The 60,319-nt window shown below is 53.1% G+C and overlaps 3 protein-coding genes across 4 annotated transcripts; all 3 read right to left on the reverse strand.

Annotated features, from left to right (window-relative positions):
• Positions 1-474: 474 nt before the first annotated feature.
• Positions 475-8,245, reverse strand: TAGLN2 (transgelin 2). 2 transcript variants are annotated; one of them, XM_032630399.1, is made up of 5 exons: positions 8,124-8,245; positions 2,794-3,001; positions 2,145-2,319; positions 1,738-1,840; positions 475-1,431 (listed from the first exon to the last, which is right to left on the reverse strand). In XM_032630399.1, the coding sequence occupies exons 2-5, from the start codon at positions 2,971-2,973 to the stop codon at positions 1,290-1,292; spliced, it is 600 nt and encodes a 199-aa protein (XP_032486290.1). In that variant the 5' UTR covers positions 2,974-3,001; positions 8,124-8,245; the 3' UTR covers positions 475-1,289. The 2 variants fall into 2 exon arrangements, with proteins under 2 accessions (XP_032486290.1, XP_032486300.1); XM_032630409.1 differs by lacking the exon at positions 8,124-8,245 and adding an exon at positions 6,965-7,173.
• A 2,519-nt stretch (positions 8,246-10,764) lies between these two features.
• Positions 10,765-26,831, reverse strand: IGSF9 (immunoglobulin superfamily member 9). Its single transcript, XM_032630386.1, has 20 exons — positions 26,579-26,831; positions 26,152-26,340; positions 21,140-21,292; positions 20,143-20,297; positions 19,791-19,908; positions 18,048-18,189; positions 17,811-17,956; positions 17,576-17,718; positions 16,232-16,372; positions 15,582-15,698; positions 15,220-15,370; positions 14,900-15,023; positions 14,470-14,645; positions 13,982-14,232; positions 13,688-13,772; positions 13,415-13,591; positions 13,175-13,217; positions 11,995-12,846; positions 11,623-11,750; positions 10,765-11,392 (listed from the first exon to the last, which is right to left on the reverse strand). The coding sequence occupies exons 1-20, from the start codon at positions 26,634-26,636 to the stop codon at positions 11,211-11,213; spliced, it is 3,531 nt and encodes a 1,176-aa protein (XP_032486277.1). The 5' UTR covers positions 26,637-26,831; the 3' UTR covers positions 10,765-11,210.
• An 8,349-nt stretch (positions 26,832-35,180) lies between these two features.
• On the reverse strand, positions 35,181-37,944 carry SLAMF9 (SLAM family member 9). Its single transcript, XM_032609105.1, is given in 7 exon segments — positions 35,181-35,386; positions 35,792-36,002; positions 36,004-36,065; positions 37,115-37,381; positions 37,384-37,423; positions 37,425-37,459; positions 37,899-37,944. Coding segments are annotated over 7 exon segments (867 nt in total).
• Between the last annotated feature and the right edge of the window lie 22,375 nt (positions 37,945-60,319).

Consider the following 60,319-nt stretch of genomic DNA (forward strand, 5'->3'; position numbering starts at 1 on the left):
CCAGAAGGAATGCTGCTAGGTTCTCACCAGCAAGCAGCTCACAAGTGCCTGGGATGATCACCAAGGCTTCCTGCCTCCAGCCACCACCACCAACTCCTTCTTGCTCACTCATCCCCCAGCTCGCCAGATCCTCACCACCGCAAGCCTACCCCTGGCCCCCAGACTGGTCTGGCCACCAGAGGTCACCTTGCATCAAGCCTGCCTGAGGGCCTCCCACCCAGACACCTGCCAGGACTCAGGGCTGTGTGGACGGCCGGCCCCACCTTCCTGCAGTGGCTGAGAACTGTTCTGGCTGTGGGAAGGGCCCAGCCAGGAGCACCTGGGTAGGTGACGGCCCCGCCTCCCTGTGGAGCCTGCCCACGTATGCTGTCATCATGGCTTCTAGCCCAAGGGCAGCTGGGAGGGCCTGTCCCATCTCAACCCCACCCCTAAACCAAGTGAGAAAAAGAATGGGAAGGAAATCGATGATGGGGAGATGTTTGTAACCTTTTATTTCAAAGCCCTCTTCCCTGGAGCCAGTCACCGCCCTTCCCCCACATTCCTCCCTTCCCAACAGTGGACTCAGTGGCCCCAGACACAGCCAGAGTCCATCCAAAAAAAGACAGAGATTCTTTATTTAAACCAGCAAACTCAGATTCTTCAAGCCCCAGCCCATGGTGGGCAGCCTTCCCTCCCCGGTCCCCTCACCCCCACCCGTTAGCCACAGAGAGGGGAATGGAAAATGAGAAGCCTGAAGGCCTCTGCCAGGGCAGGCTGCCTCAGAAGTGTGGTGAGTGCAGTCCAGCTGGGGCTGGGGGGGCAGCCGCCACAGACCCCTCCCTATAAATTAAGTCCCTGCAGCCACAGCTGTGGGCGAGGCGTACTTGTTGGGAGAAGGCCATTAGGCAGCATCCCTGACTCCCAGCCAAGGAATGGATTAGGGCACAGGGCTCAGGGGAAGAGAGGCCAGAGAGAAAGAGAAGAGGTATGGTGGGGAGAGGGGGTGATGCCCCCCTAATTTTGGTCCCAGGGAAAAGAGGCCAGTTGGTCCAGTTTTGGTGGATTTAGAGAAGGGAATGTATTAGTAAGCACAGTGGGGAGGCCACCGTCAGGCACCCCCAGAGGAGACAGGCCAGGCCCCCACCCTGGCAGAGGGGAGCGTGAGAGCTCCAGGGGCTCTCAGGGAATGTCACTGCTAAAATATATATATACATATATACACATATATATATATATATATATATATATATATATATATATGTGTATATATTAACCATTCACGGCAGGCAGGGGCAGGGCTGTGGGTGGGATCAGAGGATCTGGCGCGGCATTCCGTAGCCAGTCATGCCTGCCTGGGACGCCCCGCGATTGGTCCCCATCTGTAACCCAATCACATTCTTGCCCTCCTGCAGCTGGTCGTCTGAGAAGTTCCGAGGGTTCTCCTTGGATTTCCTGGGTGGAAAGGGAGCGTTGGTTAGGAGGAGGGTGGAGGCTGCCCCAGTAAATGTCCTCCATGGACATAGCACAGGCTTTCTTTGGCTTAAGTACTGGTGCCAGCTCTGCCCTGGAGAGCCTTGAGCTCTCTGAAGCCACCCGGTCATCTCTCAAAAGGGACTGTCCCTTGCCACCCCGGGAGACTCATGAGGATTAAGTGAGACGAGGAATGTGAAAGTGCTTTGTAAAGGGCATTTCCTAGGGACAGGAGTGGGCAGGATCACCGCGCCGGCCCGGGGCCTGGGCTGCCCCAGCAGTACTCACTTGGGAAACCAGTTGGGATCTCCAGAGAAGAGCCCATTGTTCTGGGCTACCGCCAGCCCACCCAGGTTCATCAGTGTCCTCTGCACACAGGCCATGTTCTTTCCTGGGAAGGGGGAGGGGGTATGTTGGCCTCAGTGGGTCTGGGGTCCTGCATGCCAGGCTTCCACCTCTATCACTAAGTCAGCAGGCCCAGCTTCCTAATTCTTTTACTCTTGGTCTCCCGACCCTTCTCCAACCCAACCCCCAATATGGCCAACTCCTCCATAAACACACACACACACACACACACACACACACACACACCACTCTTTGTCCTCAGGTATCAGAAACCTGTCCCTTCTCCCTGGTGGACATGGCCCAACCCAGCCTCTGGTCTTCTGGATGACAGTGCCCTGGCCCTGACCCACCTTCCCAGAGGTCCACAGTCTGGAAGATGTCAGTGGTGTTGATGCCGTAGCGCTCGGCTGCTTGCAGGAACTGGGAGATCTGCTCCATCTGCTTGAAGGCCATGGTGGAGGCCTGGATCTTCCTCACTGGGGCCTGCCCCTCGGGGTACAGCCCATTAATGAGCTCACACAGCACCTGGGTGAGGACAGTAGGTGTGCAGAAGTGAGGCCCTGCCTACCACAGATCAGAATGTACCATGCTCGGCGCTAGAGACAGTGAACCGCAGAGGTACCTCTCCTACCTGAAGACAGCTCTGACTCTACCTGGAGTGAGCATCAGGCTCCTTCCTGACCAGCCCCCTGCCTCTGAGCCCAGAGCATAAACGGTGCTATTCCAGGATTACCAACTACAGCACACCTCCCCCAGCTCTTCCCTTAGAGTTCCTCTTCCTTCTGTCACACATGGCTTCCACTGCAGGGAGGCACGTTCACCCTCCCACTTCCCTCGGCAGGAGGGAGGAAAGCAGGGGGCCTCTGCACGATGAAGATATCCCGGCTCAAGAAGAGCTGGGAGGGGGCTGCCCTCCATTCTTCAGCTGAGACAATCCCCGGTCCCTCAGATCCAGCCCTGCTCTCCTGGCACTTCTGGTCAGAGGCGCCCAGCTCTCACCGTGCCATCCTTGAGCCAGTTCTGGAAGTTCTCGCGCCCAGGCTGGGGCTGGCCCACATCCTTGCGGCACTGGGTGGTGATCCACTGGATCAGGATCTGCTCCAGGTCTGCATCGTATTGTTTCTCAATCTTCTGCTGCACCTCCCGGCTCAGGCCGTAGGAAGGTCCCCTGTTGGCCATCCCAAAGGGCGGTGGTGTCTGGGGGAAGCTGGGGAGAGGACACATCCAGGCCTGTGGTCAGCACTCTGCAGCCTGTGGGGTGGGGGATTCTGACACACACCATATCCCCAGGGTGGGCCCCGGAGGTGAGGAGGTGAGAACAGCCACCAAATGAGGGAAGTCTCACCTTAACCCCTGGACATGGGCTAACTCTCAGTGCTCAGAACTCTAGGAGGTGTTAAGGCACCTCTGGGTTCTTCCACCCCTGTGACAGGTAGCCTGTCTACTCTACTGAGGCTTCCCATTAGATTTCATTTGAATGGCTCCACTGCTACAATGAAGTATAAAACCCGCTGGAATAGAAAATAGGGTAAATGAGGCCAGGATTGGGGGTTCAGCCCCTCGTTTGGGGTGGTCAGCTTTAGCAAAGGCAAACTGGTCATTCTAACCCCAACCCTGCCTTTTCCAGTTCTGGGCAAGAGAATGATTTGGAAAGAATATGGAGTGGCTGGAGAAACCTATGTCAGGAGCTAGGGGACTGGACAGATCTACCCTTAATTAGCCACTGGGTTTTAATTGAACACCCACTATTTGTGCTGGGGATTGTGGAAGACACAGAGGTCCTTGGCCCTAAAGTTGCCCACAGTGCCATCAGAGAGACAAAGTGAGCACCTATGAAAGGGCAAGAGTTGTACATGATGAATATTAAACTACACAGTCAGACCACATGTTAGAGGAATTGAGAGAGGAATATTGGCAGAAGAAGCCTGGAGGGCTTCCTGGAAGAGGCAGGTCTGAGTAGGTCCTTAACAGATTTCACCAGGCAAAGGGGCTTCCCGTGAGAAAAGAGGTAATACCTAATTCTACTTTCCTTTCTAGAAGCAGTGGTAGGCAGAATAATGGCCCCCCAAAGGTGTCTATGTTCTAATTCCCAGAACCTGGGAATGTTACCTGATATGGCAAAAGGGATCTTGCAGATGTGATTGAATTACAGATCTTGAGATAGGGAGAGTACCCTGGGTCTCCAGGGGGGCCCAGTGCACTCACGACAAGGGTCCTTATGAGTGAAAGAGGAAGGCAGATGAGTCAGAATGGGAGAAGTGAGAAGGAAGCCAAGGTTGGAGTGACGCAGGGTCATGAACCAAGCAATGCAGATGGCCTCCAGAAGCTGGGAAAGGTAAGGAATGGAATCTCCCCTAAGTCCCCTGGAAGGAATGCAAGCCCTGCCAACACCTTGATTTTAGCCAGTGAAACCTAGCTCTGCAAGATATTACATGTGTGTTGCTTTAAGTCACTCAGTTTGTGATAATTTGTTACAGCAGGAATAGGGCACTAATCCAGGAGCCTTGGGTGGCATTTTTAGGGAAACCCGGGAAGAGAGGGAGGGATGGGGAAATACACAGCGGGGTTTCTTTAACTTAGTTGGAGGACCTCTGTTAGGAAGAACTGGGTGGTTTCCTGACCACTGGCCTGGGTTGACAGCACCTCGCAGTGGGCAGTCTGTCCCCACCTGCCACCTCCCCGCCTAGGTCCCACACCCAGAGCCCTGTCCTAGGAATGCTACCCATGCCGAGTGGGAGCCAGGACCCCATTTCCTGCCCCCATCCCCTCCCCATGGGCTCTTCTTTCTACTCTGAGATAGAGCTGGCTGACTGTACATAAAAGGGGATGCCCCAGGCCAGGCACCTCTGTTCAAAGAGAGGGAAGAGAAACACTGCCTCTCCCTACCTCTGGCCCCAGGCCAGGTCAGACTTAAGGGATGGAGTCACTCTGGCTCCCTGGGTCCCCCCCGCACAGCAGGCTGAGCCACCCCAGCCCCCCCTCCCTGGGCCTGGGGCAGGCCACAGGGACAGCAGCTGCCTCAAACGTCCGCCCACCTCTCAGCCCCAGCAGAGGTGGGGCTCGGGCCTGTCCCCTCCCCCCCACTGCAACATGGCTGCTCCTTCCGACTGCAGCCTATTGGGCTGCACATTTCCGGCAGCGATCCTCCCCATAACCAGTTATTGTTAAACCTCATTAAGACAACCCAGCCCCACTTCACCCAGCCCGGAAGCCCGGCCAGATAAATGTCAGTCTGGGCCTTGACCCACACCATGAGCCAGCACACACTCAGCAGGGGGAGGGCAGGCCGGCCGAGTGGAGAGAGGGAGACAAGATTCTCTCCCCTCAGCCCAGCCCCAGCTGCCCAGCTGAGAGCCACTCGGTCTCCGTAAGCCTGTGACCCCTGACGCACAGGGCCACGGCTGGGAGGCTCAGAAGCAAGGAGAGGGGGGCCAGAGGCTGCTGCCACCAGTAAGCCCCCTTTTCCCAGCCCAGTGTTCAGACCTCACTTCTGGGAGCAGCTTCACTGTGGTCACCTGGGCCTCAGGGCTGTGTCTCCATGGAGCCAAGTGGCCTGAGGCCCAGGGATCACTATGGCCCAGGGAAAGAAAGGACAGGAGAATGATTAACCCAGACACCAGGGTTAGGAGGGGAGCACAGGACCGAAGAGTGACCCCTCCAGTGTCACTTACGGTATGGACGGGCAGGACAGACTCGGCCTCCCAGACCCACCTCTGGGTCTCCCTCCTAAACCCTGGTGCCTGGGCACATCTGGCAAGGTCACAGACTCCAGCTGCAGTGTCTCGGCTCCACTCTGGAGCCATTGCCCTAGATCCCGAGGTGCCAGAGCCGTAAAGCAGAGCTCTGGGAGGAGGCAGGCCAGACGGGCCCAGCCTGCCCACGGCTGCTCTCCCCACCCCCACGAGCAGGCACACGCTGAGGGGCTGCGGCCGCTGGAGCTGGAGCGGCCCACGCTAGTGACACTCAGGGGACATACCCTGGCTCTCCCTTAAAGGAGGGAGGGTAGCCAGTTGCCTACTGCAGTGGGGAAAGGCTGTGTGGGAGATGCCCAGAGCTGGGGGTCCGAAGGGAAAACAACAGCTGCACAGCTTGGGGGGTGGATTGGCAGTGAGTAACCTAAACCCCAGAGCTGCCTACAGCGGTGGGAACAGCCCTCACTCCCACCCACAAGGTTACAACAGTTGAGAAAGGGGGAGGGGCCACAAAAGGCACTCCAGCCCTCAGCCCCACCCAGACCCTGGGCTGGAAGCTGACCTCACCGCACCGCCGACGCCAAAGAAAAAGCGGACATGGGGTGGGAGTAGGATTCCAGGGCTCCTGGCTGGGGTGTTGAACTGGAAAGACAAAGGGACTCTCCATTCACTGTGCAGAGAGGACACAGGGGAACCTCCCAATCCAGAATTGGCATTAAGACTATTTTGAAAAGGCAAAACAGGGATACTTGCCCCCAAAGTGAAGTGCCACAGGGAGCGGGGGTGATGGGAGACCTATGATTGAAGGGCCACCTTGGGGCAGCCCCCTTGGTATCAAGAGTCAGCAAGCAGAAGAGAAAGCTGAAGCTATACAAACAGGAAGCCACAAGGCTTGCGCAGGAGGAGGGGTATGGTGGGGGCCGTTGCCATGGCTTCTGTGTACCAAACACAGGAATGGGGCAGGGTGGGGGCACCAGGCAGAAACATCCACTCGGCGCAGGAGTGGCGGGGAGGCTCCGAGTGGGGGCGGAGCGGGGGCGGGGCGAGGGCGGGGAGCAGAAGTGGGATCCTTGGGAAAGGGGCCGCTTCACAGGTACAGACAGGTGCAAGGGATTCCTCAAGGAAGCAGCTGTGGAGGGTACGGAGGGCGTGTGGAGAAGGGAAATTACAAGTTTTGGGGTAGAGAAGTAGATTTAAGGAAATAGTTCAGGAGTAGAAGAAATGTCCTGGGAACAGAAGGTACATTCTGAGCTAGAGAGCCCCATAACTGAAAATCCTGGGTGGGAGAAGGGATGGGGGTGGGGGAGAAGGGATGGGGGTGGGGAGAAGGGATTAGAGACCAATCCCCGGAGAGCAAAAGAGGGACCCGGGCTGTGGAGTGGGGGGGGGGGGGGGGTGGGGGTGGGGGGAGAACTGCACTTGGACAAAGACTTATTTGTTGATTCTGGAAGGGGAGGGCCCTGCCGGCCCCACCCTACCTTGGCCTCCTCGGCAGTCTTCCCTGTAGACTAGGAAGAAGAAACTGGGAGTGGGGTTAAAGACGGGGAGCTGTCCCTCTGTCGGGTGCTCTGGAGTCAGAAAACTAGGAGAGCCACAGGCCTCCTCCTACACCGGATCCCCACACCAGTCCATCCTCACTTCTACCCCACTTCTTTCTGCTCACAGATACCAAGGTGCCCCAGAACTTCACAGATACCGGCTCCAGGAGACTCCAGGAGGCCTGCAGAGGGAGGGGGGTGGGGGAGGGAGGTGGCAGTCCATTTCCGGTCCTGCCGCCCCCCCCTCGCCACACCCTGGTCCGTTACTGGGATGAATCACCCACCGCCCGCCGCTGGGGTGACGCAGTGGTCTGGGCAGCCCGCCCGACCGCCCGCCCGCGGCCACCACCGACTTTCCCAGCAGCAGGGGGCAAGGGGTGGGGGCATCGGCTCCCGTAGGGGCTGGAGGCCTGGAAAGCATCCATCCTCCCTCAACACCACCTCCTACAGACAGGGCATGATGGGGCGCAGTCAGGGCTGCAGCCTCCCAGATGTTTCAGGTCGGGGGGACTCTCCTGGAGGCGACTGGAGCTTCAACTCCCCGCCCGAACCCGGGAAGGCGAGGCCATGCGGGACCCGCGCGCGGAGCCCCCTCGCCCCAACCGGCGACGCCGAATCCCCAGAAAAACGAGCTGCAGGAGAATGAACAGAAAGGTCGGCTTCGGGGACGCAGAGGGCAGGCAGCACCCACACGTGCTCCTGGAACTAGGAAGTGAAGCGTCGCTTCGGAAGCCCCGGCGGCGCCGAGCTGGCCAGGGTGGGCGCCGGGACCCTGTACGCTCCATCACTGGGGGCCAGCCAGCTAATCCCTGACGCCCCCCTTTCCCCACCCCAGCGAAGACCCGGGGCTGGAGCCGGCGGGCGGGACGCAGTCCCCGAGTCCCTAATCCGGACGGACGGCCCCGTCTATGCACTCGCAACAGCGGTTTACCTCATTGCTCAACAATGCGGGGTCAGAGCCTGGGGACAGACCTGACAGCCCGGGGAGGGGCAAAGCAGTCAACGGACCCTTGCCTGCCAGCCCTTGATCACCAAGCTCACTGGAGCAAGTCGCAAGCTCTGGCTTCTAGCTTTCTAGAGACCCCTCCCTCCAGCTCACCGTTCACGCGGGCCGGAGAGTTGCGCACTCCAGGAGGCGTCTGCAGCGCGAGTGAAGCTCCGGGGCCGGGCCCGGCGGGAGGTTTTCAGCCTGCTCCCGCCTCGGACGGGGCGGACCAGGGGCGGGGCAAGGGCCGAGAGGGTTTAAAGGCGCCGCAGTCCAGAAGCTGAGGGCAGTGCTTAAAAGAGAGGGGCAGTGGAGAAGAACCTGAGTTAAAGGACCTGGAGGCAGTAGCCTCCACTCTTGAGAACCTCTACCCCTACTCCAGAGCCCTGAAACTTGTGCCCCAGTGGGAAACTTTCTGCCTAGGTTAGCTCAAGACTGTGGGCGTTTTTATACGGGAAGAAACCTCTTGGTTTAAAAAGGGTGGTTAAGTAAATGGAGGCACAGGGAGACGCTCACGGCCCCCACTCCACACACACACACACAACTGGCTAGGGTGAGGCAGGACTGGGGCTAGCAGGCCAGGACAGCTCCTGGTCTTGGTGGTCTTGCTTCCCACCTTCTTCAAGCCCCAGACTAGCAATGAGGTGATTCCGTGCCCAGGGCCCAAGAGGCATGATCAGCGTTGGGACCCAGGGTTCAGGCTTGACTTCTTTTTTTTTTTAACAATTTTATTTTTTTATTTTATAATTTATTTTTTTACTTGGGGGCTGTGTTAAGTCTTTGTTGTGGTGTGTGGGCTTCTCATTGCAGTGGCTTCTCTTGTTGTGGAGCACAGGCTCTAGGCGCATGGGCTTCAGTAGTTGTGGCACATGAGCTCAGTAGTTGTGGCACGTGGGCTCTAGAGCGCAGGCTCAGTAGTTGTGGTGCACGGGCTTAGTTGCTCCGCGGCATGTGGGATCTTCCCGGACCAGGGCTTGAACCCGTATCCCCTGTATTGGCAGGCGGATTCTCAACCACTGTGCCACCAAGGAAGTCCCCAGACTTGACTTCTTTCCCCTTCATTTCCTCCTCTATGACCTGGCACCTCTTCTTAATCCTGGAGGGATCAAAAGAACCCTCAGTGGAGGAGGAGGCTGGCAGTTCTTCTGTCTCTGAGGGTGGAGGAGAGCCTCGTTTGGGGGTTGAAGGAGGGCTCCCTCCTCCCTGTTTTCAGGCTTCAGTTGAGCAGTCCCTCTGGGGTGGAGTCCCTGCTTACATCCATCAGTGGAGTTCTTCACAGATGATAGAAGACCCAGTTGAGCCTGGTTTTCAAGCGCATCACCAACCAGTGCCGGACTTCCCTGGTGGTGTAGTGGTTAAGAATCCGCCTGCCAATGCAGGGGACACGGGTTTGGTCACTGGTCCGGGAAGATCCCACATGCTGCAGAGCAACTAAGCCCATGCGCCACAACCACAGAGCCTGCACTCTAGAGCCCGCGAGCCACAACTACTGAGCCCGCGTGCCACAACTACTGAAGCCCATGCGCCTAGAGCCCGTGCTCCACAACAAGAGAAGCCACTGCAATGAGAAGCCTGCACACCACAACAAAGAGTAGCTCCCGCTCCACGCAACTAGAGGAAGCCCGCACACAGCAACGAAGACCCAATGCAGCCAAAAATAAAATAAATTTTAAAAATAATAATTAAAAAAAAAAAAACCAGTGCCTCCCCACCTTTCCATTCTCTCTTGCCCAATCCTCCCTACCCCTATATTCCAGTGATTCCCTGGTAGGCCAAGGAATCCTCCGTGCCTTTACACAGGCTGTTCCTCTGCCTGGGATGCGTTTCCTCCCATGACTGACTTCTCACCTGCTCTATCCATCACCAACTTTGTGACTTTTGGGCAACTTACTAAAGCACTGTGCACCTCAGTTCGCTAGTCTATAAAATAGAGCTAATAGTACTACGTACCTCAGAGTGGTAGAGAATTAAATGATACATGTAAAGAGCTTACAGCAGTGCCTGGCACATAGTGAGTGCTCAGCTGTGGCTATCATCATTGTTCTCACTTCCTGTGATGATGCCTGCAATCGTCCCAATTTATCCCAGCGCAAGCTGTAAGCATTCACTGTTTGCTGACTCCTTCCTTCATGCTGCCTTAATAACCAACACATAATTTATCACAGAACTTATCACATAGTACTGTAACTATTTCTTTTTCTTTCTTTTTTTTTTTTTTTTTGCGGTACGCGGGCCTCTCACTGTTGTGGCCTCTCCCGTTGAGGAGCACAGGCTCCGGACGCGCAGGCTCAGTGGCCATGGCTCACGGGCTCAGCCGCTCCGCGGCATGTGGGATCTTCCCAGACTGGGGTACAAACCCGCGTCCCCTGCATCGACAGGCGGACTCTCAAACACTGTGCCACCAGGGAAGCCCTGTAACTATTTCTTTACTTGCCTGCTTCACCGACCAGAAAGAACTCCCCAAGAGCAGACATGTCTTGTGAACTTTGTAGTTCCTCTGCATCTAGCTCAATGGCTGGTCTCAGTTGGCATTCAATAGCTGACCTCAGTAGGCACTCAATAAATGCTTTTTGAATGGATATTGAACGTACATCCATTCATTCAGGAAGAGTACCCTCAGGAAGAATACCCTCCTTTTTTTTTTTGCGATAAGCGGGCCTCTCACTGTTGTGGCCTCTCCCATTGCGGAGCACAGGCTCCGGACGCGCAGGCTCAGCGGCCATGGCTCACGGGCCCAGCCGCTCCACAGCATGTGGGATCCTCCCGGACTGGGACATGAACCCGTGTCCCCTGCATCGGCAGGCGGACTCTCAACCACTGCACCACCAGGGAAGCCCTACCCTCCTTTTTTAGGGTTCCGGGATTTTCCAACCTCCCTCTCAGATTCAAAGCAGATGACACACAGAAAGATTTTTCAGACTTTCTTTATTCACCTGTAAAAAAAACCTCACCCACACCACACACACACGCATGCACGCGTGCGCGCACACACACACACACTCACACACACACGGGCAGACCTAAGATCCCTGTTCCAGTCCCCAGACTCTAGAGGCTCAGCATATCCCATACCAAGCCCACTGTCAGGGTCCGTGCCTGAGCACCAAGGAGGCGGGGCAGTGTCCCAGGCTGGAGCTAGTTCTTGCTGGGGGCCTTCTTCGCAGGGTCTGCGTGCCTTTCCCCTGCCTCATATTAGGGCATTCACAGCAGAGTGGCCTGTTCAGGGTGGGAGACTGGCTGTCGATAGGCCGGTAGCCGGAACCTAGCAGCATCTCGACGGCGGCGGAAGGCCAGGAATTCCTCCCGAAGGGCAGCACAGCGGGCCTCAGGGCCAGGAGCATGGGCGGTATTCAGGAGGCAGCCCTCCTCTGGAGTCTTCGCACCTGCAAGAGGGCAGAATAACGAGAGGAAGAAGTCTTAAGGTTCCCCGGGTGAAGTCTTGTGGTTCACCGGCACCGTGAAGCTCCCTAGGGCCTGCCAATGCAGAGAAGCCAAGACAGCAAGAGGAGAGGGCCTGGGGCCCAGGGCCCAGCTGGGAACTGACTAGGTCCTAAGGGTGTGGGTGCAGGACAGCAAGGCCAGGGGTGCCTGCCTTTCTGGAGGGCTCCCACACCTAGCTCTGGCTCAGCTTCAAGTCGGGATCGAGGGCCAGTCAAGCCCAGGTGCAGAGTCTCCAGCAATTCCATGTCCCCTGGGAATTCTGAGTCCCATTCATAGTTCTCATCCACAGATGTGTTCCTCCTGTTAAAAGGGACAGACGTTTGGTATGGGTGGAGCAATGGAGGGTAGCCAGAAAAGCCTGAATGAACCCGGGGACCCCAAGCTGAGGGTGGGCCATGGGTTTCCTCTGAAGATCCCTGGACCTCAGCAAAAGGACCTCAGCTCTCCTGGTCCCAGGGTGGGAATGGAGCAGAGAAGGCAGACGGTATAGGAGAGGGGTGGGGAGAACCTGGATAGGGCAGGGCTGGGCAGGGACTGCCCTCACCTCGTGCTGACTGTCACAACATGCTCCCTTCGGGGCCACCTCTCAGGGCCACTGGCCCAGCTGCTGGTGTCTCCTGGAGCGGGGCTGAGGTAGCTGCCTCCTGCAGAGGGGGCCGTGGAGGGGGGCCGAAGGAAGGAGGCGCTGCCCCGCCCACTGCTCTGGCTTGTGAGGCTGCCCCGAGGCACAGCAGGCAGAAGGCTTGGCAGCAGCCGCTCCCTCAGTGTCCAGTCAGTCAGTGCTGTGTACGGGGGCTCTGGGGAGGCCCCAACCCCGAGCACGGCCCCAGGAAGCGCTGCCCTGGGGAACTCAGAGCGGGAGTCCAGGGGGTGGAGGAGAGATGAGGTGGGGCGGGGCCGGGTATCCATGTAATCTGGGGGAGGGGCAGGCTCCTCCAAGGGGGGCCAGTCCCCATCTACATTCATCTCCCTGAAGAAGGGCAGGCTCAGGTACTGGAGCAGGGGTCCTGGACCTGGCAGGGAACTGGGTGGCGCTGCTGGAGGGGGCCTCACAGGGCTGATGTCTGCAATGCAGAGGGGCTGGGGCATCCCACTGGGGCTGCTGCTGCCATCATAGGACCTGGCCTGACGCTGTGCTGGGGTCCGAGGCTCAGCCTGCTCAGGGCCTGACTTTTCTTGGGAGGTCCCCACCTTGGGTCCCATCACAAATCGCCCATCTGGTCCCCGGCAAATGGGCTCCAGGGGTAAGGGCCCCCGGCTAGGTGGAGGATCCGGAGGGGGGCTGGGGGGTCCAGCGGGTTCCCCCCAGAGCAGACTCTGGCGCAGGCTGGGGACTGGGGAACCCTGGAGCTTCAGCTTCGCCACGCTGTCAGGACTGCCCGAGCCCGAAGCAGAGCTGGGGAAGGACAGGAGATCAGGGTCTGTGGTAGGGGGCCAGTCCCTCTCCCAGGGACCAGCGTCAGGCCTTGAGAGGTTTGATGCAGAACAGAGCAGAGCTAGGGAGAGCAAGGGAGAAAAGGACCCACATGGTGGAGGGGTGGAGCGGTGGAGGGAAGGCACAGGCAACGCTGGACCAGCCCCCAGGCTGGGGTCTCTGCACTTCCATCCTTACCTCCCTCTCACTTCTGTTCCACCTCTCCTACCCCTCCTACCCCAAGGTGCAGAAAAGGAAGCAGAGAACCCTGGTGCTCACAGAAGGAAGCCGAGGAAGTGGAGGGACTTACTGGGGAGCTGACTTCCCGGCCGGAGAGAAGATAAGAGGTGCATCTGTAAGGACAGGAGAACCAGAGGTGACACAGGCGCCCAATCTCATCTGCCTGGGAAAAGTGGAGGCCAGTGGGGAAGCAGGACCACGGGTTGTTGGAACACACCTGGCCCACGCAGGAGGGAGGGATTTCTCCTCCAGGTAGGAGGTGCTTATGGAGGGGCGGGGCCCTTCTTTGGCCGGGCCCCAGGTGGCCTACCTTGGCGGAGGCGTTTGCGGTGGCGACGTGCGTCTCTGCGCTGGTTCATAAGGCAAGCGGCCAGGATACTCACGAGGACAGCCACGCCCAGGAAGCAGACCCCGCCCACCACGCCGGCCAGCACGGGCTGGGGCAGGAGGCCCGGCAGCTGTGTGCGCGAGGGGTAGACCTCCAGGCCTGGGCAAAGGGCCACGGGGGAGGGTCGGTGTCCACGACTTAGTGGGCTTCGAGCCCCCCAATCCCCAGGGCTCTGCCCTCCTGCCAGATTCTCACCAGAAGTGGAGACGTTGGCCGTGTTGCTGGGATCACTGACATAGCTACCGGCGAAGGCCACAAGGCGGAACTCGTAGAGAACGTCCTGGGGGTTGGGGTCCAGGAAGGGGGTCAGGGCTCAGCACTGCCCACCCCCAACCCCGTTCGGAGAGACTTTGCAGTTGGAAGGTACGGGTGAAGTGGACAGCCGGAGGTGAGGATAGTCAAATCAGGGTGAGATCAGGTTTGGAGAGTGGAGCAGAGGGCAGGAGGGCTGCTGGGAGGACCCTCCCTGTGCCCACTTCCCACACCTACCTTGATAAGTCCTGGCACCAACAACTGCATTTCACTGCCTGCCACGGCCGGATCCAGCACCTCCCACCCCTGGGAGCTTTGCCGTGCCTCCAGGACGTAGCCATCCAGTCTCTTAGGGACTAGTTCTGGGGGGTCCCAATGCAGGAGTACCCCCCGGGGTGTCCTCACTGCCACCAGACCTCTCGGAGGGGACAGGGGAGGCAGCATCTCTGTTGCGGGAGGACTGGGGGCAGCTGGTGTGGTAGGAAGCCCTGAATGGGACAGACAGACTCGTAGAGATCGGATTTCCAGTGCTCTTCCCCTGCTCCTCTGGCCTTCGACATCCCCTGGTGCCCAGCTGCTCTCCCAGAGCCCCTAAAGACAAGCCTGGATCATCTTCCACAAAGCCCTCTGGCCCCCAAGCTGCCCAGCACCTCCGCCCCCTCCCACCCGGGTCCCTACAGCCCTTGCCTATCCCTGTCTGCTGCTCTGGGTAAGAGGTCTCTCACCTTCAGGAGCAGACAAGACGATCTCGCTGAAGGGCCCACTCCCCAGCTTGTTCTGAGCAAGGACGCTGAACTGGTATTGGGTGTGGGGCTGCAAGCCTGGCACTAGGAGGTGAGCAGCCCCCATGGGCACAGCCAAGGACACCCAGTCGTAGTGGGCTCGGTCAGGACGCTTTGCCCTGGAGGACAGGAGGAAATGGGGGGCACCTCACATGCTAGGAAGAGCAGGAAGGTTGGAGTCCAGAGAGCTGACCTCTCCCCTCCCTTTCACCATCCGGGGTCTCAGGACCTGGGCCATGAATCCCTGAGATTCTCTGGAACTAGGGCAGCAGAGTTAGGGCAGGGCTGCGATAGAGGGCTGGGAGAAAAGACAGAGGGCCAGAGAGAGAATCAGGGTGTTGAGGGAGAGGGATGGCAGGCGCAGGTCGCTCACAATGGGGTGTACCAGACGCTGAATCTCTGCAGGTAGCCACCATCAAAGCCAGGCTCCCAGGAGACATTGGCACCCTTGGGCAAAGGCACGACGGACACATTGGTGACAACGTGGGGGCTGGTGCCTGGGTCGGGGGAACAGAGGGATGATGGTCAGGGTGCTGAGGGACAGCAAAGAGCTAGGGGGAGACTAGGGCTTCGGCCCTCCACCCATCATCCCAGGGGCACCCCACCCAAGATCCCCCATCTGGGCCCCCCAAAATGATTTATTCCCATCTCCTTCCCACATGGCTGCCTCCAGCTGGCTCTGCCCCCACTAACCCAGCACGTAGACATTCGTGGAGGTGGCCACTCGGGCCACAGCATTGCTGGCTGTGCACTCCCAGCGCCCGTGGGCCTCCTTGGTCAACGGTCGCAGGATGAGGCTACTGTTGCTATCCACCTGGGCCTGGCCCTGCGGCCCCCGGCCCACCTACAGAACCACTGGTCAGCCCTGAGGACACACGCAGCCACCCCTCACCAAGGGCGCCACTCATCTCTCCGGGCAGCTCCAGTTTCCTCCCCGCCCTGCCTCTGACAGCCCTCTCCTCCCCACCTGCTCCCTCCCACAAAACGGCCAGGAGCACGGAGAGGCAGGGGCGTAGCAGGCGTGAATACGGGAGGAGCGGGGTCAGGAGCCTTACCTTAGCCCAAGAGATAGTAGGCGAAGGGTCTCCTCGGGCAGAGCAGGGGATGAGTAGCTCCCGCCCTACTTCTTGGAAATATTCTTCCTTGGGCCGTTCTAGAAAAGCTGGGGGAGCCTGTAAGCCAGATCTGGCATTGGGAGGGGGCTCTCTCACACTGCTGTCTAAGGGTCATTACTTCCCCTCTGCGGGGCCCCCGTCATGCTGCGTCTGTCTCCATCTCTCAGTGTCTCTCTAGCTTTCTCTCTGTTCCCCAGCAGGGAAGCTGGAGGGACATTGCTGGAGAGACGAGGGGCTCTCTGGAGATGTACAAACCTCTGCAGAACACCCTTCACCCTGCCCTCTGCTTCCCACTCTCTTCCCTCTAGAGCGGAAGGCAGCCTGGTCCAAGTTAAAGGGTCAGGGCAGGCAGGATATCTTACTGTGTGGAGGTGACCGATGCCCCACCTCCCCAGCACCATCTCTGCAAAAACCTCTGTGATGGCATCTGATAGCTGCTGCCGTGGCCACCGTGGGAAACACAGACTGGGAAGCCCACCCCCCCCTCCCCACATGTGTCTGTCCCACCCGCCTCTGTCAGCCCGGTTGTCAGCACTAGGCTCGCATCTTCGGCCACCTGACCCGCTGCCGCTGGCCCCCCCGAGCCTCACCTTGAGCAGCACGCGAGTCACCGGGGAGGGCCCTGCAGTGCCAAGACGGTTGTAGGGGGTGCAGGAGTATTCTCCCAGCACATCCTCATTCCCCAGGGCAATGATCAGAGAACCTTCTGGGCCCTGGGACCAGCCAGGGAACTGGAGGCATGAGGAGATGACAACCAGAGAGAGAAACTCAGCGGAGGCCAGACCAGAGATGGAGAGAGGCAATGCGCGGGAGGGACCCACATGTATGCAGAGGATGCCACAACCCTACCCCTAGGCCAGACCTCTCTGTGAATTCCATCCTTCCTTTCTCTTTCCTACAGAGGGGCCACTACCAATGGGGGTGAAGACTGGGACTGCAGACTCCAGGAGAGCCACTCACGGGGAATCCAGTGTGCACGGCACACCCTGGGGTTGAGCTTGAGAGGTGTGGGTCTCCTGGCCCGCTGTCTTCCCAGCACTCCGAGATTACATTCTGCATCTTCCACCCCGAATCGGTTCTTCTTCCTGGCTTCCCTAGTTCTGTGTTAAAGGCTAACATCCGACTCCTCACTCTGTCTCACGCCCCACGTCTGTCCTCCTGGGAAGGCCTTTTGTCCCATCTATCTTCATGTCCTCCTTTCTAGCTCAGACCTCGTAACCCCTCACCCACACTCTCATTTCAATAGCCTCTCTACCCCCTCTGTCCGTCCAGTCTCTTCCTCTCCATTCCTGTCACACCGTTGCCCAAGCAACTTCCCTGCCTCCGAATGCCTCCGGACTTTTTTTTTAAACCTCAGACAAAAATTTACAGAGCACCACTACAGTTGCAGTAGCCCTGGGGAGACTAGGATTAAAAGATGAAATACTAGCCCACAAGGAATTTGTGGTCTTTGCCGACAAACAAAAGATCTCAATCCCCATGGAATGACGTAATATTAACTTGGCATCCATAGTTCCTCCTTTTGGTCCCAACCAGTCTTTCCAGATTTCTCTGCACCAGTCACGTCCCCATAGGCACTGTAGCTCCCCCCAGCTGGGAGACTCATTATGCCATAAATGCACTATACTGTTCCTGCCTCTGGGCCCTGGTTTCTGCATGGAATGTCTCTCTACCCTTCAAGGCCCATCACCAGAGTCCCAGAAGCTGTTGCTGATCTATCCTCAACCAGTCCTAAGAGGAAGGTGCTCGCCGCATCCTGGCCTTCTAGCAGTGTCTGCACGGCTGTGCTGCCCCCTCTAGGCATGGGTGTCTCTGCCCATGCAACAACCTACACAGCATGTTCCCCAGTCACTGAATTGATCTAATGCCGCCCCAGCTGTCCTGACTAGAATACCACCAAGCTAAGCCCTCTATCCCCTGCCCCAAGCCTGTACCTTGTCCAGCTGCAGGGCCTGCCCATCCTTGGTCCAGCTGACAAAGAGCAGTGGGGGATTGGCACGAACTGGGCACCGGATCACCCCCCGCATGCCCATGGGCAGGGGTGTCTCAGGAGGCATGGCAGTCACCTGGGCGGGGTCTGGGGGGAAGCAGTGACAAGTTGTCGGGGAGGAGCTTGGCCTGGCCCAGGGGAGGAGAGCAGTCTGGGGAGGGAGCTGGGGTCAGGCTTACAGAGAACAGTGAGGTAGGCAGAGGCCGAGGGTGGGCGCGGAAGGCCATTGCTGGGTACACAGGTGTAGCGGCCCGCATCATCAGGCTGGGCGGCCTGCAGCCGCAAGCTGCCATCCACCAGGATCCGCACTCGGGGCTGCAGGCGGCTGCAGTATGGCACGTGGGCAGGGGGGTCCAGGTCTTGCTGGACTCAGACTGCCCATCAGTACCCCACACCCACCCCACCCCACGCCTCACCTAATGTGGAAGACATTGGTGCTGTCCTGGAACCAGCTGTAGGTGAGGTTAGCGGGGTACGCCTCAGCCTGGCAGGCCAGGGAAACATCCTGGGAGGCATTGACCGTGCTGTTCTTGGGGGGCACCACGATCACTGGGGGTCCTGTCGGGGGGAGCACACGGGAAAGGGGAGGCCTCAGCCCAGTCTTCCAGGAACCCTAAGGGTCACTTCTACAGTTCTTCCCAGGTCCGCTCTCTGGAATACAGGGCTGGTTGCTACAAAGCCTTGGGAATGGAAACAGGTCCTAACCCTTTTATTTAACACAAGTTCTTCCTCTGCCCTGGCTAGCTCCCCTTCCCATCACCTCCATTCACCTAGTTTCCGGTGTGTGTGTGTGTGTGTGTGTGTGTGTGTGTGTGTGTGTGTGTGTGTTGGGGAGGGGGAATCAGTTTTACCCCTCTGATCACCCTTTACACCTTTACACCCACTACCCTTTCCATCCTTCATCTGTCACATCTGGAATCACCTCTACGTCTCCTACCCTAATCCGGGTACCCAGTACCTTACCCCAAGATGCTGCAGCAATCCCTGACTCCAGGCTCCGCCATCACTGCCACTCTGATGGCCATTCATGCAGAAATGTCCCCCCCACCTTTGGCCACAGAACACTTCTACTCAAGAACCCACAACAGCTCCTGGCTCCTAGCACATTAAGCTCAAACTTCTTGGCCCAGCCCTGTGGGCCCTTGTAACCCCTGCCTGGCCAACTGTCTCTTCATATGTCAAGTCTTTGTGAACTCTTTCAGGTCAGTATGGACAGCTCACTGTGCCTATGCCAGACTCACTCCCATCTCCATGCCTTTGCTCTCTGGACCCACAGTCTAGAATGCTCTTCCCTGAGAGCCTGGCCAGGCCACAGAGCCCCTGCCAAACCGTCTCTAGCGTCTGCAGCTGCACTGCTGTTTCCCTTCTCTGGGCTCCTATAATAAGTGGTCAGTAATAAGTGGTAATGATACGAGTTGGTGTATAGAGCACTTACAGGCATGCCGGGCATAGCTGAGCACCTTACCTGCCCTATTCTCATTTAATCCTCCCAAGAGCCTTTTGTGGTAGAAATTATTGTCTCCACTTCATAGGTGAAGACATGAAGGCTCAGAGGCAGAGAGACTGGGAGGTGACTTGCCCGAGATCAGCAGGGAAGGCAAATTCATACTCAGGCCTTCTCAACACCAGACTCAACACCACTGCCCAGCACTGCCTCTCCCCCAGTACCCAGGAGAGAGGCACTTCACCACTGCGTCTTATTTCCCCCTGTGGATAAGAGGCTCCACGAAGGCGGAGTCTACTTCTCAGCTTGCTTTCTAAGGGGAAGGGCTTGGCCAGGAATTACTATGATCATTGCGCTCGTCTGAACCTAATTCTTGTAACAATCCTGCAAGGAACATAGGAACCTCTTTGTATAGATGAGGAAACTGGAGGTCAAGGGGATTCCATGGCTCATGGTCTAACACCAGCACCCACGCCCTTTTCACTATACCACATTGCTGGCTCTAAATATCTATCTCCGTTCACTGATCCTTTTACAGGCAAGATGCTGGTTTTAGAGGAAAAGCCTGTATTGGGAGCTCCCTCCCTCTCCATGGGCCCCTGCCCTCAGGCACAAGCCTCCCCCCCGCCTCGGCTGCTGGCTGTGTGCACCTCCAGCCACAGGTCAGTCCTCTCACGTGTGTGTCCTGTTTCCCGGCCCTCCCCCGAGACAGCACCTAGCACCAGCAGCTGGGTGGCGTGGATGGCGCTGCCCTCAGTGCTGGAGGCTTGGCAGGTGTAGACCCCGGAGCTGCCTCGCTCCACCCTCCGGATCCTCAGCGTCCCGTTCTGCACCTAGAGTCAGAGTGGGTGAGGAAGGACCCTTGTGTCTCCCCCGCCCACGGCGGGCCTCAGACCCCGCACTTCCGAGGCTGGCCAGCAGAGGGAGGCAGCGTGCTGGGCTCAGGGAAGCCAATGCCAAGCCCCTCCTCCGGCCCGTCTCCCAACCTCCTGGCCTCCAGCCCCGCTCCCAGGCCACTACCTGCCTCACACTCTATCTGGCCCACCCTGTCCAGCCCTGGGACTCACCTGCACCTGACTCTGGCCCTGGCCGAGGTCCTGTCCTAGGAGCTTCCAAGTCACACGAGGTTGGGGGCTGCCGCGGGCCGCGCAACGCAGGATCACAGGCTCCAGTTCCCGCACTTCCAGCACCTGGGGAGGCGTCTCCAGGAATTGAGGGGGCGCTGCAAGGAGAGAGGCGTCAGGGATTGCCAGAGGGGCCATCAGCCCAAAGAGCAGCGTCCGAGGACCAGAGAGGCAGATCAGGGCCTCAGCCTTCAGCCCATCAGCCCACCAGCTTCATAGGAATTCCCAACCCAGGGCCACCCTGTCTGCTGCACCCAGGACCCAGTAAGGACGCACAAGCCCACTCCCCCACTGGCCTGCAGAGTTGGTTAGGGAGCTGACCACCAGGCTGGGTGTTCAGAGCTGGGAGAGAGCTAGGTGCCCTCTAGAAAAGCACTGTCCTGGGAGTCAGGAGACCTGAGTTCTAGACTACTCTGCCACTAATCAGTGGTATGACCCAGTCTCCCCATGCCCCATCCGGGAAATGGGAAGAACTATGACCTCCTTGCTTCTTCGGGTTGAGACAGAACTCATGAGGTACTGGGTTAAAAGGTGTTTTGAAAAAACAAAATGTTGTATATATGTGAGTGATGTTTCACTCAGGGTTCAATAACCCCTTATCCCCTCCTACCCATTACCCTCTCTTGGCCAGGGAGGCGGGAGCAGGGAAGAGAGAGGAAGAGGAAGTTCCTAACAAAGAGTCCAGAAGGCTGATTGGATTTAGGTTTGAGGAACTGAAAGGGCAGGAGTGGGGGTGGCAGGGGTAAGATGCAAACAGGGAGCCAGCAAACAAGAGGTGTCAGCAAGGGTGGGGCATCGGGACTGCCCTCCTCCCCTCCCCTCCCTTCCCTCCCCTCCCCCTCCTTCCCCCTTCCTCTCCCCTCCCTCCCCCTTCCTCTCCCCTCCCTCCCCCTTCCTCTCCCCTCCCTCCTCCACAGCCTGCCTGCTCCCAGCCTCATACAATTGACAGTGAGGTGCACCCAGGAGCCGTTAGCAGAGTCGTCCTCGGGTCTGTGCTGGTCCAGGAAGAGCACACGGCACTCGTACCAGCCCTGGTCCTCAGCCCGCAGCCCCTCGATCTGGAGAGATGCCCCCTTCTGAAGCCGGACACGCCCTGGGGGAGGAGCCCTGGATCAAGGGTGCAGAAGGGACCCCATGGGAGCCCCAGGCCCCTGGTCACACTGGTCATTCTCAGACGTCAAGAACAGGCTCAGTGTCTCCCAGTTACCCTGACAGAGTGGGGTCCAGAGAGGCACAGATGGGGTTGGGGTCACGGAGGGCAGATCTCTCCCTTCAGCCCCTCTGATGGCTCCTGCCTTTCAGCAGCTGGGACCCAGCTTAGACAGAGAGAAACCAGAGCAGCAGCAGATGGACACGGAACTACGCCCAGCTTCCAGGACTGTCGGGGGAAGGGACTTGAAGAGCCGACACTCAGTCTCCTCTGGATTCGTACAGAATCTGCCCATCCCTGAGCTCCTTTTGTAAGGGGGGGTCCCGGGAGTACTCCTGCCGGAGGACTCGGGGCCCAGAAACCACAGCTGGGTTTGGGATCCACACCTCGCCTACCAAAGCCCCTAATCCGCCAGGGATATTATCAGCGGCCTAAGCGCCTTAGGGTGGCCAGAGTCCAAACCAGCCAGGCAGCAAGGTCAGCAGCCTCCTCACCCCGTCCCCTCACGCTCCAGGGCATCCAAGCCCCGGCTGGCAGACTACATAGAGCTCCACAAATCACCCAGCCCCAGCGCAAGCAGACGGCGCCCTCCCACCCTGGCGGAGCCCTGCGCCCCAGACAGCTTCGTGGGTCCCTGGCAGTGCAGCCTAGAAAGCAAGGCACACGCTTGGGAGCCAGAGACCTAGCCTCCAGCTCTGCCATTTACTTCTTTGGCCAGATCACTTAACTTCTCTCTCAACATCAGCTTCTTCATCTATAAAATGAGAGAGAAAAAAATCCAGGTAGGTGGATGGAAGGCAGGCAGCATGGTGCCTGACATCGGCGGGTGCTTAAATAAAAGTGGTTGAACAAAGGAAGGAGCTCATGATCTGAAATCAGCAGCCTGCATTCAACCTTGGCACCATCCCTCACCTGACGACACACCCTCTCCGTCTTCTCCCCTGTATTAGTGAACAATGCCGTCACGCACGTCACCCTACCAGAAACCTGGTGTCACCTAGATTGCTCTCTCCATTAACCCCACATCTGCTTGTTCAGTAAGCCTTTCAGTTCTACCTCCTGGATGCTGTTTCCCTCTCTGCCACCTTCTCTTTAGTTTAGTCCCATAGCATCTCTCTCCTGGGTGACACCAACAGTCCACCAAGAGGTCCCGCTGCCTCCAGCCTCCCGCCCTCCACATTCATCAGCTACCCACCCCGCCTTGACCTTTGATAGGGACAGCTGACATTTTCTAATTCTTGTGGGTTATGCCAAACAAAAGCAACCAGACTGTGCCCCTACTTAGCCCGTTCTAAGACTGGGCAGTCTGAAGCTGCTCACACACTTGCCCCCTCCGATCTGCTTGCATTCTACCTCTAGGGTTCACCTTTCTGAAATAGAATCAAAACCCATGGGGGCCCTGAAGTCATCAAGGAAAAAAGAGGAGATGATCAGGCTGGGGCCGGCGCTGTGCTCATAGGCAAGGGACTGTTTTCTTCCAAGAATGAGGTCCAAGGGTGCAGATTCTCTAGAAGGGGTGGAGCTGCTTAAAGGGCTAGGTGTTTAAATCCCCACCTAGAAGATAAGCCTGAGTCGTGCAGGTAAATATTGAATATGATCACACCCTTCCTCCCACCAGTGGGATTCCTCAGTAACCCTAAACTGCCTGGCCATGGGACCCCCCCCCGTAGACCCCACTGCGACCTCTTCTTTTTTCTTTGTTTTGGCTGCGCCACGTGGCTTGCTCCCCAACCAGGGACTGAACCCCGGCCATGGCAGTGAAAGCCCGCAATCCTAACCACTAGGCCACCGGGGAACTCCCTGCGACCTCTACTACGTCCCGTGTGATGGCAACGTTTCATTACGGTGATCTTCGGTCGCTACAAAGAAGGAAGAAGAGGGAAGGGAAATAGAGTTTGGGATATGGGCCACGTAATATCAGGCATTGTCACCATACTTAATCCTTCCAAGAATTCCATTCTAGAAGAAGGAACTGATGTTAAGCTTCTTTGCAATAAGCTACTCAGTGATACAGCCAGGCCTCCTTTCTCATGATACAGCATGCTCTCCATTGCGTACCAGTATGAGGATCAAGTGACGCTCAGGGCACTTATCACTGAGCATAGTCAGTATATTCTCACTCTGGGGATGTCGGTAGCCAACGGGTAACAGCTCCAAATGTCTGCTGATCGGAACATCTAATAAAGCATAGAGTATGTCCTAACTTTTCTGTGAGGTATGAATAGCTAGACCTGTAGAGTCACAGAAGAACAGGAAGCTGGCCAGGGGCAGGCCATCCTGTATCCTCCTGAGTCCTGGGCCCCCCTCCACCCGCAGAGCCAGAGCCTGAGTGTCTCTGGACCTCCCCACGTGCAGGGGAGTATAGAGGAAGGAGGCACAGTCCCCATTCTTGCAAGCTCTAGGAAGGCAGGGAATCCACACTCATGACATGTGCACGTTCATATACACACAGAAGCTTAAAAAATATTCCAAGAGGCTAAGAAGCAAGAGGAGTATGGAAGGCTTCCAGGAAGAGGTGACTCTGCAGAGGGTATGTAAGGCTAAAGGTAGTGAGGGGAGATGATTAGAGGGAGCCAGGTTGTTCTAAATGGAGGATAAGATAACTGATTTGTATCAAATGACTCAGGACACAGAGAAAATTCACGTCCCTTCTGCCACGTGGGGTATCTTGAAACTCCCAAGAAATATAGCACAGAAGTCGAAGACCAAAAGCTGGTCCCATGAATTAGAAGAGCTGATCTAAGATCCACCCCAGGAGAGCTAGTGTAGAAGAAGTGGACCCTCTTTCCTCTGCACGCCTAGTCACGGTTTCACACCATGCAGGCACTCTGTACAGGCTCTGTGCTGGGTTCTTTACGTACAGCAGCTAACTTCATCCTAGGATTTAGTCCTGGCTTGTTTTATACTGCTTTTTACTACTTTTGTACTCGTCTGTAAATCCAGTCTCCTCTGCTAGATGGATTCTAGGGTCCTCAAAGATTGGAAGCCTTCTCTTCAGTGTAATCCCTGAAGCTCCAGTCTCTCTCATGGTCCCTCCCACATTCTAGGCCACGGGCCTCACACACACAGTCCCAGGCCATCTCCCCTTCGCTTGCCCAGAGGGTTTATGACAGGACAGCATTGTCCTTAGCAACCTTCACCTCCCGTTGCCTAGCAACTGCAGTTCAGAGTCCCCTACACAAAGGCTGAGAGGCCCCTTCCACACTGGGAGACAGTAAAAGGGTTAATGGGTGCAGGGGCCTCTCCCCAGGGCCCTGACTCCCCAGACTAGCCCTGCCTGACCAGGAACTCCAGAGTTGGGGCAGGGGTGGGCACGAAGGGCAGGGGTAGGAAGAAAGACTTGCAGCTGAAAGGAACAGCCAGAGACAGAAAGAAAACCCACAGGTAGCAAAGTTGCTACCGTCCAGTGGTTTGTCTGCCTGAGGGACCTCAAGACAGGACAGAGGGCAGGGGGTAGGGGGGAGGAGAGTTGCACATCTCCCTGGGGGAAGCCCAGGAAAAGCCCTTCTCTCCTCTGTCCTCCACCTCCCCCTGCCCTGCCGTCAGTCGGGCAATGTTCTGCATCTGCGGAGCCTCAGCCTGGCAGCCCAGCTCCTCCCAGCCCGGCGGGCAGAGGCAGGGAGGGCTGGTGGGCACAGCCGTTGTCTCTCCACTTGTCCTAATTGGGGCCCCGCTTTCATCAGTTCTCCGGGGGCTTGTGCAGACACATACGCTCCCACCAGGCTGTTTGCCGACAACTGACCCCAGTTGGAAAATAAACTCTTCCCTCCTGCAGCACCTGCCTGAGCCTCCTCCCCTCTCTGCTCAGCCTGCCCCGCGGTGACAGCTCAGCCAATCCTGTGGCTTCTCCCAGGATTCAAACTGAAGAGGGAAAAGGGAGGGGGTCCCCCGGCCCCCATCGACGTCCTCCCAGGTGGCCTTTCCTGGGCTTCCCCTCTGAAGAGGAGGCAGCCAGACTCTCTCCCCAGCAGCCCCAGCCCCAGCCCTAGGCTCTCCCACACACTGTCCTCGGAGACCTACACTAAACCGCTCAGATTAAGGCTCCATCGGGGATTAGGGGGAAGCTGAGCCTTTCGAGGGAGCCAGCTGGGGCACAGGAGAAGGCCCCTAGGGAGGCCTATCCACTATTTTAAATCCATACAGAAACCAGCTGAAGCAGGAGCCCAGCCCAGCTCCATCCATCTGCTGATCTTTAGGGGAGCCTGGTCCATCCCCAGCCCACCCCGTCCGTGCACGAACTCTGCTGTACCCAGAATCGGAAGCAGTGGAGAAGCAGCCAGGTCGTAGACCCACCCACCCTGCTGTCCCATCAGCCCACTCCCTAGAAGCCTAGAACACCCAACTAGCATTTAAGAAAGTAGGGGAGGAGGAGGGCAGGGCAGTGAGAAGATAGCAGAGCCAGGGACCAGGAGAGGGCCAAGTAGGGAGAATAGCGAGGATGAGGATGGTCTGGGAGGTTTCATGAGCTCTAGAAAGAGTGATTAGAGAAGTAGGATGGACACTTGGAATAGGGCTGCGGGATCTCCTTTGGAACAGACCATGTGGAGTTTTAAAGAGACCACATGTGTGTCTGTGTGTGTGTGTGTGTGTGTGTGTGTGTGTGTGTGTAAATGAATGAATCCTTCAATGAATGAACACGGCTTGGGAGCAGAGCCACGCTTGTTAAGCAGAGTTCAGGCAGTGGAGCTGGAGATGAGTTTGGGAAAGGGACAGAGCTGTTAAGAAGAGGACTTGTTCCCACTCTACCCAGTCCACCTTTGTTGGTGACACCTCCCGACCTCCCACCTGAGGATAAGCCTTACCCACGTAAGCAGGGTCGATGCGGGGAGAGTAGAGGCCGAACTGAATGAAGATGGGAAGCAGGAATCCAAAGCGCAGCCACTCGATGACGTGCAGAGGGGGCCGGCCAGCCGGGGACAGCAGGTCACAGCCCAGCACCGCACTCTCCCCGGCCCGGCCCACCACCGACACCACCTCAGGCTTCCCTCGACCTGCAGGGCACGTGGCATGAGGACACAGCAGAGGGCCAGAATCAGGGCTGGGAGGGGAGATATCCTCTCTATCTTTGTGGGCCCCCCAGGCCTTTGTGAAGTAGTTGAGGAAATCCTCGACTTCTGCAGAGCCAGTGTTGTTCCTCTCCTCCGCTGACCTGCACACAGAGAACCCCAGGGGACCACCACCCACCCCAAGGCCAACAAGGAGTTCCGGAGCCCAGGAAGTCCAGCTCACCGTCAGCCCCCTGGCTGATGATCAGGCTGAGGATGGCCAGACTGAGGCACCAAACCATAGCCCAGCTGCCTGCTCGCCCGGCCCCTCCTATCCACAGGGGCCCAGACGGAGGGGCCCAGGGACCTGCACAGCCCAGCAAGCCCTGTCAATCCTTCTGATTGGGTAACGGGGGTCAGCTCTCACTCCTCTGGACAGTTAGGGCTTGGCTCATGTAACACCTGACGAAGCCGTCCTCTGAAGCACCGCCAGATCTAGATGCAAAATGCAAGGCAACATGCAGAGTGGGCCAATGTTGGAAACCAGAAGAAACCCCGAGTCAGAGAAAAGCTGGAGGTGAGCAAAGGCAGAAGAAGGCGAGAGGAGAGCAGATGAGTGGGGGAAGGGCTGGGGTGAGGGAGTGCCGGGTGGGGAGACCAGACAGATGAGGACATGTGGGGAGCAGAAGAGCTGGAAAGATCTTAGAAAAAGCAGAGGAATTCTGGGGATACCCAGGTTACTAAGGCTCTTGGAAAGCTGAGCCAGGAGGGAAATTGGGTTCCTATACACTTGGAAAAGGACTTCTCAGGAAAGTATGGGAGATGAAGAGCCCCCATAGCCCCGCCTCTTCTCCCTCTTCTTTCCTTAGTCCTGATGCTAATAACAAGGTAGTGGATAGCAAGGTAGAACCAGTATTATCGCCTCCACCCCCCGGTGACAAATAAGGACCTTGGGTATCTCAGAGCCTTGCTCAGGCATACAGAGCCAGTTAAGGGCAAAGCCTGGATGAAAGTTGAGAGAAAGTGACCCCCCAGAGCACAAATCCTTGCCTCATTTCTCCAGCCTCTGTGAACCCTGCAAGCTGGAGGCCCTGTACCTCTTTCTCCATCAGCCTCCCGATACTGCTTTAGCCGTGAATGAGTCAGACACTTGGGAGAGGAAGATTGCCTCCCCATCTGCTGGTATGGGGGGCCCAGGCAGCATCCTCCAGGTCTGGGCAGGTCCTGGGGCTGGCGGCTGGCGCCACCTCCTCTTCTTGATGCTGCCAGGCAGCCCTCCCTCTGCCAGACACCATGACCCAAGTGCCTTAACCCAATTCCTCCCACTTACTCTCCCTCCAATATCTTCGTGGCCTAAGGTTTGCTAGGCTCCCCTTTCACTAACCCCAGGGGCATGGTCCATGAGAAGCTAAAAAGTCAAGCAGTCCCTAGGGTGTACAAAGTGAGCCCTGGAGCATGGAGGGGAGGAACTCTTGATAGCCCCAGCCCCTGAGCATCTAAGGAAGTCACAGCAGGCTGGGGTGGTGGTGGTGATGGTGGTGGGGGATGCTGCCTTGGGCCTGGAAGATCCAAGTGGACTCTGCTCTGCGGGCCTCCACCCCACTCTTGGCCTCACCCTTAGGAATGGGCTATAAAACATCCCTGCCTGGACTGAATGGCCCTGCACGTCTAACTCCTGATAACTCACCAGCAAGCATCCATCCCCCTTGCTTCCCACTGTCCCCAGCCACCTCATGGACATATCTTTTTCCAAATGCATAGGAACCCCCAGTTCCCTCCTGGCTCAGTTTTCTGAAAACCTCAGTATCCAGGTTTGCCCAGAACTCCTCTGTTTTTCCTAAGATTCTTCCAACTCTTCTGTCGGCCACTACATCCTCACCTAATAATCTCCCCACCCAGTACTCTCTCATTCCCCCATCCCAGTTATCCCCACTTCTCACAACTCTCACACCCCAAATTCCTATTTTTCGCACCTGATCTCCAATTGCACCAGGTCATCTCCGCTTCAAGGCACTCCCTGTCTCCTCCCGAATCGCCACTCACCCACTTCTATCTTCTCTTCCCTGGAATTTCCCTCCCTCGAATTCGCTCGCCTCAGCCCACAGTACACTTCTGGTACCCCGCCCCCAATTCCCTTCTCCCTCGCCTTCTCCGGACCCCTGGAACTTCTCCCTGCTTTTGGAACCCACCAACCCCACCCCACCCCGGCACACTCATTACCTCTAGAACTCCTCCACTTCTCCAGGAGCACCCACCCATCCACCCACCCAGAATTCCACTTCACTCCCCAGAACTCCCCTAGTTCTGCTCCCCAAAGAATTCCACTTCTCTCCACAAGTCCCCCGCTTTTTCCTGCCCCCCATAACTCCCGCACTGTTCTCCATCCCCCCGCCGGCACCCCGTTCCATTGCCCCCAGGGCGCTCCCGCCCTCACCTGCTCCGCACCGCTCCGCTCCACTCGTCCAGCTACACAATAGGGGGCGGACCCGCCTCCCAGCCTCGGATGCCCAGAGCGCCGCCCGTCGCCCTGGAGACCGCCAATCCCCCTCCCGCGGCGGCCAATTGGAGCGAGCAGAAGGCGAGGCAAGGCGGGCGCGACCCCCGAGCGGCCTGGGAGTTGTAGTTTCGAGAGAGCACGACTGGGTGGCACGTGGGCCCGGGTCGCCCCCTGGTGGAGCTCGATACAACGAAGGATGAAAAGGCCGGTTGGCCGCTTCCCGCCGCAAGCTTGAGGGGCTACGCCGGTCAGGTCCCGGACTCCCGGGGTCGCAGGAGCCGGCCCTCAGCCGGCTCCTTGCACACCTCCCTTCCTGTGTAAGCCACCTTGGACCCTCTCCCCTCCCCTAACGGGCTTAACCGCAGAAGTGGCAGCTAGGGTTGAAATCTGAGCCTGGGGGCAGGAGCACCAAGCGGGGAGCAGGACTCCCCGCCTTCCTCCCAGGGGATCCACCCAGCTCCTCTGATCTCCTCCCCCATCCCCATTCCCACCTCCACACATTTCTTCTCTGGCTGGACTGGAAATACCTGTCTGCACTGGCGAGCTCCCAAATCTTGCCCAGGCGCCGCCCACAGTGTGCAGAGGGGAAGGCGGCGCTCCCAGCCTGAGGTTTGCCAAGTTAGCTACCAGCACCAGCCACCCAGAGAAACGGGCCCAGAGGGGAGAGACATCCTGGCACGGGAGACTGAGAGAGGAGGAATGAAATAAGTGATCATTTACTGAACCCCTACAGGGAGCCAGATCCTGGACTACATGCTTCATGACTCTTATGAAACCTGTACAGAAACCCTCAGAAGTAGGTACGGCTCCCTTTGACTAATAAGAAAACTGAGGCTCCACGAGGTGTAGTCACCTGCCCAAGACTTCCTGTCTAGCACAGGGCAGAACTGGAATCAGACCCAGCTGGGGCTCCATCACACCCACCCCCTTGGAAACTTCAACAGCAGGCAAAAATCCATCTTGCATGTCTGCCCCATAGAGCTTTCTACCTCCTCACCTTGGTGCCGCCTTGGGGATGCAGGGTCATGACACCTTCCCCGCCAGGCTTAAGCAGTCTTAAGTCTGGCCGGGTGCTGCCCTGGAAGCCTTCCCTAAAAGCAGCACTCTGATACCATCCCGGGCTGAAGTCCTGCCACTCCGAGTGCGCCATTCCCAATCATGGCCTCAACACCAGGAGGGACCCAACAGGATAGGTCTAACCACGGCTCACACTGAACTGGGAGGGACATCGGTGAGCGGTCCTGAAGAGATATCTTAGTTCTCTGCCCAGAAATTGACCTTGAGAAGCCTGGATGAAAACCAGGAATACTAACCGCCAGACCACCAGGGGCTAGGGGCTAGAGACAAAGTTCCCTGGCTCTTACCTCCATTGAAAGTAAGAATGTTTCAAGGAGGCAAAAACTGTAAAAACAGGTACAAAGTTTTTTTGTTTTCTTTTTTTGCGGTGCGCGGGCCTCTCACTGTTGTGACCTCTCCCGTTGTGGAGCACAGGCTCCGGATGCGCAGGCTCAGCGGCCATGGCTCACGGGCCCAGCCGCTCCACAGCATGTGGGATCTTCCCGGACCGGGTCACGAACCTGCGTCCCCTGCATCGGCAGGCGGACTCTCAACCGCTACGCCACCAGGGAAGCCCGGTACAAAGTTTATTATTAGAGATGCAGCACAAGTGGGAGAGCACACAGAAAAACAGTTTATTTAAGACTGAAGCAAGGTAGAAATATACACCTGGAGAGAAAGGGTATGGGCATTCTCTCTAATGAGGAGGAGAGCAGTGAAGAGATGATTTAAATCACTTATACAGGACAGTCCTTCTGTGTCTTTGTTTACCTTTGGCCTGTTATCTCGTTTCTTTTTGCACACCCGACCAGTCCTAGGACCCTCCCCAACATGCATGCCCAACTTTTTGCTAAGATGGATCCCACCACAGAGGCCTGTGTGTGCACATCCACACTTATTATGGGGTGGTGCCCCCTCCATTTTTGACCTCCAAGGAGCCTTCCTGCGCATGTGCAGACAGGGAGGTTTCCCTTGACCTCAGGAGTGGGACCCTTATCTCTTTACTTAAGCAGAGCTCAGCTTCCGCCACTAACTTTGTCCTTGGAGTGTCTGGGTGAGAACAAAGCTTTGGTTTTACTCCTCACGACAAACACCAGCTGTCCAGCCCAAGTGCCCATCTATCTCCTACCTCAAGACCAGTATCCCTGCCACATCCTCCCTTCCAGGTGGTCATCCAGCCCCATACATTCTGGGCCAGGAAGCTCACCACCCCTTATAGTGACTCATTCCATCTTCAGGGACTTTTTTTTTTTTTTGGCTGCACTGGGTCTTCGTTGCTGCGCAGGCTTTCTCTAGTTGCGGCGAGCAGGGGCTGCTCTTCAGTGCGGTGCACGGGCTTCTCATTGCGGTGTCTTCTCTTGTTGCGGAGCACGGGCTCTAGGCACGCAGGCTTCAGTAGTTGTGGCTCGCAGGCTCAGTATTTGTGGCGCACGGGCTTAGTTGCTTCGCAGCATGTGGGATCTTCCCAGACCAGGGCTCGAACCCATGTCCCCTGCGTTGGCAGGTGGATTCTTAACCACTGCACCACCAGGGAAGCCCCATCTTCAGGGACTTTGACTGCTGGAAAGTTCTTCCAGGTGTAAACATCCGGGTGCTTTTTGCCACAGCCTGAGAAGAAAATGGGGGGATGGGAAGTGAGGGAGGAGGCAGGAGCAGTGGCCTGATCTCTCCCACAATCCCTCCAGCAAATTTTCCCAAAGTGGCTGCTTCCAATGTTACAATGTAACAGATTGACCTAACAGTGCTGAGACTCTAATGAAAACATGTCAGCGGACACAGCATGAAAGCAAGGCCAGGCAGAATGTCTAGGAAACATGGTCGAAGAGCGCAACCTCTTTTACATCTTGGCCCCTCACCAACTAGTGGGAAAGATCTCCCTTCCCCATGTTAGAATCAGCTCCATCTCTGGTTCAAAGGTTTCATTTCTGCTGTCTCCAGTGTTTTCTTGAAGATAAGTTAAACTCTTTTGGACATTAAAATAACTTTTTGTAAAATTGGGATTTAAAATGATTTTCAATTTCTTAAAGTTTATGATATGGTCATTTTTTTTCTGGAAGTTTATTTTGTGTTTTATTATCACTGTCATTTTGCTCTGATTCAGATGTATCTTGTTGGCTTTTTGGTAAGAAAAGGAACCTAACCCTATCTTGTTCCCTCACCATGCCAGGAATGAAAGTCGGTAAAATTAGTCCCTGAGGCTCAAAACTAAAGATTTTCCTCTAGGTTGTCCTGGATCCGTAATCATCACCCTCTGGGATAGTGTATTCAATCTGCTAGGATTCTACCTAGCATCATTCTACCAAAGCTTCAGCCAGCCCACATATTTTCAACTTGTTGACAAGAAGACCAGACAACGTTGTCAATTACAGGGACTTTGCTGACCACATGCTATGAACACTGGTCCTGTCACCTGATCAGAAAAGAGGTATCGTTCCTCATCCATTGTCCTTTGGCTGTTGGCGTGCCTATCTGCTGACCCAACGAGACTCTAGCACCATGAGTGTGTGGAGTTGGTCTTGTTCATCCTTGAATTCCTCCCCAGCCCTTAGCCAATGAGAGGGGCCCTGCCTACCTCTCCAGACTCATTTATCACTTACCCCTTCATCACAGGGCAGCAGCATGTGACCTCATAGTCCCTAGAATTCACGGTGCTTGTTCACTTATCAGTGGCTTCCCACTTATCTTCCGTCTAGCTAGAATGTCCTTCTCTCCCTTCCCTGAACTCACTGCTAATCACAGGTCAAAATTCTGTTTACCTCTTCCCTCCAGGACACCATCAATGACTCCTGCCACCACTCCCTCAACTTCACCCATAGCCCTTGCCACAGCTCGTTGTAATTATAGCTTACAAACCCCACAAAGAGTTCCTTGAGGGCAGACAGTGTCTTTTCCGCCTCTCCACGGCTAGCCCAATGCCTGGCACTTCAGTGCTCAAATATTATCCTCCTCTCCTCAGTTTGCTTTTCACCTATTTCAAAACAGCAAACTTTGCAAAAGGCAAAGTGCTGTTAGGTGATTATTATCCTGGATTCCTGCAGAGGAAGAGGCCTGGGTCTCTCTGAGCTTATATTCCACCTTCTTGAGGGTCTGAGCCTTCCTCTTCCAGGTGCTCTGGACGGGTTGAGGACCTCAGCCTTTCTCTGTTCAGAGACTGGGTGTGAGGAGGTATTTTGCCAAATTCCAGGGAGGGCCCTGGGCCAGCCATACAGTGACATTCATTCCCTTATTGACTTCCTGTGCCAGACTCTGAAATATACAAGAAAAGACCTGCCCCCGTGTGTGCAAGATGGCTGTTGGCCTTTTCCACTCAGTCTCCAGAAAGGTATTAAAGGAATGAGAGGAGTTGGGTGCTGCAGGCTTGGTCCTAGGACTTCGTGCCTTTTTGGAGGTGGGTCTCCTCAGCCCAAAGGGAGGCACAGAGAACCAGCCTCAGGCCAGGGACTGCCTTCCAGCAGGACAAGGACTCAGGCCTTCAGGGAGTAGAGTGGATCGGTTGCTATTCTTAGGAGCTCTTTGGGGACCGGTTTCCCAACCTCATCACGTCCTTCCCAAACCCTACAGGGTTCTATCTCCTGCCCAAAAACCTAGACAGGAAGCCCCTGCTTACCTCCTGGCCCTGCTTCCTTTCCAGCCCTGGAGACCCTGACTCTTGGTTTCCACCATACCCCTGGCTGGAGCGTCCCAGTGGAGCCCCCCTCCTGGAGTGTCCCAGTGCCTGGTCCATGTGTCCTGTTTTCCCTAAAGCCATCCTTGGTCCCCGTGGTTCCCCAGTGCGTCCCACTGCCCCTTCACAGCCTCAGTGTTCCTTTTCTTGGGAAACGCTTTGGAGGTCAGCATCCTTCTCCTCACTGAGAGGGGAAAGCCAGATGCAGAGAGATGTCCGGCATGGCTTCTGCCACATGGCTCTGTCTCTACCCCTCAGACCCTCTTCTAAAATCCCCCAGGGTTACGGGCCCCTCCCGCCCCTGTGGAAGCCAAGGTGTTCACTTAGCCCTGTCTCTGTAAGAGCGCCAGTCAGCTGCACCTGTGCATGCCTCTCCTTCAAAGCGCATGTTCCTGGTGGAAAGGGATGGTGCCTCCACGGACATCTGCTGGGCAAAGTGTCCCAAGTCAGAGACCAGTGGCAGAGCACAGCCCATATCTCCTGAGATCTCACCCAGTGATCTCCCTACCGTATCCTACGCACCACCTTCCTCCAGGTCACTCACTCCCTAGGCATGTCCTGTGAGTTGACTGGCTTTGCGTTCCCTCCCCAATTCACGCCCCCACCCCACCCTGCCACAGCAGCTACATTAAGTAACATCTACAAGATCTGATGTGAGGAGAATGACCAAGACTTAATCAGAGGGTGAGGAATTCGGACTGATCCCTGGGCTTGGGAAAGAGAAAGAACATATAAACTTAAAGGCCTTTGTGGGGGGCACAGGTAATGTATGTGTAGGGGGTGGGCATTAACCCAGGACAAGAGTCCAGAGAGAAGGTGTGAGGCCTGGAAATCTGTGGCGAAGGGACAGACAGGACAGTAACACCAACCACAAACAGAGGTCAAGGGTTCAGACCTCTGCTATTAATCTGGCTGTGTTGCCATCTCTGTGGGGCAGGCACCAGAGCCCCAGAGAAGCTGGCACCAGGGAGATGACCGAAAGGTCAGAGTAGAAAGGTCAGACCCAGAGTAGGACTGCACTGGGGTGCTTCAGAGTGCCCGTGCCGGACAGCCGCCAGACTGGGGTGGGGTGGGGTGGGGTGGATGGGAGTAGCTAAGGGCAGGGCAGAAGGAGGGTGTGAGAGCAGAAAGATTGGCAGGAATAACACCACTCTTACGTAGCGTCCTCATTGCCTGAAATCTCCCATTCGGGGGAGTCACAGCTTCAATTAGGTTAAAAGGAATCTCCCACTTTTCTTATTGAAGTGTAAATGTTATGTGTGTTGGTGGGGAATGGGCTAGGCATGAGTAATAACATACCAACACTTCATTGTGAGCGGGTCTTTTAGACTCACTTTCCTTCCCAAAGGCAGGTGAGGGAAGCACGTGGGGTTGGAAGAGGGTAACTGGAATGGAAGAAATGCAGGAAAGCAGGTTTTGCCAGAGTCACCCAGTGAAGGACCAAACAGCTCCTCCCGAGTGAGGTCACCTAGTTTGACTTTATTGCCAGACAATCTTCCCTCAGGGAGCATGGCCCTTGGGACACCCACCCTTTGGCCCCCTGGGAAGAGATGAGTCTGGGAAGGAGAGGAAGGTCTCCCTTGGGGCTGGGAAGAAACAATGCTCAGGGCAGGGGTCCCCAGGGGGCCATCAGGCCAGGCTGGGGCCAGGCTTCCCCTTCTTTCTCAGTCTCATTCTGTTTCTCCTGAGTTTCTTCATTCTTGGCGTTTTGCATCTTGTCTGGACTCGGATGAGCCAGAGCCCCACAGCAAGAACTACAAAAAGCAAGAGGATGAGTAATGCCTTGGCCAGGAGACAGAAGAAAGTAGAAGACTTCTCCAAAGGGTAGCCAATATCTGGGACAGAAGAAGGCAAGGAGAGAGGGGCTCACCAGAGGGAAGGTCTGGATTAGGGGACAGACACCTACCCCAAATTCCACACAGGGGGTCTCAAGTTTACAGTCCGTTGATGTTCCTTGGCAAGTATCTCAGGAAATGTATATTCTATTCACAGAATTTCAGGGGCTGGGGTCTGGGGAGTAATCTCAACCTGAGTAAGAAACTAGAAGGGACCTTTGGAAGCTGGGAGGACTAGGAAGGAGCACAGGGAAAGTGGGGGGCCCCTCCCCAATCCAGGGGTCAAGTCTCCACGGGAGTAGTCAGGTCTAGATTCCACGTACTCTCCTGGGGAGAAGGGAGGGAGGGAGCGGGTAGACTTGAGGCCCTGCGGTCGCTCAGGGGCTGTCTCTGGGGCCCTGGTACCTGCCCAGAAGGGCCCAGCAGGGATGAGATGAGAACTGATGTCGCTGATGGGGTTGTTTGCCCTGCATGTGTAGGAGACGGCCTTTTTCCCAGGCCTCCAGGATGTGCTAAGGACAGAGCCTTCGTGGGCTGTGTCAGCACCGTCCTCCCAGGATATCCAGCAGTAGGTCACATCCAGGCCTGCCTCCCTACGGATCATGTCAAGGACACATTACAGTACCTTCTTTCCCAGAGATCTCAAAGTTCACAGTCATGTGAGGCTGTGACAGCCATCCTAGATGAAGGAGAAACACAAAGACCCTCTAAGTAATCAGGGGTTGGGTCTGTTTTCCTAAGCTCTTCAACACCGGGGTACGGATGCTGCCCACTGAGACCTGCTTCACTTAACAAACAAGCCAAACTAACAGCACCTAGCCACCATCAAACCTGTTGCTCCAGAGTCCCCAGGGCAGCTGCCAAGCGACAGAGCTGCCTTTGGCATCTTCTACCTCCCCTTTATGACTTGCCTTCTCTCTCTTACCTTTGCACCCCGCCTTCTTTCAAACTCTGTCCTGCCTCCTTGATCTTAGAAAATATTATCACCCCTCCCAGGGGCATTTATAGTTTAATCAGTACCTCTGCAAGATTCAAGGTAGAAAATCAGTCAATGGACTTCCCTGGTGCCACAGTGGTTAAGATTCCACCTGCCAGTGCAAGGGACACAGGTTCAATCCCTGGTGCGGGAAGATCCCACATGCCGCGGAGCAACTAAGCCCGGGAGTCACAACTACTGAGCCCGTGCACCACAACTACTGAAGCCCACACACCTAGAGCCCGAGCTCCGCAGCAAAAGAAGCCCCTACTCGCTGCAACTAGAGAAAGCCCACACGCAGCAATGAAGGCCCAACGCAGCCAAAAATAAATTAATTAATTAATGAAAAAAGAAAATCAGTCAATATCACAGGCACTAAGAGGAAATGTGGGGTCAAGTAGGGAGGAGACCCTGATTAGTAGCCCTCAAATCACACAGGAGGACAAAAGGCTCAAGAATGGAGGTGGCATTCATGCCCAGGATGCAGAATCTCACCGGGAGAGAAAGGCTCCCTAGATGTCTGTAAACGAAACCCCTGACCCGTCTCACTGCGTTGGGAACATCCACAGGAACAGCCTCAGTCCAGGGTCTTGCTACGCAGTGCAGATACTGGGGTCAGACACACTGGAGGCAGACTGCCTTCCCATCCCAGACCCTCAAGCCATAACCCCGAGTCCTAAGACCCCTGATCCTTTGTGTGAGAAGCCCAGGAGAGCCAGAGAAAGCAGCTTTATGGTTCCCGGTAAACTCACGGTACACACAAAGATTGTAGTACTGCATGGTGGAGAGCTGGGACGCCCTCAGGTTGACTTGAGCTTGGTAAGGCCCCGAGTTCTCCCAACTCAGATTGCTGATGTGCAAGTAGTAGGTGGGCTCCAGGAAGCTCACTCAGCCCTCATAGCGAGGGTTGGTCACCATGATGGTAGCCGGATGTCCCTCTTCCCCTGGCATCACAGTGGCAAGGCTTATGTGGGAGGACCAGATGATGTTCTCAACCTCTTCATCCAATGGTATTTCCGGGGGAGGCTGATGGACTCCTGAAGGACTGCAACAACTTCCTCGGGATCCACACCATCTCCAGAGTCCCCTTCGGCTGCAGATAAAGAAAGAAAAGATGGAAACAACACAGCTGGTGTCTCTAGGCTGCTGAGATGGGCAGCAGGGCTGTGGTCTCAATCTCAGTTGAGTATTTTCTATGACCCACACTCAACCTTGCCCTCCAGTTGCCTCTTCTGGCTCTAGCTTTTTGTTGTACCTGACTTGAGCACCTACCAGGGCTTGGCTTCCATCTGTGCCCCACCCTCCAAATTTTCTCTTCTCCATTCGCTGTCCTTCCATATCCCCAGGAGGGATATGGGGCTGCTTCCCCTTCCATATCCCCAGGTTTCCTCATCTCTTGGTCCTGCACTGAAGCCACACCCTAGTCCTCTTTACTCCAGAAGAGCTGAAGCATTTGGTCCCAAAGGTGGTGACTTGCTAGCCCAAGACCCAGCAGGAGAAGAGAGGGGGAAAGAGATACTCCTGTCCTGGAGCTAGCTTCCTGGAACAGCAAGAGGAGGAGCAGCCATGGAAGGGCTCCCATGTCAGCAGCCCCGTGTCCCGGTGTGCCCCAGGTGTGACTTGGTCAGCCCCGAAGGCTGTGAAGAAGACAAGCTGCCAGGATGCTGCTAGAGACAGAGTGACCAACTGACAGTCCTGAGGAGAGGGAAATGACGCTCACCCCATGTAGCAGCCCTCTAACTTCCTCCATCTCACTAAGCCCCTCCATGAACACCTTGGGAAGAATTCTCTCTCTGAGCCTGATTGGCAAGATGGTTTACCCACTGACTCATGTTTCCTGTCCCTCAAATTCAGCTGAAATCCCACTTCCTAAATGAAGCCTTCCTAGATCCCTACTCTCTGTACTCCCAGACTTCCCAGACATAGCACTTTCCCCAAGTTCTTTGAACACTTTCTATCCAGCCCTATCATTTTGCTTTCAGGATACTCTGCCTCGGGTCTCCCTTAGCAGTTCCTATGTTGCTGTGATCATATGACCATAAAAACATCTTTATCTCCCCAGGCAGACTCTATCTTTTGGACATCTCTGTATGTCCTACGGATGCTGGTCCCCATGGAGAAATGATATTTAAGCTGAGACCTCAAGGATGAGTAAGATCTGCTAAGTGAAGAAGAGAATGAAGGAGATACTTCTTAAATTTCAATTTATACAATTATCAAACCTCAGGGGCTGGGTTTTTTGAAAATGTACATCAGGTCTCAGTCTGAGTATGAAAACTTTTTAACATAAAATCATTTTAAAATAATATTAAAGCAAGGAAGAAAAAATTCAGTTGAAGGTTTGAGCACATGAGTTAGGTTCTCTGAGAATCAGATACTGGAGTTAGGAGTGAAAGAGGTTTAGGACTTCCCTGGTGGTGCAGTGGTTAAGAATCCGCCTGCCAATGCAGGGGACACGGGTTCGAACCCTGGTCTGGGAAGATCCCACGTGCTGCGGAGCAACTAAGCCCTTGTGCCACAGCTACTGAGCCCACATGCCACAGCTACTGAAGCCCGCACTCTGAGCCTGTGAGCCACAACTACTGAGCCTGCAAGCCACAACTACTGAAGCCCATGCACCTAGACCCTGTGCTCCGCAACAAGGAGAAGCCACCACAATGAGAAGCCTGCACACTGCAACGAAGAGTAGCCCCTGCTCTCGCAACTAGAGAAAGCCCGTGAGCAGCAAAAATGACCCAACGCAGTCCAAAAACATTAATTATTTTTTTTTAAAAAGAAAGAGGTTTAATGTGTGTGTGGGAGGGAGTGTGGGGGGTAAAGCCTGTAAAAGATAAAAGGGAAAGGAAGCAGAAATGAGCAAGGAGAGCCTGGGACCATGATGCTGAGCAGACAGTCTCCGCTAATTCAGCAGGGAGCTCTGCAGCGGAGCTCCCGCACCCTCACTGTGCGTAGTCATTGGCTAGGGCTGCCCAGGAAGTGCATGGGTGCTGCAGGTGCTGCACATGGAAGCTGTCAGTTAACTGCATCCCTCACAGCTGAAGACAGGTTCTCTCTTGAAAGGAGATCCAGGGGCACCTTCACGGCTGCTGCAGTGAATATGCGATCAGACAAAAGGTGACTGTGTGCAGATTGATTAAACTTGTCTCCATAAACAGTACATTATACTTATTGAGCAGAGGGAAATAATTTGCATCACTCCCTCCCCAGCCCCTACCCCACCCTCACTAAGCCCTTTCCAGTCCAGTGTGGAGAAAGCCCTTCTCCAAACATGATTTTCAAGTGGTCTGGAAATCTGATTTTTTATTCTGGCTCATGGATTGCGACCCAAATGCAACGCCCTTTCCGTCTCTCACTGCCTCTTCAATCTTATTCAGTGGGGTGGTCTTCCCCTGAGGTTTCTGCTCTCAGTTCAGAAATGAGAACTTCTGTCCCATGTATTGGGTTGGCCCAAAAGTTCCTTCCATTTTTAACTAAAAATAAAAGACATATTTTTCATTTTCACCAAGAACTTTATTGAACAACATATTCACCAGTTTGTTCCACTGCCTTCTGCCATTTTTCAGGAAACTTCATAATTCCATCCTCCCAAAACTTTTTATCTTTTTGAGCAAAGAACTGTTCCAGGTGACTTTTACAGTCTTCTGGGAAATTGAAATTTTTTCCATTAAGAGAATTTTGTAAAGACCAAAATAAATGGAAATCCGAAGTTGCAATGTCTGGTGAATATGGTGGATGAATCAGAACTTCCCAGCCAAGCTGTAGCGGTTATTGCCTGGTCATCATGAAACATGCAGTCTTGCGTTATCCTGATGGAAGTTTATGCGTTTTCTGTTGACTAATTCCACATGCTTTCATCAAGTGCTTCTTTCAGTTGGTCTAATCCGGAGCAGTACTTTTTGGAATTAATCGTTTCGTTTTCCAGAAGGAGCTCATAACAGAGGACTCCCTTCCAATCCCACCATATACACATCACCTACTTTGGATGAAGACCAGCCTTTGGTGTGGTTGGTGGTGGTTCATTTCGCTTGCCCCACGATCTCTTCTGCTCCACATTACTGTACAGTATCCACTTTTCATCGTCCGTCACAATCTGTCTTAAAAATGGGACTGTTTTTTACTTTTCAGTAGAGAATCACATGTGGAAATATGGTCGAGAAGGTTTTTCTCACTTAACTTATGTGGAACACAAACATCAAAGCGATGAACGTAACCAAGCTGGTACAAATGATTTTCAATGTTCGATTTGGATATTTTGAGTATGTCGGCTATCTCCCGTGTGGTATAACGTTGACTGTTCTCAATTAATGTTTTGATTTGATCGCTATCAACTTCAACTAGTCTACCAGACCGTGGAGCATCGTCCAGCGAGAAATCTCCAGCATGAAAATTCGAAAACCACTTTTTACATTTTCGATCGGTCACAGCACCTTCTCCATACACTGCACAAATCTTTTTTTGGTAGAAAGGTTTCTACCTTTCTTGAAATAATAAAGGATAATATACCGAAAATGTTGCTTTTTTCTTCCATCTTCAATATTAAAATGACTACACAAAAATTCACAAATATTCATAAGATTTTTTTAAATGCACGCTGAAATGACAGCTGTCACAACTGAATCTAACGAAATTGTTTCAAATGAAGTTAAAGACAACTGAGCACTACTAGAACCATCTTACGGGAAAAAAAAAAAAAAAAAAACCGAAATTTTTGGCCAACCCAATAATATACCAAATTCCAAACTTAAATCGAATCAAGCAATCTCCCCTTGCCCTGGCTTGCATCTATTTCAGGCTGGAAGCTTACAGCAGGGCAATGGGAGAGGTCCTGCTCTCTGCTCAGCTTCCCCCTTCCTCCTTCTCCCCTCAGCTTGCCTCCCCAATTCATGTTCCCCATCTCCAGGACGGTGGAGAGGTGGTAGAACTGTTCTTATCTGGCTGAGTAGCTTTGTGCTCTACGGATCTGGCAGATGGTTAAGATGAACTCTTCTGAGGAGCAGTTTCGTGGGTTTTTACAGGTTTCTGCTGGTTCTTTCTCTCCTACTCTTGACCCAGGAAGGATGCATCTCTCTTCTGGGTGGTCCTTTTTTTTTTTTTTTTTTTTTGCGGTACACGGACCTCTCACTGCTGTGGTCTCTCCCGTTGCGGAGCACAGGCTCCGGACGCGCAGGCTCAGCGGCCAAGGCTCACGGGCCCAGCTGCTCCGCGGCATGTGGGAGCTTCCCGGACCGGGGCACGAACCCGTGTCCCCTGCATTGGCAGGCAGACGCTCAACCACAGTGCCACCAGGGAAGCCCCTGGGTGGTCCTCTGAAAGTCCTTCCTCAGCTCCTGGACACCTGTCTGCACATCTCATCTCCACCCCTCCAACTGTCCCCACTGTATGGTACCCAGGCCAACAAAACAGGCTGTGTCTCATAGGTGGTCCTCGTTTGCCCTCCAAAAACATTCCTGGCCCCTGACAGATTCCGAGATCTACAGCACATCATCACACTCCTGGCTGCCTCGCAGGAATCCCATCTCAGTCCACAGTTGTTTTTAATTCTCCGAGCCCTGACTTAGGCTCCGGTCCCCTTACTCTCACCTGCAGGCACACGTCCTCTCTCTGAAGTCCCCTCAGACGTAAAATCATCTATCCTTTGAGGGATGAGGTGGGGACTGACAATAAAATAACAGTTATTTCTAAAGAACTCTCTTTCCGGGTGGTACAGTGGTTAGGACTCTGTGCTTCCACTGCAGAGGGCACTGGTTCAATCTCTGGTCAGGGAACTAAGATCCCACAAGCTGCGTGGTGCAGCCAAAAAAAAATAGAGAAAAGAAATCTCTTTCCAATCTCTCTCTCTCAACTCTCCATCCATGGATGAGGGGGCTCCAAGAGCAGTGACACAAGTTCTCCTTCATTCTGGTTGAAAATTTCACAGGGGGAGGTCTCCCTCACGCTGCCTTTGATCTCTCCATTCCTGTCCCATGGACACCTCAGTGGAACCACGGCAGGCAGAGTTCCAGTTAACACATAGGGTCCCCTTACCACAGTCTGTGACCCAGTTGATTTCTGCAGTGTTGTGGTGGACAGTTTCGCGACTGTGCCCCTCCACCCTGAAGTTTGCACCTCTGCTTTTCTGCTTCAGGGCTATCTCTGCAGCAATGGAAGGGCATCAGCCCAGTTGCAGTGCAGCCGGAAAGTGTAGGGAGTGTACACACCCCAGAGGCAACCCCTGGAGCCAATAGAGTGTTGCGTTAGTGGATAAATGCCCCAGCCTCCCTGCCCTTCCATGGGATAATTCTGGGGCTTGTTCTCCAGAGTTCTTCAGCAGACTGAGCCCGGTTGTCCACACCTTTTATGGGCTTTTCTCCCTTCCCCATCTCATGTTCCTCATTCATTTATGTTGGCTTCCTGGATCATCTCCCAGAAAATACTACCTCTACCCAAGTTCTTGTCAAAGGCCCTGCTTTGGGAGGAACCTAGATTAAGATACTATTATATATGATAAAGTAGTTCAGCCAGTCAAAGTTAGATGCTCTGTCTCCTCTGCCTGGGTCTTTAGGGGGCAAATAAGTTAATGAGAAATAAGTCTCGGGACTTCCCTGGCGGTCCAGTGGTTAAGACTCCATGCTCCCAATGCAGGGGACACAGGTTCGATCCCTGGTCGGGGAACTAAGATCCCGCGTGCCGCACCATGCAGCCAATTCCCACACCCCAATTCTCCTGAGGTAACAGCCTTGGGAAACAGGGGCCGGTGAAAAGCTGGTCTTGTTCTGATGAAAGGATGGGGGGATAATAAAGGGTCAAACCTTTGATCAGATTTTCTCTTCAGCTTCTCGTCAGGAACCGGGACCCACACAGCAGAGCCATTGGCAGATAAGTTCCAAATCAGTCACCTCCCTCCCACAGCAAAGCACCTTGAGACCTGCACATGTCTTCTGTTCCATCAAAGGGGCTGCGCCTGATACATGGTTTACCTTCTTCCTTTCTTTTTCTTTTTTAAATGTCAGGGTTAAAAGAGTGATTATTCAGTTGAACTATGAAGGTGGCTGGTGAGAACCGAAATAGCCTGCCAATTGCTGAAGGGCACCTAGAAGAGCCATTGTGAAACAGAGGAGAAAGGAGTGTTCCTTGTGAGGGACCAGCCTGGGCAGGAACCCCCGGGGTGGGAGAGAGCAGAGCACACGGAGGCACAGATGGCAGCCTGACCAAGTGGGGCAAGAGTGAGGTGGCGAAGATCAGAGAGGGGGCGGCAGAGGTGCCCTGGAGACAGCTCACCTTAGAGCCTTGGAGACCTGCTCAAGAGCTTAGAAGTCATAGTCTCTCAAGAAGTTTACTTTGATAGGCAGGAGAAATAAAGGCTGGAGGTGAAGGGAAAACAGGGTAGAGGGAAAGTTTTATTTCTGCTGATTTTTTGAAATTTTATTGAAGTATGCTTGCTTTACAACGTTGTGTTAATTTCTGCTGTACAGCAAAGTGATTCAGTTATACATATATACATTTTTTTTCATATTCTTTTCCATTATGGTTTACCATAGATAGTTCCCTGTGCTATACAGTAGGACCTTGTTGTTCATGCTGTTGATTTTTTTTTTTTTAATGGGAGAGATTTGGACATATTTAAATGCCGGGAAGGGAAGAAGCAAGCGGGGAGTGGAGCTGCAAGAAAGAAGGGAGATGGTCAGTGGAGCAAGGCCTCCTCCACCACCCCCAGAAGTTGGGAGGGAACTGGGATTCAGAGAACAGGAAGAAGAACCAGTCTTCGATTGCAAGATGGCCCTTCATTATAATAAGAAAAGATGATCAGAGATGCAGGTAGCATCTTCTTTGTCTGTGGCAAGAGGTTAAGGGGTGTCCTGTCATGTGGCTTCAATTTTCTCTGTAAAGTGGAGGCAAAGTTACCTGCTGAAACTGAAGGTTTAGGTGGGTGTGTCAAAGGCAGGTATTTCAGGAGAATGGGCAGAGTCTGAAACAGATGAAGTGAGTCCGGGTCCGGGTTTCTTAGGACAGTCCCAGCTTAAGTCTGTTGTCCTGGCCTAATTATTAATCATGCTCCTTTTCACTCTTAGAAAGTATCCTGGTTTGTAGGGTAGATTATGTGATTACCCTAAAGCAGGAGCAAAATCTTGGAAAAAGAATCACAGTGAAATAGCTAAGCTTTAAGAGTTCAAGGCCACCCTTAGCTTTTCTGGTCAACAAATTGCCCTAAAGATCTGGAGAAAGATAGTGGGGTGGGCAGGGGAAACGATGACATATCTGGAACCAAACTGCTTGGTTTGGAGCCTTCGTCTGCAGAATGGGATCCTCACAACACCAGCTTTGTAGGGCGGTTGTGAAAATGAAGAGAGACGATGCCTGTAAAGTACTTAGCATAGAGCGGCACAGAGCGAGGGCTCAAAGAGTGTGAGTTGTGGCTGTTACGGAAGGTTGGTTAAGTGTTGAGATGGTGGGCTTGGGGACTGTGAAGACCTGGGACCCCTTCGTACTTGGCCAGGGTCTGTGGCTATTGAAGAGAATAGGTAGGAAGTCTCTAACAGAAGATACGTGAACAGGCTGATTTGAGACTGTTCTCTGGCAGCACCAATCAGCCCCTGATCTGAGGACACAGAGGGCTTTGCTGCCGGCAGGTTCAGCCCAGCTCGGTGCTTTCCATGCCACCTGCCTGCTCACCAGATCAGCCCGTTATGTACGCAGAGACGCAGCACGCTGGGCTGAGCCTTATTTTATTTTATTTTATATTTTGGCCATGCAGCAGCTTGTAGGATCTCAGTTCCCGGACCAGGGATTGAACCCTTGCCCCCTGCAGTGGAAGCGTGGAGCCCTAACCACTGGACCACTAGGGAATTCCCTGAGCCCCTTTAAAACACACTGCCTGACGACTCATTCCTTATCTCTCTCTTTTTTTTTTTTTCCTTTTTTTTTTTTAGCGGTACGCGGGCCTCTCACTGCTGTGGCCTCTCCCGTTGCGGAGCACAGGCTCCAGACGCGCAGGCTCAGCGGCCACGGCTCACGGGCCCAGCCGCTCTGCGGCATGTGGGATCTTCCCGGACCGGGGCACGAACCCGTGTCCCCTGCATCGGCAGGCGGACTCTCAACCACTGCGCCACCAGGGAAACCCTCATTCCTTATCTCTTGGCCATCCAAATCCCAGAGTGGTTCCTATACCCACACCCTTCCCTCAACCTTCCTTGTAAGTGCGATGCGTCTGCCCTTCTTTCCTAAAATCGACTCCCCGCCATATGCTCTGTTTATTGTTCTCACAGTGCAGGTTTTGTATCTTCTGCATCAGAGTCACACAGAGGGCTGGTTACAATGCTGATTCCTTGGGCTCCACTCCAGACCCGGGGAATCACGACGGCGGTGGGACCTGGTGGTGGCTGTGAATCCACCTGCTCATCCAGGTCCCCAGGGGATTCCGCTGTACGCTAAAGTTTGAGAATGTCCCACGCTGCCTGCTCTTGTGTTTTGCTGAAGCAGAGAGAAAGTTCCCCAGCCTGAGCTGCCTTTATCTCTAAGCACAAAATGCTTCTTTCCCAGTGAGTAGAGCTGTGAAACGCTGCCTTCTTGGGCTGGGCTTCCTAGAACATGAGATGGACTCTGGGGCCTCTGGATCTGTCCTCCTGGGAGTCCCCCTGGGAACTGGGAAGCACTGTGTCCGGGACTGCCAAGGGAAGCAGGTCCGGGCCAGAGCTTCAACCCAAGACGTGCGCCTGCATTTATTCCTTGACATGCGGGATGCTGATGCAGAACTCGTTTGAAAATAGGAAAGAAAAAAAGTTCAGAACCTACTAATCTTGTCCAACCCCTTATTTTACAAAAAAACACAAAAAACAAAAATAAAAACCAGGGGTCCATGGGGTGGAGGGACTTCTCCGAGGCCACACAGTTGCCAAAACCCAGGTCCTCTGGTACCTTGGTGGCAGGACTTGAAACAAATTTGGGATGTAACACACTCTATCTGTGATGTCCCAACACAGAAAACCCTCAGTAAATGTTAGTATTGCTGGTGTCATTATTAATTTGTAGTTGTATTCATTCGTTATTGTTAATTTCTATTTGAGACTGGAGGCTCTCAAAGAGAGCCCTACGGGAACAAAGTGGGGTGGCCCGAGGGAAGCCAGCTGGCCGCCCAGACAGCTCTGTACAGAATGACCCTTTTCTCAGCAAATTCAACACTGATCAGGTTCCAGCTCTCCACACCACCACAGGCTCAAAACTCCAGCTCATCAATGTCCCAGAGTTGATCAGAATCTGGGAGGCTGCCTCATCTTATCAGAGCTGTCATCAACTGATATATAAAAGTAGCCACTCATCCTACAAATATTTAGGAAGTTCCAACAAAGTGGCAGAAACTTCAGGGCCCAGGGCTGTTTCCCTGAGCAGTCTTGTGACCGTATAGCTGACGTTACTGCCCCCTCAGAGTTCCTGCTGTCAAGTAGAGAGCCATGTGGGTGGCCTCCCATGGCCAGGATAGAACACTGAAGCATGCAGTTCGGATAGGACTGTGTTCCTGGCACTGGCTTATCTTTCTACCCTGCTTTCTTCTAATCTCATTTTCCTGATTGGTGTCTTATCTTGCCACATTGTATGCATTTTGTAAAACGTGTGTGAGTTTAGCCAAGCATAGTGTTAGAGAATAGAAGACCACCCTCACTTCTGACACCAACTGCAAGTTTCAGGGGTTCCCCCAAACCATCCTCAGGTTCAAAGATTTGCTAAAGGGATTCATAGAACACACTGAAAGCTTTTATTCTCACAGGTTAAAAATCAGCCTAGGGGGCTTCCCTGGTGGCGCAGTGGTTGGGGGTCCGCCTGCCGATGCAGGGGACGCCGGTTCGCGCCCTGGTCCGGGAGGATCCTGCGTGCCGCGGAGCGGCTGGGCCCGTGAGCCGTGGCTGCTGAGCCTGCGCGTCCGGAGCCTGTGCTCCGCAATGGGAGAGGCCACAGCGGTGAGAGGTCCGCGTACCGAAAAAAAAAAAAAAATCAGCCTAGGGAGGAAGTGCAGAGGCCCAGGAAAAGTACCAAACATGTCCTCTCTCCATGGAATCCTAGGACAGTGTTACGCTTCTGGCCTCAGTGTGTGACAATACACACAGAGAATCTCGCCCAAGCCTTGGTGCCGGTTTTGTTGGGGCTTGATGACATGTGGCCCTCATGACTGATCTTTAGCCTCTAGTCTTCCAAAGGTTGCGGGGAGAAATGATACTGCATGGCCCAAAGCCCTCATCATACATCACATTGTTAGACGGTCTGGTGGCCAAGGTCCCCATGCAAACGAAGACGTGCTTATCGGACCTGATATTCCAAAGGTCTAAAGATCACTTCCAGTAGCCAATGGCAAAAGCCAGACCTCTCTTTGGGAAAGTTAATTCTTCACGACACAATGTGTTAAATTCATTTTTCCAGCAAGGGGAGAAGGAAAGAAGGAATAAACCAACCAGTCAAATCGAATCAGTCCAGTCACGACCAGACTCCTGACTACAGTCCCCTATTGACAATAGGTGAGAGACCTCAGCAGGGACTCTAGCTCACAGCCTGAGCCACTCTGTTGTGCTTCTTGTGGTACCCAGAGTTGGAAGAGGGAGCCGAGGGTGCTGCCCTGCCCTGAGTGAGGGGAGGAGAGACAGTGTCCTCTGAGGCCAGGGAAGGCAAGGAGATACTGATGAGACTGAGGTGGATTCAGACTTTGCCATCTTCTCACGTTACTAGGGAAGGGATTCCAGGTGGAGTAGGCTAAGATGGGCACGCATGCAGTAGAAGGGTGGGGGTCCTGGCAGCTTTGCAGAACTGTTTGGGAAGGATGCTGAGTCAAGGTCATAGTTGGCACTCAAGGTCCAGAGCCTCAGAGCCACTCTCACAAGCCTTCAGCCAGCACCTGGGCAAAGCAGCTGCCATTTCTCCCCTGGTGCTCCGGGGAGTCCTGGGAGTTCAGGTTCCTGAAATGCTTCCAGGCTGTGTGGTCGCAGGGTCCCCTTGGCAGAGAGGTATGCAGACCGTGTGACTGCCCACCCCAGTAGCAAGGGGAGGAGGCAATGCAGCCAGCTCTGGGGAGAAGAGCATCGGCAGATACGGGGAGAAATGGGGGCCAAGCTGAGGTTGTGGGGCTTCTTGTGGGTCTCTGGAGCTCATCTGCACCCAGGACTCCAGCTTCTTCCTCTCTATTCGTGTCCCTGTGTGTGCCTCGGTCAGGCTCTCCACCTCTCTGCTCTCTCTCTAACACACACTGTCTTAGCTCGGGATCCCATAACAAAATGCCACAGACTAGGAGGCTTAAAGAACAGAAATGTAATTTCTCACAGTTCTGGGGGCTAGAAGTCCAAGATCAGGGTGCCCAAGGTAGGTTTCATCCTGAAGCCTCTTCTCTTCACTTGTAGGTGGCTGCCATCTCGATGTATCTTCACACGACCTTTTCTTTTTGCACGCCTAGAGAGAGAGAGAGAGAGGAGGGGAGGGGGAAGGGGTGGGGGAGGGGAAGGGAAGGGGGATGGGGGAGAGGGAGAGAGAGGGGGCTCTTGGTGTCTCATCTTACAAAGGCACTTATCACATCATGAGGGCCCCACCCTCATGATCTCATCTAACCCTAATTACCTTCCAGAAACCCCCATCTTCCAATACCACCATATTGGGGGCTAGATATTCAACTTATGAATTTGGGGTTTACACAAACATCCAGTCTATAACACACTCCTTAAGGCCTATCCACAGGAGACAAGTTGCCTGTGTCTGAGGCCAAAATCCAAATGGCTCAGACTTAGTGAGATCTCAGAAAAGTGGTTCTTTAAAGGGTCCACAGCATCTGTGACTGTAAGAAGAGGACCCATCTAACTGCTTATTTCACGTGTGACCTGAGGTTCCTCTCCCTCTACACATCTCCCTCCTCCGAGTTCCCCATGCTCTGTACCCAGCATGGCGGGAGGAACACAGAGGAGTGAGATCTGACCCTGGCCAGCTTGCTGGGGCTCACAGCCCAGTTGGGGGACAAGACCTACCATCCACGGAGAGTGTCTCAGCCTTGCTTGTCTCTTTGGAGACACTGTTCTCAGCCTCGCAGGTGTAGTCCCCAGCATTCTGTTCTGACATCACCGGGAAGAGGAAGGAGACGGCTCCACCATGGGGAGCCACGTGGTTCCGCAGGGTGTCCCCATTGAGGTAGAATGAGGATCGGAGGGGAGGAGCTCCACAACTCGGCTGGGGGGGTCTCAAGGTGAGCAGAGGACGGGACACAGGAACCGGGGAAGCACACAGTTTGGAAGGGTCAGCGGGACCCCCCCAGGCTCCTCCCTTAGGGACCCCTCCCCACATTCCCAGGGGGCCCCACTGCCCAGGCCCCTGGGGAGGGTCTCCCTGTCCTCCCCTCACCCTGACCTTCAGCTGGGGACTCTGTTTCTGGACCCAGCCACCCTCAAGGGCCGCCTCACACCAGTAAAGCCCGGAGTCTCCCTCCTCGGCTGCTGGGATGCAGAGTGATGCTAATGAGATAGTATCTAGAAGACTATAGATATACATACATATATAATATATATAAATATATAAGACTATTTATATATATACATAAAACAGCAAAAGAATGAAAACAACTAAAATGTTTATTAATAAGGGACTCGTTAAATAATTACGGCCCAGCCATATAATGAAATATAATGTAGCCATGAGAAAGAGGTATGTCCATAAATACCAAGTGGAGTGAGCCAAAAGATAAAGCGTTGGTGAAAGAAAATCAAAAGCAACATGTGAACCCACGTGTACAGTACACCTCCGCTGTGTATAAAAAGGTATACACATATATATTCACACATCTATAAGTTTGCATATGCATAAAAGATTTTAGCATATAGGGGGTAGACTGGGTAACTCGTGGGCTAGGTCTGGGAAAAAACAGTTTTCACAATGCGTTTCTTTGTTCTTTAAAAATTTTTCTAATGTTTTTACCGCACTCACATTTTTTTTTTATTAAAAAAACTAGATAAAACAAAAGATTCTAACCTTTATTTCCCATTTTCCATCCTTTCATAAACCCCTCCTACCTAAATTACCTGAGTAGGGATCCGCTCCCTGCAGCAGGAGATCCTGAAGAGCTGAGTCTCTCATCGCACAAGGAGGGTGCTCAGGAGAAGGTAAGGAACAGACTCTGGGATCGAGAATCTGGGGGAGGGACTTCCCTGGTGGTCCATGGGTTAAGAATCTGCCTTCCAATGCAGGGGATGCAAGTACAATCCCTGGTCGGGGAATTAAGATCCCACATGCCACGGGGCAACTGAGCCCACGCACTCTGGAGCCCGCACGCCACAACTAGAGAGCCTGCACACCGCAAGGAACGATCCCCTAACAAAGATCCTGTGTGCCGCAACTAAGACCTGACGCAGCCAAATAAATAAACAAATAAATACAAAAACAATTTTTTTTAAAGGCAAACATTAAAAAAAAAAAAAAGAATCCGGGCCACCTCAGCTTAGGCAGAGCAGGGTGAGTAAATGAGAAGACTGACAGCTGACCATAGGCTTGCATTCTTGTTGGTGGCAGAAGACAGGAGAGACACAAAGCAGGGCTGGGCCAGAGTCCTTGGAGTTACAGGCCGAGGTCCCAGGTAGTGCTGGAAGACACATAAGGTGAGCAGATACAGTCTTCACTCAGAGACAAAAAGAAGGGTTTTTTGCAGGCATCAAGCTCTCTCTCCAGTTATGGGAAAGATTTGTTCTGTCCTGTATGCTGAGCTGACAGCAAAGCTAGTAACGCATCTTATAGCTCCTGCAGGCAAGGCTAGGACTTCAGTTGGTGGAGAGGCCTGGTGTGAATGGGAGAAGGTGGCTGAGAGAGAAAAGCAGAATGTGCAGAGGCACAGAAGTTCGTCACTGGGCACTGGGAAGGAGGGGGTGGGTTCAAGGCCATTCGCAGGAGGGAAGAGACCTTGAGACCTCCCATGCCTTCAGACCTGGCATACGGCTCAGCACAGATGGGCACACAAGCTCCAGCTCAGCACCATGAAGCCAGCCTTACTGACTGATTTAGAGTCAGGGGCTGTAGCGACCTCAGCGGGATGGTTGTCCCCTCAGACAGACATTTCTAGTCTGGGTGGTCAGAAGGGGACGTGAATACTGCCATACACACAGAAACAGCAAGGACACGAAACTAAGGACGCACCAAACTTTCCATCACAGGGCTCTGCAGTGGGGAAAAGTGATGGGGGTTAGATTCGACAATAAGGACTTCCTGATGGAAAGAGAGATTCAACATGGGAATGTTGGATACAGGAGGATGAGTGAGCCCCCTTACTCCCTCTTCCTACACACATTTGGGAAGTGCCAGCCCCCACTGCTTCCCCACCCCCAGCTGGTCATAGTTCCTGAGAAGCTTCATAGAAACATTTCCGCCCAGCATCTGGCCATCATGGCTTTAGGGTGTCCACGGAGCCAGCTCATGGCATACCTCTCCCCACTCCCTATCCTCCCTGCTTCAGGAGGAATGAGGAAAGGAAGCCAGATGGGACTTAAATGACAACTGCCTCGTCCTCTAAGAAGCAGCAGGCAGGACAAGACTTGGGGTCGGGGTGGGGACTTTAGAAAGGATAACTGACTTTGTTGTCAGTTATGAAGGTAAACGTGGATCTTCATACAGGACACCAGATCTGATGAGGTGGCTCTCAGCACGTGGAAAGGACTCTTCATCTCTTAGGAGCCTGGCTCCAACTTGAAGGAGGTAAATGGACGACTGTAGTCACCTGGGTAACAGATGCTAGGATGGCATCCAAACAGACCAGGACCTAAGAAGGGAGGCAGATAAAGATGCCTAAACTATATCTTACAAGACAGATTCCTGGTACTTTTTTTTTTTGTTTCCCTTTTGCTTACCCTAGCCTTTAGTAAATAGCTGTCTAAAGGTTTCAGGCCAGCTCAGTTGTGTGTTGAAGAAGAAGCAGAGCTCTCCAAAACCCAGCATGGTAGACACTGGGAGTGGTCACCAAGGAGAGCCCCCAAGAGAAGCTGAACCTCAAAAGCCAAAAGAACCTCAGATCTGTGGCCCAGTTGGTCCTCTCACCAGGAGATCCTTGTTCCAGGCCCAGCTTCAGAGGTTCTGAGTTTTGTTACTATCACAGAAGGCAATATTTCCTTGCAATCTGAGCTGTAACTGGCTCTCTCCTCTTATGGGAAGGGGAGAGTCTCCCATTCCAAACCATCGTTTCCCAAGCTGACCCCAGAAAATACTTCATATGACGGTGTGAAAATACAGATTGCTTTTCGTTTTGAAGGACAGAGGATTCACTTATGCTTATTTATCATGAGACACTACATGAGCCTTGTACATCATTAAATGCATCTCATCAATGCTGTTGATATTGTTTCCTTTTAACTTCTATTTGATGGTGTTCAATTTTCCAAGTTTTTGTCTCACTTAGTGTGGCCATGAGTAGAAACCCTTGCAAAATTGGTGTGGGTAGGCAGAAGTTATAATACCATTTACAAATCAGAGGGAGTAGAAGGCTACCTAGGTGGTAAAGTTTGAGTTGTTTTAGAGAAGCCCTTCTCAAGCACAACTCTCTTAGACGCGCCCCCACCCACCCCCACCCCCCACCCCCCCCCACCCACCCCCCCCCCCCCGACCGCGCCCTTCCCCGCACTCCCGCCACTGATTTCTTTTTGGTTGTCACTACTTTCCCCCAAGTTCTTCTTTAATATGCAAATACTACTGGGAAGATAAGAGGAAACTACAGCATATCTCTGCTTTAAAACTGTTCTAATATGTTTGTAAATGTTTAGAAAAAAATGTAAATCTCCTTGGGTAAGCAGGATGAGATGAAGCTATGAGCTCATTTTGGTAAATGTGCAAGTTTAAGCATTTCAAGCAAAGAGATTTAAATCAACCTAAGCTTCCAAGACCAGGAGTTAAGCGTCAAAGTATCGTAGCCAAAAAAATATTTTATCGACTGGAAGAGACTCTCATGGGACTCTTTACCATGAATGACCTAGAGAAAATAACATAAGGCACTTTTTTTCTCCTTCAGTTTAACTCAACAAAGATCTGTTTCATTCTACTATATGTAGGACACTGTGCCAGGTGAAACTGGGGACACAAAATTACATATAACAGTCCCCTCTCCCAGACAGTCTACCATGCAGGACAAAATACATATGGAGACACAAAGCAAAGTGTCAGAGTACTGGGAGAGTTCAATGAAGGGAGATAACCCACGCAGTTGCAGGGCTCAGCAGGCATAGGAGGGATTTAGAGGCAGCTATAAGTAAAATAGATTGTATGTGAAGGAACTGACATAAACAAAGGCACGGAGATGGGAAATCGCAATATATTTTAGGAAATATCAGGTGGTCAGGTCTGGACGAATCATAAGGTAGGAATGGGAAGTTAGTTGAAGATGGGAGAGAACATTAGGGCCTCTGGGCAAGACCAAGGCAAAGGAAGTTTAGAGCCAATTTACAATGAGTCTTCCGTTCTTTCCCATTTCTGCTTCTGAGAGCTCATCCCTAACCACCCAGTAGAACCATGATTCCTAGGCACACTTCCAGGATGGGCTTGTGGGTCACAGACATCTCTCCACAAGGAGCTGAGTCTTTGGTTCTGCTCTTAGAAAGACTCACCTTCTCAGGTAGCTTGTGTTCTTCCTTTGGCCACTCTTCCCATTTGCCGTATCCCTAAGCTCTCCACCAGCCTTGGCTAGTGGAGCAGGGTGGTGGATGCTGGCAGGGCAGGGGTAGGGTGGTGAGGCTAGATGAGCTTTTAGGTCCCTTGTAAGAGGATAGAGGTGCCTCCTCTCGTTAGTGATTCTGGTCAGTCTCCTCTCTCCGCTCCCCCAAAATGAGAAGCAAAAGGCAGGAAGAAGGCTCCTCACAAGTCACCAGTTCCCTCAAGGAAGAGACACATGGAAGTCCCAGCAGGCTTATTCACAGCGGCAAGCGACCAGGACGCCAGGAGAAGCATGGCCACACTTGTCCCAGCAGCAGCCAGTGATTCATATTTGATGGAGCAAAGGAGATGGTCTCTAGGAGCAGGGTGAGCTGACCACACAGACGGTGAGAAGAGGAAATAGAAGACGTGTGGCCTCAGTGCAGCGTTTTCCTTACATGATTATGAAAACAAAGTCCACTCCGTGTGAGCTGAACAGTGTTCCCCCAAGATGCCCACACCTTAATCCTGGAACCCGTGAGTGTTACATTACACGGCAAAAGAAACTTTGCAGATGTGATTAAAATAAGAATCTTGAGTTGGGGAGGTTATCCTGGGATTACTGGGAGGACCTGAGGTAATCACTAGGGTCCTTACGAAAGGGACTCAGTAGAAGTCAGCGTCAGAAGAAGGCCATGTGATGATGGATGTAGAGGGAAGCAGATCAGAGACAGAAGATGCTATATCACCAGCTTTTTAAAGATGCAGGAAGGGGGCCACAAACCAAGGGATACATCCGTATTCCTTAGCAGATAGCAACTACTTTGGAGTATCACTATGAGGGTTAAATGATTTAATACATGTAATAGTAGTTGTGCAATAAATGCCCGCTATTATAAATATCCTTGGATCTCTTAGAGCCGCACTGTCCAATATGGTAGCCACAAGCCACATGCGACAACTGAGCACACAAAATGCGGCTGGTCTGAACTGAGGTATGCCACAAGTGTAAAATATGCCCAAATTTCAAAGACGTAGTCCAAAAAAAAAGAATGTAAAATAATTCAATAATTATGACATTGATTACAGGCTGAAATGATAATATTTTGGGTGTAGTGGATACATAAAATATATTATCAAAATTAATTTCACCCGTTTCCCTTTCCCTGTATGTTACCTTTATATCAAAGTGGCTATTAGAAATTTTACATTTCTGTGTGTGGCTCGCATTGTTTCCACCTGACAGAACGCTCTGAGTTTCTGAACCTTGCTGAATAGAACACACAAAGGCAAGCCCTGAGCGTTCAGGGAAAGCAGTAAGACACACTGACTTCTTTACAAATGCCCCTGGCACTCATCTGCTTCCTCTTTTTTGTATCTTTATGATGCCGTCCAAGAGACATTCCTGGGAGCACCCTTAATTCTTGACTGCCAGGTCCAGCTAAACCAAGAGAGTAAGTTCAATTAGCCTCAGACACAGTGTGGGTCCCTGCCCCAGGGCAGAAGGAGGTAGTTGTCACTTTCTCTTTGAGATATCCAGTGAGCTCAGAGCACCATCCTCCCGTGTGGCTTAGCAGGAGCCTGTTCCCTCCATACCATACTATTATTTAATCCCTGCCATCTGCTCCAAAATGTTTACCCAACAGTCTGCCCCTGTTCTTGAAATTCCACAATTTGGGTGACTCTTTTGAATAGAAAACTTAACTCTGTCCAGAAACGGTGCATGGGTCTTACAACTGTTAAACCTCTGCAACCATCAGGGATTCAGCTTGCTTTCCTTTCTTCACCGTCACCCCAAGAGTGGCCCTAGACCAGAAAAAGGCCTCCCAGCTTCCTTCACCAGTTGTCCCTAAGGCATACACACAGCTGGGACTTCCCTGGTGGCACAGTGGATAAGACTCCGAGCTCACCATGCAGGGGACCTGGGTTTGATCCCTGGTCAGGGAACTAGATCCCACATACATGCTGCAACTAAGAGTTTGCATGCCACAACTAAGGAGCCCATGTGCTGCAACTAAGACTCAGTGCAACCAAACTAATTCATTAATTTTTTTAAAAAGACAATACACACAGCTGACCCCCATCTTAAAGACTCTACTGCCAATCATTACACTGATACTGACAGCAAAGGATGGCAAAAATAACAAAGCTTGGCAAGCTGCAAGGCCTCCAGAACCTTCCTCAAGTCCCACAGCTAGTCCCTGGATGATGGGGACTCAAGTGGACTCCAGTCCCTGCCCTCATTCCTGAGTGTGGAGCTCACCACCCCATGCCTAAGGAGCACGTGGGCTCCTTTTCCCGAGAAGCCGCTTCCCCACTTTGTGGGCCTGAAGAGGCAGCAGGAGCAGACTCAGGGCCAAGTGGGCAGTTTGTACCTAAGAGGCCTTTAGACTGGGTGATGTGCACTTCACAGGCTCTCTGCCCGTACCTCTGGATACTCTTCACAATCCTTATCAAATAGAATTACCAGAGGGACTTCCCTGGTGAGCCAGTGGTTAAGAATCCACCTTTCAATGTGGGGGACATGGGTTTGATCCCTGGTCGGGGAACTAAGATCCCACATGCTGGGGCTTCCCTGGTGGCACAGTAGTTAAGAATCCACCTGCAAATGCAGGGGACATGGGTTCGAGCCCTGGTCCGGGAAGATCCCACATACCGCAGAGCAACTAAGCCCATGCACCACAACTACTGAGCCTGCGCTCTAGAGCCCGGAAGCCACAACTACTGAGCCCACGTGCTATAACTACTGAAGCCCGTGTGTCTAGAGTCTGTGCTCTGCAACAAGACCACCACAATGAGAAGCCCACACACCGCAATGAAGTGTAGCCTCCACTCGCCGCAACTAGAGAAAGCCTGCACACATCAACGAAGACCCAATGCAGCCAAAAATAAATAAATAGAATAAATTAATTTTTAAAAAAAGATCCCACATGCCGTGGAGCAACTAAACCCATGCAGCATAACTACTGAGCCCACGCTATCTGGAGCCCACATGCCACAACTAGCGAGCCCGCATGCTACAACTACTGAGCCCGCCCGCCGCAACAAAGAGCCTGTGCACTGCAACGAAAGATCCCACATGCCGCCACGAAGATCCCGTGTGCCGCAACTAAGACCCAATGCAGCCAAATAAATAAATAAATAAATTTTTTAAAAAAATTACCGTATATCTAGCAATTCTACTTTTGGGTATATACCCAAAAGAATTGAAAGCAGGGACTCAGACAGGTATTTGTTCACCCATGTTCAAAGCATGTGAATTGTGGCATTATTCACAATAGCCAATAGGTAAAAGAAACCCAAAGGTAAAAGAAACCCACCAATGATGAACAGATAAGCAAAACGTGGTATATACATACAATGAAATATTAGTCAGTCTTAAAAAAGGAAGGATATTCTGACACCTGCCACAACATGAATGAACCTTGAGGACATTATGCTTAGTGAAAAAAGCCAGTTATGAAAGGACGACCATTGTATGATTCTACTTATATGGCTAGAGTAGTCAGTTTCTGAGACAGAAATTAGATTATAGGTTTCCAGGGCACAAGGGAGGGGGTAATGGGTACTTCTTGTTTAATGGGTACAGAGCTGTAATTTGGGAAGATGAAAAAGTCCTGGAGATGGCTGCCAACAATGTGAATGCGCTTAATGTCACTGAACTGTATACTTAAAAGTGATTCAATTCGTAAATTTTATGTTATAGATATTTTACCACAATCTAAAAACAATACCTCTAATTAAGAGAAAAAATAATCTGTATTTCTACAACATCTCTAACCAGAGCCAGATTATGATCAAATATGCCTCCAAATCTCCTCACCTTCTCTAGTGGAGGACCCTCTACCAGAGAATACCCCCAGGCCCCTCTCAGACCCTCCAGGCACTGTGCCCAAGGGTGGGCTTCACTTAGATGTTTCTCTGTCTCTTATTGGAACTTATGGGCTGCCTGAGAAAACATATTCTCATGAATCCACAGGGGAAGCCTGAAGCTTGGGGCAGGAAGTTTGGGTCTGGGCATGTTTGCAAGCACATTTGGCTACATACCTGACAACACAGACTTTGTTAGTTATAAAGCTGATATTTTTATCTCCATCTTCTAACTGCTGATACTCTGACTTGGTTGGTTCAGAACTCAAGCAGGGAAGAGAGAGGTGTTACTCATTGACCACCTAAAATCCCAGCACTGCCAGTATTAGACAGGAGGCCAAGGCCAGGATTTTCTACTGGACCTAGGTTTCAGCAGTCTTAGCTAGGGAAGGTATATGCTGGTTATCAAGCTATTGTGTGCAGGTTCCAAATCTATCCTTTCATATTTGTTTTGTGATGCTGAGTACTTTCCAAATTATGTTTCTCCTTTGCTGGCTTGCAGCTGTTAGGTTCTGCCAGGAGGGATGCTAGAGAGAGACTGGAAGACAGGAGTAGGGAAGATGCTCTTCCTATTGGCTTGCACCTCCTGGCAGGTGGGCCCAGCAGCAGCCCTTCATCCGAGCAGCAAGTCAACCTGGTACAGCTTCTTTCCACACTCCCAGGACAAGCCTCATGACTCCACCTCAGAGGTACCAGCATGAGCCAGCCAGCACCCCCTCCTCAGAGGTCTGAGCCAGCTCTGCTGCCTCCTTGAAAAACAGAGGTAGTCAAAGTGGGACTTTACTCTGAGGTTAAGGCTCAGCACTGTGGGCCTCTCCTCCAAGCTCATAGGTCCTGGTAGCACTGACCTCACCCCTCATCCCCCAGCCATAGAGGTAGATGTTTTCTGCACTTATTTTCTTTCTTACCTCACTATTCCTTTTTTTTTTTTTTTTAATTTTTTTAGTCCTCTAGTAACTATTTGACCAATCTCTTACATTAAATATTTTCTGTTAGGATACCTAACATGGCTGCTGTTTTCCTGACTGGGCCCTGATTATTTTGGGGGGTTAAGGTCTGCGGCAGATAGACCCTAAGGGTGATCCTTATGACCCCTGTCCCCTGGTGTCCAGGTCCTGCATAATCCCCTCCCCTTGAGTGTGGGCAGGACCTGTGATTTGATTCCAGCCCATAGAACATGGCAAATTGAAGGAAATTTGCAGAGGTAATTAGGGTCCTCAAACTGCTGACTCTGAGTAAATAAAAAGGGAGATCATCTGAGATGGGCCTGACCTAATCAGGTAAAAGCCCCTAAGAGAGGCCTAGGCCTTCTCTGAGGTCAGAAAGACACTCCTTACTGACTTGATAAAGTAAGAGCTGTCTTAAAGAGGCCCACATGGCAAAGAACTCAGAACGGGGCCCTCAGTCCTATGACCACAAGGTAATGAAATCTGCCAACAAGTGGAATGAGCTCAGAAGCAGATTGTCCCCCCGTTGAGCCTCCAGATGAAAACACAGCCCAGTTGAAACCATGATTGCAATCTTGGGAGACCCTGAGCAGAAGACTCTGCTAAACCACACCTGGACTCCAGACCCACAGAAACTGTGAGCTAATATATATGTGTGTGTTCTTAAGCTACTCATGTGGTGATCTGTTATGTGGCCATAGAAAACTAATACCATGTCTTCAGACTTTGCATGCAGCAAATCAAACATAGTGTTAAAATTACCCATGAAAGTCCTTTAGGAGAGCTGACACTCACAGCTAGATTTTTTTCTTCTACACTGGAATTTATGGTACCAGTTGAAGTAGGTAACTTTCATTTAGGGACCATGTGGTTCCAAAATATATGTGTTTTTTAAACATGAGAATCACACTCAGCATACTAAGATATTCATGCAAGAAAACTGAGATTTATGAACATGAGAGCCAATTTGTGTCTCCCTCTCACCCTCATTCTGTGGTACATATTGATTGAATCTGAAGTAGCACATGGAAATTCTCTTACTATGTAAAGTATTCTCTTGCTCAGTATATAGTTGGACTTATTTAACTTCAACGAGTATATAATGTAATTCTTCTTTATTTGAGTTTTTGTGTTTGCATGTTTAAATTAATAAGACATTTGTGTTAAATTTTGGAGAAGCTTCTTTTATAATTTAAGACCCCTAGTTTAGCTAAGATTCTACTGAGTAGAGTAGATAATAATCCATTAATAAGAGAAGTGAAAACTCTCTCGGGAGGTAGCTGCAGCAGAACAAGAAATACTCCTTTCGGTCCTCTGTGTAAGACGGCCACATAAAGACTGAGGACACCCTCTACCTCTACCCAGTCCAGAAATAATGATAGTGATAAACAGCACGTGTGTCACAAAAACAACCCGTATCTTGGAACTAAGCAAAAGAGATATTTAAAGTGTTCTTTCAGTGTAGTGCCGAGCTTGGTTTCTATTGATTAGGCTATTTTACAATACTTAAGAAGTTAACTTGTAGTTTTTGTCCACTAAAAAATGTGA

Source organism: Phocoena sinus, chromosome 1 (genome assembly GCF_008692025.1).
Source record: "Phocoena sinus isolate mPhoSin1 chromosome 1, mPhoSin1.pri, whole genome shotgun sequence".
Taxonomy (NCBI): Eukaryota; Metazoa; Chordata; class Mammalia; order Artiodactyla; family Phocoenidae; genus Phocoena; species Phocoena sinus.

What these genes read in the sequence shown, in the direction of transcription:
- TAGLN2 (XM_032630399.1), bottom strand. Translation starts at nt 2,973, where the DNA reads ATGGCCAACAGGGGACCTTCCTACGGCCTGAGCCGGGAGGTGCAGCAG. An exon ending in GACTGTGGACCTCTGGGAAG is followed by an intron (nt 1,841 to 2,144) that starts GTGGGTCAGGGC and finishes CCCCCTTCCCAG; the next exon opens with GAAAGAACATGGCCTGTGTG. An exon ending in GATCCCAACTGGTTTCCCAA is followed by an intron (nt 1,432 to 1,737) that starts GTGAGTACTGCT and finishes CTTTCCACCCAG; the next exon opens with GAAATCCAAGGAGAACCCTC.
- IGSF9 (XM_032630386.1), bottom strand. Translation starts at nt 26,636, where the DNA reads ATGGTTTGGTGCCTCAGTCTGGCCATCCTCAGCCTGATCATCAGCCAG. An exon ending in CTACTATCTCTTGGGCTAAG is followed by an intron (nt 15,371 to 15,581) that starts GTAAGGCTCCTG and finishes GTGGTTCTGTAG; the next exon opens with GTGGGCCGGGGGCCGCAGGG. An exon ending in CGTCTTGTCTGCTCCTGAAG is followed by an intron (nt 14,233 to 14,469) that starts GTGAGAGACCTC and finishes TGTCCCATTCAG; the next exon opens with GGCTTCCTACCACACCAGCT.